The following is a 64809-nucleotide window of genomic DNA, read 5'->3' as shown; positions in this document are numbered from 1 at the left end:
TAGATGAGAACAGCCGCCGTGGCCGAAATCGGCCGTGAACGCCATTAATATTACCTTTTGTTAGACTTATTACAGTATTATGATGATTGGTTGTTAAAGATCCATAACTAATACGATATGTTTTTATTTTTATATTATTAAGATCTGTAATTGCATCATAAAAATCTAAACGATTTATCATAACAATCTTTTGTGTTTTTGCTGTCGTTTATCGGGGTAAATACAGAATTGCAACAGATAACATTCTGTACGAAAATTGGTTGAACTCTTACTAGAAAATAAAACAATAAATGATGTCAAAACAGATAAATTCAAATTCAATATTATAAAAAAGACACCTACTAATAAAGTGCTCGTTAAGGCCTAAGAGAAATAAATTATTTAACGTCTATTGGGATCAGGATTTAAAGGATATTTCTGGCAGAATGTAGGTGAACCCAGAATTTCTCACTACATAAAATAAAGTCATTTTTTTATGATCCAACACATTGCAGAGCACGGTGCTCTGAGCACCCCCAATAAAGCTTTTCACCGCTTCCTACTATTACGTATGGGAAGAATCGGTGATGAACAAACTTCCCAGCAACAGAGTTGTCTACTACAATCAAATGATTTAATTTAAATCATTCCGGTTTCCCCGAAGAGTGACAATAAGCCAGTTATGCTTAAAGCCCCTATGTAATAGAGGGCGTGGCTGTTACCATCAGCCGGAAAAATCCCAGAATTCGAAATAGTGGTGACTGGTGAGAAATAAAAGGGAAAAGCCCAATAAGAGTTTTCCTGGGAAATCAATCTATTATTAAGTACTAATTGACTCCTTCACCCGCATCCCAGGGGAACAAATTGATGCATTCGGATAAAAAGTAGCCTATGTTTCTCTCGGACTAAATCAGTTGAGTAGTTTTGGTGTGAAAAGACAACAGACAGATAATTTTACTTCAAAAGTCTTTCTGACACAACAATTAGATACGTTAACGTAGGTTTAGTTTAAGTTATTGTGACAGTGACATAATATTCGGGCAGCTCTAAGGATTGTTTGACGTTTCAGTACTTATTCGAACGTAACGAAGTATTTCCCTGTATGCACGTCAATATCATAAATCAGTACCTTACTTAGGAAACTTCTAAGTATTAGTATACGATTGAATATTAACAATTACCTTGGACAAGCAGTAAAGACTAAAGATAGGTAAATGTGGTTAATTTATGAACTTTTACTATAGAGTAACTTTTCAGAGAAACGTGATTTTCTTTCACGTGACCAGAAGTGACTTACAATAGGTTAATTAACTAGTAAACCAATTTCTGTTTTCTCCAATAGTTGACGCAAATACATATGAGTAAACATTCATGAGATGAGGAGACAAGAGTAAAATTTAAATATTCTTATAAACACTAGTAGTAGTATTCTTATAACTCTTGTTTCTCTCTAGTCGAAGATCTACCATTAGGGACTTTGGATTGAATCATAATGGAGAACGCATAGGTATTTTTAAACTCCTTAACTAGACTCATCCTAGCAACAGTTAATTAGTACATAAATATACGTGAGATGTTATCACATACCTAATAAGCCTGTTTTTTTATTTCAATTATTTAAATGCGGTAAATATAACGAAATCTAGGTATATTTACATACATAAAAAACACAAAACTTTTTATGTATTTTTTTCTATTCTTCTTCTTCTTCTCTGTCGATTCGCTCTTGGCAGAGCGGTCGTGGTCACGTTGAGCCGTCCACATTAGAGGCGGACACAGCTTTTTTCACGATCTCCCGCCATCTCTCTCTGTTAGCAGACTCTCTGGTGCAGTCTGACACGCAGCTACCCACTGCGGATTTCACCTGATCGGTCCAGCGCATAGGTGATCGGCCGCGCGATCTGGTGCCCTCCACTTTTCCCTGTACAACTAGCCGCTCTATAGAGTTGTTATCGCGTCTAGAGACATGGCCAAAGTATTGTAGTATGCGCGTCTGTACTATGGTCGATAGGCGCCTTGTGACGCCGAGCTCCTGAAGTATGGACACATTGGTGCGGAACTCTGTCCACGATATGCCGAGCATCTTCCTCCAGCACCACATCTCCAGAGCATCTATCTTCCCCTTTTCCAACTCACGCACTGTCCACGTCTCTGCCGCGTAAAGGAAGATGGGGAATACGAGCGTTCTCATGAGCCTGATTTTGGTGGCTTTGGTTATGTTCCGATGCCTCCACACCTTCTTCAACTTCTCGGCCGCGTTTCTGGTTAGAGCCATACGACGCTTCACTTCATCAATACAACCACCATTGTTTGAGATTAAAGCCCCAAGATATATGTATGTTTGGACCACATCGCAATTCGCAATCCGAGTAACTTCTGGCGAATTGTCATTCATACGGTCTACGATCATAATCTTGGTCTTAGATCGGTTGATTTTCAAGCCAAACATTAGACTTACTTGCTCCATTTTATGAAGTAATGCCTGCATGAGCTCCGCACTACTAGCAAATAAGGTGGTGTCATCTGCGTATCGTAAGTTCGAAATCTTGTATCCGCCAATCACAACACCATCGGTCCAGTCTTCAAGAGTGATTCGCATTTTCGATTTTTTTCTATTACATATTTTCAAACCCAAAAAAATCTAAACAACATGTGTTACATTTCAGTAAATTCAGCTGTGTGACTACACCTTTACGTCAAACGAACTATCATTGGGCAACACATAACCACAGTTTACCGTAACACTTAGTGCGTCCTCCGACATCGATAACAATGCCGTTTATCGATATGCCCAACACTAATAGTCGATAATTAACGCGTAATAGCGAGAGTAATGAATTCACGTGATTTTCGCGCATGTACGCTGACTCAATAAGTTGCTCATCCAACGAGCCTTTTCCTTACTATGTTGGGGTCGGCTTCCAGTCTAACCGGATGCAGCTGAGTACCAATGTTTTACAAGAAGCGACTGCCTATCTGACCTCCTCAACCCAGTTAACCGGGCAACTCAATACAAGGGGGTTAAACTGGTGTTAGACTTACTAGCTTCTGACTACCCGTAACGACTGCCAAGGATGTTCAATGACAGCTGGGACCTACAGTTTAACGTGCCAACCGAAACACAGTCACTGGTGTCTAAGATGATTCAAAGAGTTGCTACGGTAAAGGGCTTATTACATTTGACTAAATTCAGTCGTCTAAATAGGTTTGTCTAATTAGGTTTCTAAATGATTTAATGAAACCTACCTTCCTAAATGCGATTACATTTGACTGAATTTAATGACTGAATCATTTAGATGACTAGTCAAGTGTAATAAGCCCTTAAGAAAATTATCTTTTATTGATGACGTGGTTGGAGTTATTAATTGGTCTACTCGTAAAGATAAAAGTTAATTATTCACAGTAGCTATAAAGTATTGCTATAAAATTTATAGCTACAGATTTACTGTGCTAATATATAAATAAAGTTTCCTAGCTTGGTTGTTACAATTGTAAGATGCTTGATGTTTGGTAATCTTTCACCGGTTTTTTTTTTAATTGAGCTTTAACTGTCCATATATCAGAATATCATACATGCATATATACAGTCGTTCTAAGGGTATTAAACTTATTATACTTCGATATAATGAAGCGGTTTCGTCATCATTGTGCCTTAAAATTTAGATTGTTAAACATAATCACTTAAAACCTGTTTCTGTTTATTTCAAAAAGGATTTTCTTGCCTTTTTCCAGGAAGATTGTTAATTTAAACTACTGACCGTCGCAGCTTAGCCTTAAATGTTTAATCGATAGCCCTAAAAAATACTCTTGCAATAATTACGAATAAATTATCTATACTAATAAAACTTACCAATAACTAACGTAAGTACCAGACATAAATAAAATAATGAAAAAAAAAATGTAATAAAAGATAATATAGGAAACCTATTACTGCACTAATAATTAAGTATTGATCTTTTATTGATTTCCTCCATTATTTCAGAACAATAATTATTTCATGTTGGTCCATATACAAGGAAATGGAACGGTTTCCCTATATTGCAGAAGACTTCAATCTTGACATTATTTATGACTTTTTGCATTGTTACGGAGTTTACGAAGCTTACAACTGCACTGTAGATATAATAGGTATGTCGAGGAAAATATTGCTGTCACAATAGGATAGGGCTGCGGGATTGTTCGAAAGAGTTACCCTGCCATTGGTACACAAATGATTCTAAAAGGAACAAAGGTTGCCCTCTCTAAATTAGGCGCAGACCCTGATTGCAAAAAAGAAAACTGTGTGATTGAGAATAATCGTGCCTGATGCAATATAATTGTAATCAGCCAGGCTTCCAAATATCATAATCATAAAGAAAAAGAGATGAAAGATATGTTATCGTAATTAGCGAATAGGTGTGATTCGAAGGCACGACCACTAGATCGCGAAGGCGACACCTTAGTCATTGGGCTGTTGCTACTTCAAAAGTACGTGTAGTATTAACATGGTAGTATATCACTGTATCAGAAACAGTTGACACACACACAACATGACATTAGATCACTAATGACAAGAATCATCCTCCATCCTCCGAGCCTTTTCCCAAACTATGTTGGGGTCGGCTTCCAGTCTAACCGGATTCAGCTGAGTACCAGTGCTTTACAAGAAGCGACTGCCTATCTGACCTCCTCAACCCAGTTACCCGGGCAACCCGATACCCCTTGGTTAGACTGGTGTCAGACTTACTGGCTTCTGACTACCCGTAACGACTACAAACAAGAACTACACTAATGACAAGAATCTGCGGAAGAAATAAAACTATTGCATGATTCAACAATTGAAGATGTCGTTACGCTGCACGCAAGGTATTCTGCAGATCATTATCAACCCTTATTTGAGCTAGGTTAAAGTAACGATTCCATATTATTTACATTCTTGTGTGTTAACATAAGGTCCAAGAGGTTTCCCTAAGTTTCAGTTTGCTGTTTGAAAGTGGTTTTAGAACTTAACAACAACAGTTTTTAAGCAGGCTCTGGTTTTGTCTCCATAGGGTTCACGTGATTATACACTATGTATTTTCCGCGGTTCCACCATCAGCCTATGGGAACTACTATTCTCAGGCAATTTTTGGAGCTGGGATCCCAATCAGTGATAGTTAAACTTCAGTCTGTTTAAAGATATCTCCAGCAAATTCTGATATTTACCCCCATAGTATATAAAATAACTATGTAATATTTATGTCTGCCTATCTTGACACGCTATACACGATATAGCCAACAGGATTAGCAAGTTGAAGTGGCAATGGGCAGGCCATATTGCTCGCAGAGCAGATGGCCGATGGGGCCGAAAAGTGCTGAAGTGGAGACCACGGACTAGCAAGCGCAGCGTAGGACGTCCACCAACAAGGTGGACAGACGACCTTATAAAGGTCGCTGGATGCAGGTCGCTTCCAACAGGTATCTGTGGAGATCTAAGGGGGAGGCCTATGTTCAGCAGTGGACGTCCTATGGCTGAGATGATGATGATGATGATGATGATCTTGACACGTCTGACTTATTGAGAGCATATCTACCACGAGAGGACTCAGTTACAATAATATCCAGATATTTACCCCCTATATATACAATTTCTATGTAATATTTATATCTGCCTATCTTCCAAGTGATAAGTCGTAACGTGTGACTTATTGAGAGCATTTCTGCGACCGAGAGGACTCAGTTACAATGACGCGAGGAAGTATTGCTGACCGTGAGTGATACCGTTGTGTGAGTTTGCATTGTTGTACGGTACGAGATTCAATAATACCTAGATGCGTTAGTAGAGGTTCATGTAGAATGACGTGACGTGATTGACGTAAGTATAAACTCAAAAATTCTTAATTTCATTATGCTGGAAAAATAATATGTGACTCTGAAAAGGTGTTTCTTAAAGAAAATGAATAAATTAACCCACGACGAGTGAATGAGACACCACGGCTTAGGATCTGCCAGTCTTGTCTAAGTAATATTACAGAGAAATCGATTTGAGAAGAAACCCTTTAAACTTTGTAGTTGTTGTTTAAACACTGTTGCCATCATTATTGTGACAAGTATTTGGTAGTACAACGATTGAATGTATTAGGTGCAATCTACCTGGTAATCTGTCGTAAGTTATTTACTAAAGACTTGAGTGAGTTAATTAATTTTAGGTTACCAGCTAAGGCACTGAACTGCCCCCAATATGCCTGTGCATAGTGCGTAAACACTTCTTCAAAAATCCTTCAGACTATTTAATGTAAAGATATTTTTTTTTATATTGACACTGGAATCGAATAATATTTTGCAGCATTTGTCACCACTCGTTACAAAAAGTATTACGAGAGTTGGTGCTCTGTGGTATACGACAATGGTGCGATAAAATAAAAAAAATAAACAACGAAAAAAAATAAGACGTTAAACAAGAAGAATATCGTGCCGTATTATCTAATGCAAACGCACACCGTCTTCCCCTTACGAGCGTACAAATTACCCATTATGATTCTTCCTTTGCGAGACGCGAGCCGTGCGTGCGTGAGCGCAAATCTCGGACTAACTTGAGCGGTTAGTAAAACTGTATCTTGGAGACGTTCACATTTTTAAATAGAATTTGGTTTTAAGAATTAAACTACAAAGTTTTTACTATAAATTAATTACTTATGCAAAAGCTGCTTCGATTGTACTGATAGATTGAAACCTAAAACGGCATTTCTTACTTTTAAAAGGTAAAAAATATTTCAGGATGCCGAAGAGAATTTACGCAAAATTAATTTAATTGTATTTTTTACTTGAATCTTCAGTTTTAGCAACATAGGATCAATAGAATTACATGGTATAACATCCTTAAGTAAAAATACTCAAGTTAATCTATACTAATATTATAAAGAGGAAAACTTTGTTTGTTTGTTTGGTTGTAATGAATAGGCTCAAAAACTACTGGACCGTTTATAAAAATTCTTTCACCATTTGAAAGCTACGAGTAACATAGGCTATATTTTATCCCGGTACGGGCAGTAGTTACCACGGAACGCGGGTGAAATCGCGGGAAAACGGCTAGTATTCAATATTATAGCATTGTATTAGTTAAAAAGGAGTTTACCTAAATGAAGTGGCCAATGTTTCTGATTGTTTAAATTGAATGTCTGGTCATGCGAGGTCATGCCGATATTTGGGGAATTGAGGGCTCAAAAGAGAGGAGCTTATGGCTCAGTAACCTCCACACGGGTTCATCGATCATAAAGTGGAAAATCAATCGATCATAAGGTTAAAAATAAAAAACCAAGGCAGATGATTATTAAGAACTCAAAAGAGATTCACGATAAAACGTTTATTTGCATTTATTGCATATATAATATTATGTAAGCTATAAATTAATTTATCTGTTTGTTCAATTATTTTAACTGTTGCCGTATTTGATGATCCTACTCCATGTCCAACTCTCAAGGAAAGTTGTCACCAAAATTATCTATCAAATCAATTAAAAAATCATATCACGTCACAAATTCACTGCTAATGATTCTTTGCCTACATTAGCGACTAATTAATTCATAGTCTAGCCTAAAACAAGGACTATTCAAATTGAATAGGTATCAGTGCGCAGACGCGTTCTTCCTCTTTAAGTGTCACGTTCAAAGGTCAAAGCAAAACCTTACTAATATGATAGATGCGGTTACTGTAAGTCTGTTTCGCTTTCATACATGGCCCGCTAAACGATTGAAATTCTTGTTATATAAGAGGGCTGCATAAATTAGTGTCCAAGGAATTAATGAAGGCAGCTATCTAATTAAAGAGATAGATCCCATAAAAGGAGTATTTGGCAAGTAGCCAATTTAATAAAAAAATAGAAGGTACCTTCTAATAAATACTTTTCTGCATGTATGGAGTTCAAATGTGGTAACGTTTAACCCCATCCATTAATCGTCAAAATCAAGTCAAAGTACTAAAATGTCCTAAGACCTAAAATGCCCTTTATTATAAACGCCTTTACAAAACCAATGTCATAGAATCTACTACAGGAAAGACATCAGGCTGAATATTAACGTATGATAACAAGACCTAGGTATTAGGAAGTCTGTACCTTAATACATGTGTCAAATTTTGATTTGTACCGACTTTCCTTCCTCGCATTCATTAGAAGTCTATTAAGTATTTATAGAATCAGTTACATCGACAGTCGATAAATCAATAGTCTTCTGACTTCTAATGCTATTGGGAATTAAGATTCTTGGTACTTGTAAGGAAAACTGTATAGTTTGAAGAAAAAGGTCAGTAATTTTAGCCATCAGATTATCATTTACTGCTAAGCTAGCTAAGCTAGCCATCCCTCCTTTTATTTTGATCATCAAATGACCCCTCCTGCTTTGGGTGTAGCGTCAGGGAACACCCACCATGTTCCTTCTGGGACCTTTTATGTTCCTGAGCTGCGGTAACTCTTTCGAACCGTCCTCCCTTTATATCGGTCTTACATCAGTTTATAAAACTTAACTTTTGTAATCTACCAGACAGTTCGCGGAGTTTGAAGTTTAAACTCTCTGCTATTCCTACTCAGTTCTAAAGATTAATTTTAAGGATCAATTCTAAAGACCGCGGTAACTTTGCAACGATCCCGCAGGGGCTCGGCTTTACATGGGAGTAAAATTCTCAAGAATTCCACTAGAATCGCCAGATAATCGGTAGTTTTTCAGTAAATTGCGAGCAGACTAGGATGGGGACTTTAGTATTGAGCTAAAATATCTCGAAGAAGATAGTGTACGTGGTATCAATGAATCTGTAGCTCACACAGATTGTTATAGCGGAAGCGGTATGCAAATTGTACGCTCGTCGTCTTACATGCTATCGTGGGCAACATCCAGTTGATTCTTTAACTAGTTCAACTATACATATAAAGAGCAGCATTTTTATGACCTTGAAGCCTATTGACCTTGGGTTTGACAAAGCAGATTATATTGTTTCAAAGAAGAGTGGTTGTAGAGATGTAAGTATTTCCCACGAATTTTGGGCATTCCGTCCGGCTGATTGCTTGATGAGCTCAATTAAATGAAACTGTAAGTTAGTATTTAGGACTAATTATAGCAGCTTCAACTTCTGTACGATTCTAAATGGAAGATGTTGTAAATACTGCTTTCATGTGTCTGATTAATTTTTACGCTTTCTTTTAGAAAACAAATAAAACTGTCAGTTTTGCTTGGATGTAAGATGAAGCTCTCATTTTTCTAGGTATCAAAACTTTGCTTCCAACCGGTACCTATGGAGATCTAAGGGGTAGGCCTATGTCCAGCAGTGGACGTCCTATGGCTGAGATGATGATGATGATGAAAATTAGGAGACAAAAATAAGTTCCTCTCAAATACTAATGAAACAAAACTACCTCTAGAATAGATCAAAATCATATTATATTAAGATTATGAAATGGCTAAGTAGGTACAAAAAAAAAAAAAAAATAGTTACATACTTTATGATCGTACAACTTTATTTCTCTCCCACTGCACCCACAGCGGGAAGGGTCATCCTTTCGGATTTCCCATCAAAAATAAAAAGTACCTCAAATTAACGAAAGACGCACTGAACGTTTATTTTGTTCACCAATGGTTGTCCAATGATCATGAATGAGATAGTCTAGTAATAATAGATTGGAATCAATCAAATAACTCGTTTGCCGCACTTGACTTTAACAAACAACTTATGTGGGATCATGTGCCACTCCATATTTTTTTTCTTATTTGATGTATCTGTTTATTTTTAGACTTGAGTCTATTTTATTTTCTTTAAAAAGTATTTTGAATTCTTATTTAGGAAATAGATCAACTTTTAATAAAATTGAGTAAACTCATTATACAAATTATAGCGTTATCCTTTGAACGTGGTTCATTTCTAAAATTCATAGAAGTTAAGCATTTTTACCCAGTTGTATGCACGCACATTTAAATCTAGCTTTTTACAAAACTGTCAGTCGACTAGTTTAGACCTACCACTAATTGAGTATGTTCATAAAATAACAACTATTACTTAATATCCAAAAGGAGTTTTTTTTTTATACAGGCGAAGCGGATTTTTTGTATATTTTTATATTAACTTTTTCATCAATTATAACGAAAACAAACCCACCACAAACAAAACTGCAACACTAAATTCACAAACAAACCACTAAAACAATGATCGACTCACGCGCAGGCTCCGAACTAAATTATCTTACAATAGAAACTAATTACTGGCCTGCATCTTTGATAAATAGTTCCTTAGAGAGAAAGACGGACAAACAATATTGTTGGTACTGATTACGCATGCTAATGTTCGTGTGAAAATATAATAATAGTGTGTTGGTTTTGTGAACCTTCCCCCGGGTGTTCTTGAATCCTTACAGTCCCTTAGGATTTAATCTGTTTATTTTTTCCCACAAGATAGATCCAGGTTTAGTCAGTAAATGTATCGAGGTTTTACGGGATTTTTATCTTATGAAAAAATTAAAAAAAAATTAACAACTGGCCAGTGAATATTGTCATAGCAGTCTAGAAAGCTTCTTTCAAAATTAACAGATAAATAAATAAGAAGTATCCGATATTATGATTCCATTTCCAAAAAAGATTAAATAGAAATATTGCTAAAATCACTGTCATATCCTTCCTACTCTCATCATTAAAGCAAAGTAGATACAATTTGAATAATTATGTTTGAGCTAAATGGGGCATACAATATTTGCATAACTATTATCTAGTAAGAAACAATATTATAATGTAACATCTTCAGCTAAAAGCGCACATGCATTTGTACTTCGTGCATAATTTATGTGGTAAAATTGGAGAAAAATTACTTCGGACACAAAAATCTATACTTAGCATAAGATAATTATTTATCTCCTATAGTTTTATCTACATTTAATGAAGCGTGTATCATTTAATTAAGTTCAGTATCATCATGATCGTCACATTGCCTTTAGTCTATGGCTATTCAATGTAGGGTTCAAGAAACGCTAACCATCCTAACTTTTCAATGTGTCCATAGTCCAGTATGACGTCTCCATTCTCAGGGTCTGCTCTAAGGACCGTTTGTCCTTCTGCAGATGTGACCAGCTCACTTCCACTTCAGCGTGCTTAGGCTCAAGAGACGACTCCCGGCCACCACAGGCATGGATCTATGGGTGGTGAGTTTCTAGTGGCTTTTCGTTCATCCTTGCTTAGGCTGTGACCAATATCGGTGACTATCTCTGACGGGTGACTTCGTAGTAAATTTGATCCTCTATCGTGTACTAAAATGTACTTTTGTTAAAGGAAAATTATCTGTTGGGTTCTTCCCTTAACTATACTAACAAGTTTTACCTTTTACCTGTAATATTATTAAGGCACGTAATACAGATCTAGATTTGTTTATAACATATACGTGTTTGGCAACGCTGCAAAAGCTAGGTTTTCCTTATTTCGCAATATAACTTAGCAAGTACCTGCGTCATAGCTACGCAACTTGATAAAATTGTATGACCTAAAAATGTCTAAGCCTAACGGATTTTCCTTAAAACTTTTCATTTATACGTAGAGCCTATTTGACGTCATGAATTCCATATCATAACATTTTTCTGTGTGCAAGTATACGGGGCTTACCATAATGAAACGCTATAAATACCTAAATATGTACCTCATTTACATAATCAGGTACATTGTTTTGAATCCTGATGATAAAATATTTGCCACTTGCTCCAGAGGTCGACTTCTCCTGAGTAGATTTCTGATTCAAGACCCTTTAAAAAAATTGCCATATTTTAGAGTTAGGATACCTACTATCTGGCCATTTTTATATTCACTTGAAGATAAAATAAAAGAAAATCAATTTAAATATATAAGAGCACCAGTTATTCACAGGAAACAAGCGAATCTCGTTGCAATCTCAGTGCAACGCGTTGACGTCATCAAGAATGGACATACTTGACTGTAGTGCACTTGTTTAATGCAACTACTGTTCTTACCCACTCGTCTATTTTGTAGGTGCATTAAAGTAGGTCAAAATATTTCAGAGGACCGTCACCTAAATTGTCGGTGTTGGATAAGGACTGAAAAAACCCTGGACATTTCAGTGTTATAACTATAGTCTCAGGATTTTTATTACTTTAACTACTGCCTTTATTTTCTCCCAAACCCAGTTAGATACCCTTATGTCTTCCGAACAGCCTCTTAACTAGGATATGGGAATAATCGGGACTGTCTCCCAGCCTGGCCAGCCTCTTAACTAGGGTACGGGATTACTAGGACTTATGACAGCTATAGTTTTACATCACCATACTTCTTAGTGATCAATAATAAATTCTGGGAAGGAGCCTGCAAAGAGTTCGCAAATTCAAGATGTCAAAATATGAATTATTCCCAATATTAAATATTTGGACTAATATTAAGGTAATTAATTGAAATCTCTTTATCAACAAGCCGTAAGCTTATAAACCACATTCGTAGCTATGCTGATTAGCTATGTGACGTCATATCGAAGAGTACATACATTGGTAGAGAATGCACCTCTTAACTTATAAATCAAATATACAAACGTGTACTACAGTGTATTACATTTAATTTAGCTCATAGTTACAGAGTGCACCATAACCAATGAATAATTGCATAGCTAGAATAACAAGCATGTCTTAGCATAAGGACTTTGTATTAAGAACAAATTAAGTCGGACTTAAGAGTGCAACTAGCCTGAACGAACAATGAGATGCTTTTCTTAAATGATCTTGTTTCTTTGTGAGGTTTGGTATAAATGCATAACCTATTGCAGAATACTTTGGAAGACCCAACGAAACCCCTTATTGCCTCTAATAGTTCAGGACAGGACAGATGGCCTGATGGTACCTCACAAACACACCTGTCATTTACGTGACACGATAACACTTACCAGCTGCCAGCATTTCAAGATTTGAATGAAGTTTTCGAAATAGTTTAACACCAAACAGCATCGGCCGATTTATTCAATAAAGCTATAATTGACAATTGCTAACAATTCCATACTTCTTTCTCAGAGCCTAGTCTAGTCATCATTCCTGGAGAGTCCAGGTGTCCCTAGTATTCACTATTTGTTTGTAGTTCCTAGTAATTACTAGGTGCATAACCTGTCGGGGCTGAGAGATTACTCAAAAAAGATACGAACGCACAAGCGCCACAGAATGAACATGTGGAACTCACGTCATTAAGGTTTTGACACTCCTGTCTCCTGGTCTACCCCCAATCATCAGGTCAGGTCATTTAATGATCCCACTTATACTAAAGAAAAAGGCTTTCCCTAGTAACTGAGTTCTCGCACCAAAATCATCGAGCATAACAATAACGTCACAGAAGGTCACCACTGATAAGCGCACTATACAAACAAACGTACAAATTGTTTACTATAATACTGTGTACACACAAATCATGGAGAACAAAATGACTAGCGGAGATGTCATAACGCAAAATCTCTTGGAAAAATAGCGCGCCAAAATGCGGGTGTTTGGGGGACGAGGAACGTTACTAGCTCCTCTCATACACGCCTTCATTGGAACCCACCCACTATTTTTAAAATAAAATCACTAATCAGTCAAAACATATCTTTGAAAAGTTTGATTTGACAAGGTACCCAAACCCAGACATGTTACTCGTCGCCTGACCTACCTTCCCAGTGGCATCTCCGCTATCTTTCATTCCTCCGTGTTACAAATATAATACGTCACATGTTTGAACAGATTTCGTTCGGACAATGCCGGTAGATGGCACTTGTGGGTGATTTATGAGAAAAGTAATAGATTGTGGTTTTCAATCTAATGGTGTATTGTTGCTTAGAAGAATGTTAGAAGGTTTTTATTTATTAAATGGTATTGAATCGAATGTAATGTAAGGTTTTCTTGTATCCGGATTTTCTTTTGGATTCAAATTACAGCCTTGCTTCACACTTACATAGATCGATCTTATTTTGCATGAATAAAACGCAAATTTGTTCTCACTCGATCATTACAATAAACGATTTTTGGTGATTTCACAGTAAGTAAGAATCATAAATAATCTCAGGTAAAAATGATACGTTTTTTTTGCTTTATTAGCAGTGGCGGAAGCTACTAAAAATAATGTAGGTGTTCCTATCATCGCTAAACTATCAACTGTCTAAAATCTTAAAGCTAAAATTAGTGTAATATTTACTTTACTTTTTTACTATTTAAAATAACATTCCAGGTTAATTACTCGCTTCATTTGAAAGATAAATAATTATTTGCGCAGACGCAAACGCTCGGCATACAAAGTGTAATGAATTAATATTGACATAAATGATTGGCCATTGATTAAACCGACGCTTGCGCAGCTGCTCGCTCGCTTTCTTTCCAATGTATTTGTTTTTCGTATTTTTTAATAATAGACTTGAAACTCAGCCGACAGTATAAGAAAAGATAGACTGTTGCAACTTCTCTCTAGTCTCAATAAACTCAAAAACTACTTAATAGACGGATAATCATGAGATTTTCAAAAATAATTAAGTGATTTCTTAGAACATGTTCTGGGGGTTCAAAAATCTCCCGGAGAACCTCGAGAAAAAGAAGGTTGTGCCCTGTTACGGAAGAACTATGTATATGAAGTATATGTACGTTACGTAGGATCAATTTAATGTGCCTGGGATTTGTTTGACTCAGTTTGGGAACACTCTATGCTAGCCATAGAAAACCGGGAAAGGTCACCAGCCGAAGAGAACTCATCAATGAAAGATTCTTCAGTATTGACAGCATTGCCTTGACAGATTATTTGTTTATTCTTCATATAATAATATAGCTCGTAGATATTCAAATGAGGGTTTTCTAAAATGGCGTCCACGAGGTGGCAGCACCGAGTCGTCAGGTCCAGGTAACTGTCAAAGTGCTTATCTTTACTATGAATAGTGAACGATTTTAGTGTTTTTTTTATTTTATAATTAAAGCACTGCATTATTGTTTTACTATTGCGGTTGAGTAAATAAAAAAAACTAAATCATATTGTGTTAACAAATTTTTCAACAAGCTTTTCCTTAGTACCAGTGACTTTTGCACCCTCTCTCTTAGCTCAATTTTTAGTTCGGAAACCTTATTCTGACCGTAGTCCATAATAAAATCAATAACACTTCCAATATAACAGAATTTCAATAAACAATAAGTTCGGACCCTACAATTCCATACTATTTGACAGCTGTTTGGACCAGACGCATACGTGGCGCCACCCTGTGGCAGAAAAAATTGAGAAATATTGGTTCAGCCACTTAGCAAAATCCATACAGGTATTCTCTAAGAAGAACTTGTTATGGTATTTTTTATCATTGAGTTGTGAAGTAACTAGAGTTCAAAGACCTTAATTAATTTACATAATCAATTACTCAATTATCATTACCAAGGTTATTTTAGCACATTGACCTTTTGGGTAAATAAATTAAAATATTCTCTCTCTATATTATGGTTATGTTAAGTTAGAATTTTTCTATTCATCTTAAGATAGGGTTCGCTGTTTTTCGAAACATTTTTTAGACTTGAATAGAGATAGTACGTAATAATTGAAACTTTGTCTTGAAACCGCAAACTGTGTGATAGATCGAAAAAGGTAAGTTTTATAAAAACACTAGATAAGACCAATATAAAGAGGTTGTGGGATTGTTCGAGAGTTTCGCGGCCCTGGTATAATAAACCGGCCAAGTGCGAGTCGGACTCGCGCACCGAGGGTTCCGTACAAATGCTGTATAGATAAAAAGTGAGTTTCGCGCCAACCGTTCAGTTTAGAACAATCATAGTAATTTCGTGAGAGTCAAAATAGTTAATATTTTTTATCTATACATATAATAAATCTGTAAAAAAACTGTGTCTGTACATTGAATATATTAAAAAAATAATAATTGGGTGGGGTTTAGAAACAGTAATGGAGCACAAATCCAAAAAAAAAATTCTGTCTGTTTGTCTGTATGTCTGTATGTCTGTATGTCTGTATGTCTGTTTGTTTGTACACGCTAATCTTCCGAACTACTGAACGGATTTCAATGATTTTTTCTTTGTTGTATCAGTATTAGGCCTGGTCAACATATAGGCTATAATTTATCTTCGAAACTTGAAGACCTGATGCAGAACTCCAACAGACCAATAAAACTATAAGAGATACAAATATGGTGCCGTGGCAAAAATTGTTTCATTTGATGAGCATTTTCAGCTGAGATTATAAATTTTAAGATCTGGAACACCTGATGTGGAACCCCAAGAGCCCAGCTTCTCTGTACCATATACAGGTATGCCGTTTTAGCAAAAGTTGTTCAATTTGATAAGCACTTTCTATTGACTTATACAAATTGAAGATCTAAAACACCTGATGTGGAACTCCAGGGGCCCAGCTAGACTATAGCATATAGAGGTATGACGTTTTAGCAAAAGTTGTTCAATCTGATAAGCACTCTCTGTTGACTTATAAAAATTGAAGATGTAAAACACCTAATGTGGAAACCCAGGAGCCCAGCTAGACTATAGCTTATAAAGATATGACGTTTTAGCAAAAGTGGTTCAATCTGATAAGCACTCTCTATTGACGTGTAAACATCGAAGATCTGGAACACCTGATGTGGAACTTCAAGAGCAATACTACACTTGAAATGTATAGAAATGAATGTTATGAAATAGGTATAGTGAATCAAAATAAGTAATTAGTCCGTCTTTTAGATCAGCTGTTCCCAAATGGGGTTCCGCGGAACCCTGAGGTTCCGTGACAGGCCCTCAGGGGTTCCGTGGAAAATTCAAGATTTCTATATGGTAAATCGTTTCACTTTTGACAATATTAAATTATTATTCATTTTCAATTAAATTGTTTTAAATATTGCATTCCAAAATTCCATTTAGGCACCACTCGGGAGTGTAAGTCTCGTACTTTCGCGACGAGTGGCGGGGGAAGGCCACGGCAGCAGATAATTTTATTCCGTTTTTTACAAATTGTAGATTAACTTAATACCTCCAGGTCTTCGGCAATCGGCAAAAGTAGGTAGCGAGTCGGCCAAAAATCACCGCATTTTTGGGCTTATTTCATCCAGCCAGGATTATACGTTTTCATACATTTGACAGGACGTGAAATGACACGGCATACGAGTATTTTCAGTGGCTATTTTTACCATAAATCAAAGTGTGACATTATTTCCAATTTTTGCACCTCCGCAATTCCGAAAATTTCGCGCTCGCTTCGCTCGCGACTACACGTTACGTGTGGAGTTTTTAAGTTCGTTTAATTGCTCAAGTATCCAACACGGAAAAAAATTCGCGCTCTTCCGTCAAGCTTTCCTTTGATGTTTATATTTTATTCCTCTGGTTCAGAAAAAGCAATAGCGCTTTCTTCGCTAGCTGCTTATTCATTTGCATTTGCTTTTTTGTGTGGATTTGCTTTTTGAGACCTTATTAATTTACAGTGGTTTTGTTTATTTTGTGTAGGTACTTAAACTAAAAAAAATTCGCGCTCGCTTCGCTCGCGGTACCGGCTACCACAGACTGTCTTTCAATGCTAGCGGGTGTTTGGAACTTCTTCTTTTGGTTACAAAAATCGCGATCGCTCGCCTCGCACCTGTACAATCCCAATCTATTTCTTTTTGCGTTTACTTTGTCAGTCTTCAAACTGAAAACTATTCACATAATACACAAAGTCAAGAGCGGCTAAATTGTTTTCTGGCCCGTGTGGCAGATAGCCATGCTACGCCTGAGTATAATGAATATGTCTCTAACCATATAACCATTTGGTGCGCTACCACACGCCACGAGCCGTACCTAAGTGTATTTACGTCTTTAGTTTACTTCTTACTTAAGCTAAAGTTCCGCCGAAAAATGGTGAGACGAAAAGGGTTCCGAAGCCAAAAGAATTCGGGAACCGCTGTTTTAGATAACCCTAAAATAATGGACACGCATTTTTCTTTTCTCTCTCTCACAAACAAATAATAACGAAGATACAACAACGCTTGAATTTCGTGTTAAGTCACTGCTTAGTACAAATTTTACATACCTAGACGTGGCGTCACGAGCCTCCACTCTCTAACTTTGTTGCGTTTTATCTTCATTATTATTTTGTATATCTCTTCCAGACCTCGGGACTACAGAGTTCCAAATTTTTGGGAGGCAAACGTGGGGTCGAAGCCAACACGCTGAAGCCCTTTTGAGACAACTTTAATGAAATGGTGACACAAAACCGACGATTATCCCTTTATACACTTTAGAAATGAACCCAAGGACAATCCCCGGTGGACGTCGTTAAAAAAAAGACAATCCCCGGTTCTGTGCTAAACTATTGCTAACTATGGAGGAAAACTACTTGGGCTATTTTGATGGGATGTTAGTGGATGACAATGTATTAGGTACATGTAAAAACGGCAGGTGGAGACTCGCCACCTCACTTACTGTAACCAGTCACTGAATAGCAACAAGAGGGCAATAGGGACATGAGCGGCTGAAGGGTGAGGATACCTCGGCGGACTTTAAACGCGGATTACGCGCTCCCTGTGCTTACCATGAGGCACCTACCCTCCGAGCAGGGCCACTAATCCTGCTCTAGCGACTCCACTCTGGACGGCCAAGCCAAGCCAGAGGCGTGAGACCTACCCCCGTCATGGTTCACTCCGACCGGCCGGAGATGGGGGACAGTATACTCTCCCTGGAGAACTCAGTATATATAGCCCCGCGGGGTCGCTACTCCCCGTCATCAGCCTCAGATGTCTTGCGGTGCCTATATCTCATTATTATTGTCGTTATTATCTCAAGAGCCTTTGTCCCAATTATGTTAGGGTCGACTTCCAGTCACGATGCAACTGAGTACCAGTGTTTTACAAGGAGCGACTGCCTATCTGACCTCCACAACCCGGTTACCCCTTGGTAAGACTTACTGGCTTCTGACTACCCATAACGACTGCCAAGAATGTTCAATGACAGTCGGAACCTACAGTTTAACATCCCCTCCAAATAACGGTCATTGGTATCCAAAATATACGTAGAAAGTACATACGAACTTAGAAAAGTTGCATTGGCAGGCACTTGCCAGACCTGGAATCAAAGACGCAAGCTCATACTTGAGAGATTGGTTCTCTACCCACTAAACCACCACGAATTCCACTAAGTCACCACGACTTTGTCATCTATTTAATGTTTTTTTACGAAATAATACCTACGTGTAATATTTTTGCCACACACAACTTAAATGCGGTCTAATTAGAATCACTACTTTTATCCCTATGGTCACGTCTATTGCGACTATTCAGATCTTTGATTTTGCTGACCCCATAGTCGCTGGCATAAGGGACAGGATCCGCGTACGAAGTCGCGGGCAGAAGCTAGTTTTATAATATAACTAAAATAGTAGGCCAGTACCTTGTAAAAGTTATTTTATTGAAGTTATTTATATACAACATTTTATAGTCATCATTCATAAATCTGATTGAAAATAACTAATTATGTCTTAAAGGTCATGGGGCATATCTGACCCGCTTTGTAAAAAGTGGCGGACATGAATCAAAGTAGTTTTAAATCGTGGAGAATGGTATGACGTTTCTTTGAATATAAATATTTTATTAAAATTCCATGGAGACGAATGTCCAGGATCGTTTGAAAAATATAAAAGACAAGCAGTTTCAGAGGATTGTACAGGTTGCAATGCTAGTTTTTTATTATTAAAGACATTTCATAAAGAAGGAAGGTGCCAATCTGGATGACCAGGATCTGATGAGGATCTGGAAACCCTGAGAAATCGAGGGCAACTCTTGAATATTGTAGGCACGCATCGAGAACCAGACATGTGAGTGTATTTTTGAGGGTACTGGTAAACAGTGAAGGTTTGGAGCTGATTTGATTATGGAGACTACAGAGAGTCAAGGGAACTCCCGAACGGTATGTTGCACCTACCACGTGTTTGGGCTTATTTTATTCGTATTGGCAAAGACTTTCCACAAAGATAGGTTTGACTGCCATTGTGGGATCGACAGCTAAGATCAGATATAGTTATGGGAACTCCTTTACAATTTATAACGTAACCTTGTGTTGGAGCTTATTTTATTTTAGGTGATGAGAATTCACTACTAACTTGGGTTAAAGCAGCCATTGCAGGAATGGGATCTTTTATTTTTGAGGGATTAATCACCTAAAGAGCCCCAGTTTCAGGTTTTTTTCGAAACCGCCTGACGACTTGTAGCTGTCGATTTGTAACAACGACTTCTAGAGAGTAGGATTCGGGGCTGCTGGCTTTACGTTTCTAGAGCCTTGACAAAAGTGTAATTCTGTCCCTTTCTTTGTTTTATAAAGTCGGCATTATTTTATTTTGTAGCATTTTACAAACAAATCCAACTTCAAACATATAAAAAAGCAACAAGAAAACAAAAGCAAGAAAGAAATTAAAAAGATGTTAGGTACATCGGTCTAGAAGTCGGTGTCTAGAGGATGCATCTATATTGATTTAACCACCGAGATCTAAACCGATGCATATAAACAGTTTTCTTGTTGTTTTAGAAGTTGTTTTTTTTTTTTTGTAAAAAGTTTTTATTTTTAACTTTTGTGAAAAGTTCTCGTCAATACGAATAATATAAGCCCAAACACGACGTAACTAAAACATACCGAGTTCTCTCGACTTTCTCACGTCTCCATCATCAGATAAGCTCTAAACCTTCACTGTTTGATAGTATCACCAGACATACATCTGAGAATCAAGTTTTAATCCTATGCATGCCTACAATTTCTGATAGTTGCCCTCGATTTCTCAGGATTTCCATCATCAGATCCTGACCTGATGACAATGGAAATAAACGGCGAGTATACTCTTTCACTACAAAGAAATGATTTCTCAAATCCGTCAAACTTGGTCGTTTAAATTCCCCATTGAAATGAGGAAAATATTTGATGTTTACACCTGATTTTCTCTAGATTCCCATGGTTCACATTGATGCGACTAATGCCGTAGTAAATCAGAGCCTTTATAATTATACTGTGCTATATTTCGTTCGTATCCGCCGTGGGTATGGTTTTCATACTAAGGTGCCCAATGACCTTTGAATGATTTAAAATTTTTCACAGTTTAGAGGCCATTATATTTAAGAAGTGTTTGATATGAATTTCACTTTTTATTCAAAACTTTAATATATCTACGCGTTCATGTAAAAAAGGGTAGGTAGTAAGTTTATAATTATTAAAAAAATATTTTATGTCATGTAAGCAAAAATAATATTTTAATATTTTATGTAACTTCAAATTTATCATTTTCGCAATTTTTCCTTTATCTGTACTATATAACGTTGCTTCGTGCCGAATTTTAAGATTCTGAGTTCACGGGAAGTAGCTTGTAGGTTTTGATTCCCTAGCGTGTGACGGAAATTCGTCTAAGGTGTTGGTAAAACTGCTGTATCTTTTGATCGCGTTAACTTAGAAGTTTGATTTTTTCATTGCTTAAAGGGACAATAGACCTAGGTATTTGGTATAAATTTCAATTTGGTACCTTTATTCGTTCGTGAGAAATAAGGTAGTAAGTTTCATTTAATTAAAATATTTTTATTATATTATATAACAAAAAAAATGAGATTTTCGCAATTTTTCCTATATTTGCATTATATAACAATGCTTCATGCCAAATTTCAAGATTCTGAGTTTACGGGAAGTACCCTGTAGGTTTTGATTCCTTTGCGAGTGTCGAGAATTTGTTGAAAATATCGACATAATCGGTTGTATCTTTTGATTGGCTTGGCTTAGAAGCTTGATATTTTCACAGCCTAAAGGGACAATAGACCCGAGTATTTCATGTGAATTTCAGCTTGATACGTCCACGCGTTCTTAAGATAAAGGGTCTTGACAGACAGACAGACAGACAGACAGACAGACGGACAACAAAGTGATCCTATAAGGGTTCCGTTTTTTCCTTTCGAGGTACGGAACCCTAAAAAGGGCTTAAGAAGGAACTTGGTGGGTTTTACTCAGTAAGAGTCTGAAACTCCCCCACGCTGTTAACCCCTCACATAAAAAAAAACTAATATAAAGAGATTTACTAGCAAATTTCCACTTATTATCAGAACAATACTTAGCAGCAATTTTTGAGTTTTAGTAAATATAATGTAAACTATGAAACTGTGTATGTTTTAATGTTTACACAGCTGCATCGTGTGGCCTGCTGATCCCCGACCTAGGTCCACAGATGTCTATGAGAACTACTGATTATAATTCAGTGATAAGGTCAAAGTTTTAAAGGATTTTATGAAACACACAGAGCAGATCTTCCTCCTGACCTATTCCCACTTTTATTTGGGGTCGGCGCAATGGTTTTCGCTTTCTTTCCTCTCTGTCACTCATCATACTGGCACTCACTCCTTATAACTTTTGAAAAAAAAAGTAACGATAAATGGGTCAAAAAATAAGCCTGAAAAAAGAAATGGGGCCTTAAAATATTTCTGCAATACAAAATATTTAAGTAATGTAAATGAGTAGGTATATTGTTTTGCAAATTATTTACTTGTAAAATGCAACCTCGTTTTAATAATGTCGAATCAACAAAAAGAACAGCAGCAAAAAATAATGTTGGGTATTTAAAATAACTAGAACAACAAAATTATTTCACCACAAACCTACAATTTGAAAGGTATAAACACTGCATGCATAATTATTGAGAATACGAAGAAACAGTGACACAGAATTCTTACAGTAACATTCTACAGGGTTACTGGTAAGTAGACCGCATCCTTTCAGGAGGTGATGGTATAGGTCAATACGGACAAATTTGACCCTGGGATACACTGGGCAAAAGTTAACCCGTTTCAAGATAATCGAATTTCAAGATCAGTCGTCTAGGTACACGTATAAATTTTCATTATTAGTCAAAAGTCTCGTTTTTGTGGATTTTTGTATGTTTTTGGATAGAGGATGAATCATTTCATAATAACAAACCATAAAACTGTACAAATCACAGAGGAAATTATAGCGAACAGGAATTACTTTTTTAGTAGATATTTTCTCAAAAATATTACTCTTCATTTTTTTGTGCAGAATACTTAAAAAACATCTACATTTATCTAGCTATCCAAAAAGCCACAAAACACACAAAAATCCGCAAAAACGAGACTTTTAACTATATAATAATAAAAATGTATACGTGTACCTAGACGACTTGTAAAGAAAAGATCTTAAAATTCGATTATCTTGAAACGGGTTTACTTTTGCCCAGGGTATCCCAGGGTCAAATTTGTCCGTATTGACCTATACTATCACCTCCTGAAAGGATGCGGTCTACTTACCAGTAACCCTGTATAAAGTCTACACTACTTCCTGTATCAAAATAACTGTGGTTACCACTAATTAAGTTCTAGATAACTGTTTTAATGTAACTTTTTTATGGGAAATCATCAAATGACTCCTCCCGCTGTGGGTTAGCAGCGTGAGGGAGTGTCAGACTCTAACTGACTAAAACCCATCATGTTCCTTCGTAGGCCTTTTATGTACCAGGGCCGCGGTAATTCTTTCGAACAATCCCGCTATCCCAGCAAGGTGTTAATGTAACTGAAGGAAAGTTTTGCCCTGACCACCTGTTAGTTATTTTGAGAACAAGCCGGATATTTCTTGAAATATTTTAGAGAAATACTTGGTTGGTGACTCAGAAACTGTGATTGGAGTTAATAGTATGAAATGTGAGGTAATCATAATTTTATTTTTATATCATAGTCAGTTTGATAAGATAAATAAAAACTATAATTTGATTCTTATGGCTCATTATAACATAATACAATACGTGACGTACCAATACGTGTCAATATTCGTTACATATACGTAACCAAACGTTACGTACGTTGGTTAATTCGCAAAATTACTGTTTGAACACATATTTATTTTTAAGAAACAGCTTACGAACAAAAATAACTTCCGTTTTCAATGACGTATTTATAAACCTATTTTTGATAAGGTCAAGGATTTCACATATTATTATTTATTATTGCTACCTATATTTACTTAATTTGCAATAAGACCTTTAGAGTTATTTTCACTTGAAGTTGATAACAAGTTACACTTGCAGGTGACCCACAATTTAAGTATTACTCTCTATTTTTTCGACAATTATTAATAAGGAGAATAACAACCGCCCTTATTATATATACCTACCAATTATATTTGGAGTTGACGCAGTTTATTTTCTTCATCTACACTCTTCTGTCTGATATCATTCTTGTGGTTGTCATCACTCCCTTTCCAACCATCTTTCACACAGTAAGTACATTCATAACATACGCAGTAGATAAATAAATTATTCCTCGTTCAAAATAAACAAGAATTAAGGGCAAAATGACCTAAATGAGCCACCCAAAGGACCGTGGATCAAAAATCCAAAGGCAGTTCATATCCAATAAATTAAATCCAACTTTCTTATCACCTCGCCTCATAAGATTAAAGCTAGTGGAACAGAATCAATCAAGGCGTGAAACACATTGGAATGTTTCACATCATTTAGTTGCTCACTTTCATAAATATATACTTTTCTTGGAAATCATCATTTGATCCCTCTCGCTGTGGGTGCAGCGTGAGAGTCAGCATGAGTATTGACTAAAATCCACCATGTTCCTTCTTAAGCCCTTTATGTATCAGAGCCGCGGTAACTTGTGCGAACGATCCCGCAGTCCCGCATAAAAATATACTGGAGTATACGAGTACTTAATTACTACTGGAAAAATATGGAGTATCATTATTATCCCGTGTTGTGCAAAATTTTATTCCCACAAAACTCTAGTTACAAGACGGTGAGTAAATTGTTAAGAAAACGAAAAGGTGTAAACTTCTTTTACAAATTATTTCGTAATTGGGCCCATATTCAGAATCAAAATTACACACGAAAATTTTCATTAACTCAGCCATCGAAAAAATTTTATTGCATAGACTGTATGTCACAGAATAACAAGTCAAGGGTAGGTGGTGTAACTAGCAAAGATAGGTTTAGAGAAAGACCTAAATGTATAGTTTCGGAAATGTATGACAACAAAGAGAAACATACACGAAGCGTTAGAGCGTAGCGAATTAAAATTCTTCTTAGTAACTAATTACAAAGGTGTATGTAGATATTGGCTGCTCCATGGTTACTACTAGAGGAAGCTTTATTAAAAGCTCATTACCTAATCGTTAACACATCAGAATCAAACAACCTTGATACCTCATAGACTCACAAAAAACTGCAATATTAAGATGATGTAAGATTTTTTCTACATTTTTTACCACGGAAATACATACGCGAACGGGTACTAAAAATACTAGGCAATTTTGCCACAATTTAGTCATTAAAATAATGATAAAATCATAGCAATATTGTCTGCCGTCGACAATGGGGCACTTATCTTGTTGGTATAAGTGCAGAAAAATGTGCCATCTTTCTTACTGATCTTTCATGGGGAGATGACATTCTAGTTGGTAGTCAATATTAGATGTTCACTGGTTCACAGTTTTGCTCACGTAACATAGCATCACCATCTGCCTAGCCTTTTCCCAACTATGATGGGCTTCCATTCTTACCGGCTGAGCTGAGTACCAGTTTGTTACAAGGAGTGACTCACAGCAAATTAAAATATATGTGAAACCTGAATTGAGCTGAGAGAAGATAGTTCAAATGTAGGAACAAAACATCATAGGTGCAATTCAACTGTCCTGTTGATTTAAACATAATGAACAATTTATCGACTATGAACCTTACATAAACATAGACATATCCAGTATTCAATCAAACGATCGTAGGAAACGAGCTAGGAATGCAGTAGCTACGCTATACATAGAGTTTATTCAATACGAATCTTAGTACCTAGTCTCTATTACATGTTTGTATTATGTAAAAGGTTAGGCTTCCGAACCTCTGAAGGAATAAGATTCTTTTTTAGATAAGTTCGTATAAAAATCATAGAGTGCTTACCGAGTCCCACTCGCACTTCAACGTTGTAATATCGATGAGAAATCAAATAATCACGATGAAAGGTTATGCACAACTTTATTGACTATAACCCAAGCATGTTACTTCTGGAACTCTTTCGAAGAATAACGCACCAGGCGACATAAGTAACAAACAAAATAGCAAAATAACCCTGATACTGCATTAACCGTACATTTCGATAACCGATACGCAACAATCTTTTCAATATCAAGGTTCAGAAATCAGCTAAACTATAATTTATTGTCAATCAAGTTTATCTATAGCATAATGCTTTAACCAGTTAACAAAAATTCCATTATGTTCGAACTAAATCATATCTGATAAGTGTTATCTTCTTGGGAAATTACGATAAAGCATGGATTAGATAGGACTCATTTTAACTATAAGTTTGGCACTGGTAGACTCGTGAAGTGTTGTGTATCGAGCAAGAAGTGAAAGATCATTTCTCAATTGATATTGTAGTTTTAGCTTCTGTTAAAGAATTAGGTACTAGTATTATGGATAAAATATTTGATGTGAGAAAACTGCTAGAATATAACAAGCATGTTATAGACGAATAAAATAAAACGATACTTTCCAAGCAAGCAATATTAGGTGTACCTCACTCATATCAACAAATACAATAAAAAATTTTGTACAAAAACATTTGCACAGCCTAAAATACAGTCAACAGACAGACAAACAGACATACTTAAACATTTTAGTTCAAACTTATAACGATAACAGTCGACAATCTCGACCGCTATCAATGTCAGTGCTGTTTTGTGATATTTCCTCATATACTGTTAGTTTGTTGCAATTACATAATATTAGTAATATTTATGAAACTACTAGATGGTCCGTCCATCTAAGCTACTAGAATCTAGATGGACGGGGTTGCAGTCTAAGCTACTAGAATCTAGATGGACGAGGCTGCAGGATTGTTCGAAAGAGTTACGGCGGCGCTAGTACATAAAAGGCCTACGAAGGAACATGGGGTTTAGTCAATAAGAGCTACTACTGGATCATAAAGTAATAGTCTTTGAGATGAACGATCTAACCAAAGTGGCCATTTTCTACTTGAGCTCGTCGAATAGGGTTTGTGTCTTCAATTCGACAATGTCATACGTCTTATTTCACTTCATTGTATTTATATTTTCTTCTTCTTCCTTTGCTTTATCCTTCTTTAGTATCCTATTCCTATTTGTAGGGAAGAGTTTTATCCCATTACATAATTAGTCTATGCGATTTTAAGTAGCAAGGAAGTTTCTATACTATTGGCAATCTTTTCTAAAATTTTCATAAATTACCAATTTATCCAATCTTCTCTTTTATGCTAAGTTGCATGTATTGCTAGTTTCTTATTTACGCAAACAAAATTATTTGCTGAAAAGTGAAAATTTATGGTCGGTGATAGCATTCTTATCTTGGGCATTAATTTTTAACGATTATGCTGGCCCGTGCATCATTAAATACTTTCAGGTGTTCAAGAGAGATTTGGTTTATGGCTAAGAAGAAAGTGAACTAAAATGCTAAAGTATAAGAGAAATGGTTTTTGATGATTCTTGACTTATGCTGGAGACAGGAGTCGTAGCAGCTACAAAAAATATTTAGATATCGTATCAGAAATTAATAAAATCAGGAAACAACCTTTCAGACAGTTTTAACAAACCTCGTAGTTTTTTACGACTAGTTTCATAGACAACAAGTAATAAACACGAATGGTTTGCACATTATCATATTTTATTGCCTATGAATCCGTGTATAGCAATAACATGAAATACTATTCCTGATTTCAACTAACTTGCCATAATTAATAAGACGTCTTCTCTAATTTTACCATTTCTCTTTTGATAAGAAAATGTAATAATGCCATGATCGATCAACTCTATCTGTAGTTATTTGGCTAGCCTTTTTTCAACTATGTTGAAGTCGGCTACCAGTCTCACTGGATGCTTTTAATTCCATCTGTACCTGAGTATCGAGTCTATCTGTAGTAGGATAGATAAGAATTGGACCTATAAAAAAAGTAGCCAGTAATTTTCCATACACTAAGCCTTAGTTTTTCACACATAATCCCCTTCTTGTGATATGTTTGCCAGAGATTCTACCAGCTTTCTAAACCAGGTCAGTTTTAAGCCAGAACCGTTCACCCGGTTACTATGAATTTTCTAGCTGTTTCACAAAGTAATCCAGTCCAATAATCATATGTATACGTAGATATTGTGCCATATCCGGATTATCGTCATGTCACATGATTTTGAAGCCCTGTCATCCTGATAACTATAATCTATAGTAGATTAGTTCGCGAAAACAATACGCACTGGACTGGACACATCGATTTTATTGATGTGGTGTTTCCTGGTGGTTCTGTCAATTTGTGTTTAGATTTTTTATTTCCGCAAAAATACAAAAATAGCTGAAGTAGGTCCTCGTCTTTATCAGAAAAACCCGGAAATCTGTAACATATTTACATAGCTAAGTAACCTTTCTAAGTTAAAGTCACCACTGTTCAATTGACTCAATAGGCGCTGAACGTGAGACTTCGATGTGAGAAATATAACTCTTCTTTTACTAAACTGGTGAAAGGCCGATTAATAAATATTTAGGAGTAGTTATAGGTATGTAGATGAATAAGAAACACCAATTGAAAAGAAATAATACAACAGAACATTAATATCTTTATTGGCGTCATCAAATAAATCTTAATACTCAAAGCAACACTTTCCCATTTATACTTTCATACTTTGTTCCAAGATCTCAACTCTTCAAAGTCTAGACAGACAGACAAGATACAAGAAACAGGTAAATATGACACCCATAAAACGTGTCAGAACATAAAAACGTCACATAAAATACTACTTAGCATGCATATTGTATCTTTAAGATAATTTCTTGCATAATAGGGAGTGACACAGGTAAGTGATAAGATTAGATTATTTAATATCGATAACTAATCTAATTTTGATTATCAATTAGATTGAAAAGCGAGTTTGGATTCGATTACCTTGAAATGGTTCAAGGTACAGCTACTTTGGCCGTTGCTCCCACAGCCATCCATCCTCTGAGCCTTTTTCCCAACTATGTTGGGGTCGGCTTCCAGTCTAACCGTATGTATCTGAGTACCAGTGCTTTACAAGGAGCGACTGCCCTACCTGGCCCCCTCAACCCAGTTACCCGGGCAACCCAATACCCCTTGGTTAGACTTGTATCAGACTTACTGGCTTCTGACTATCCGTAATGACCACCGTTGCTCCCACAGCATTCAAATATAAATGGAAACGAAGAATCTCTTTGGCAAGAAATGACCCCAAAAATTTCAGAAACTGAAATGTCGATGTATCGCTAAATCATTGATACTGTGGAAGGTCAATCGTATCCCCTCTTTTAAGACAACATTTTCTAACCAGACAAAAAACTTACTTGACTTACAAAATGAGGCTCCTCTATGTCACCTTAGCCGTGAATTTTCATGCATTATGTAAGAACGTGATACTGCCGTAATGAGGAAAAGATTCGTAAACAGTCTTCTTGATTATGTTTTACAATTCAAATTATGAGACTTCATATGAAAAACTGTCTTTCCAAGGAAAATAGTTAAACAGCTCAGTACCAACTTATTTGATATTCATATCTACCTATTTGATATTCATATATGTAATTTATTGCATTACATAATTTGCATAGAGGTAGAAATATTAATGTGACACAATTATGGACCCTGGTGGGCACAGCTAGTACCTATTTTGAAAAGAGGAAGATTGTTTATAGGGAATCATCAAATAACCCCTCTCGCTGTGGGAGTGTCAGACTCTTACTGGCTAAAACCCATTATGATCCTTCTTAAGCCCTTTATGCACCAGGAGGGCGGTAATTCTTTTGAAGAATTCCACAGCCTTCTATTATAGTTTTTTTTTTTATTTAAGAAGATAAGGAAACTTGTATGTCTTCTTGAAGACGTATCAAGAAAGGGCCAGGATATTATAATGATCTATTGTTCTGATCTTAGAGTACGTGATACTGCAAAATATGGGAGACCCTGAAATGGCTCGACCACGTATTGATACAAGGAGATAAGCGGAAGTTTAAATGACCAGGAACAATGCTATAAATGTGATATATAACTGGCTTGATATCAATCAAGAAATAAAACAGAAGTGTTGGCAAAGGATATGGGAAGGCTTTTCTGCAATGTAACTGTTGTTAGAAGCAGTAACATTAGCTGAAAAGCTGTTAAATCATTGCAAAAATGACAATTGGATACAACACAGTGAGGATACCAAGGGGTGTTATTGGGTTTGCCCGGGTGACTGGGTTGAGGAGGTCAGAAAGGCAGTTGCTCCTTGTAAAACACTGGTACTCAGCTGCATCCAGCGGGACTGGTAGCATACCCCAACATAATTGAGAAAAAGTTCAGGAGATGATGATGAGGATGACTATGGTTACAAATATTAGATCTGTTTTTTATAAAACAAACAAACACCCATATATAGAATAAGGGAAAACAATAAGAAAAAACTGCGATTACTCTAACTAATGCGATAACAATTTGTAAGTGTACCGAATGGCGATAGGTAACGGTGCTTGTTGATTATAATCAACGGCTGTAGCATGGACACGGTCGCATACCAAGTGCGATCCGTGTAAACAGGCCACTGTGTACTTGTGACTATTGCAAGATTGCAATCTTGAAAATTTGAGGAAATCTGATGATGTTCGCAGAAGATCACTCTATGGATTGTAAGAGATCACAAATTAAGAACGGATAATATTGACCTTTGTAGCTTGGCCATGACTTCTCAAAACCCAAAAACATCCATAAAAGGAAATACTGATGATCATACCAAACAAAACCTACACGAATTGGGAAGACGATTTCAAAGCAAAAACTACAGTGGCCCAATCATTGATCAATGAAAACTCATGCCTCGTCTCTATATAGCGGAAACCAGATGGCAAATCGCCACCTGCTGATACTACATACCTATTTCCATATCTACTTGTATATAAGCATACATCTGGAGTTTCACACACCGGTCGTTAGTACAATGCACTGGTGAGGTTAGTGATATCCTTTTTGGTTGACCCCTCTAGATAACTATTTTGGTGCAAGACCGTAGTCTTAGTATAATATATTACATGTATTTATGGGGACGTTGACAATCCTGTACGAATGTACAGTAGTTACAGATCAGCTGCATGATATAAACTATTTTTTGATAAGATTGACATGATAAAACTCTAATCACGGAAGTTAATAAGTATTATCAGACTACATAACAGCTGAAATAAACGAAATAAAAGAGATACCTTTAAAAGTACATTTAACTTCTTAGGGATACCGTCAACTGAATATCCGCAAACGTAATTGGATCCTACGTGACTGACAGATAAAACAATAGTTGTTAAAAGACTCCAATTAGCACCAGCTTAATTCAAGGGAAGAAACACGATGATCATGACGTTTTATTGACAAGATCAACGGTAGTAAAGTTACGTCGTACCTTCGTTTAATTGTTTTGAACTCGGTCCAAAGTGGAACAGATAAAAAATAAAACATAATACTGTCTAATGAGATCTGTTTTCTAGTTTTCTGAAATTTTAATAGACCTTCATAGAGTAAAGTTGTTCACAGAAATAGAATTGCTGCAACAAATACATAAAACTGTAGGATTGCGACATCACCTGTAGTCACAGATATTAATACAGGAGAACTGCCAACAGTCTAAAGTTGGTTAAAAACCTTCAGGTTCCTATGGAAAACTAGTATGGACGTTACATCTTCTGCCCCTTCATGCTTTCACGATAAAATAGCTGACCTGACATGGATGAAATCCGCTACTAACCCGCTGTATGTCGGAGCGCAGATATACGCAAGACATTATTGCTTTTCTATTGTTCTATAGTTAGCAACATACAAGCGGTTAAGATAGCTAACAATCCGTCGAATGGCCCTGGATAATTAATTTACGGATATCAAATGTAGATCCTACAGGACCCAGTGTAATCAGTTAAACAGCTGGTTCCTAATAGACACTCTAACTCCAAAATAAACATACCAAAGTCAATGTAACCCAAAACAAATATTTGCGTAAAACACAAAAGAAACGTGCTAAAGTAATTATGAACATTTTTATTAGTTTAAAGATAAGTTATCACATCACATGTGTGACGGATGCTATAATGAAGTCGAATGGATCTCAAGGTATGATGTCAAGTTCAATCCCTATCGTTGTTTTGGAGATGTCTTAATTAAAAGAGTAAAGGGAAATTTATTTATCATCATTTATTTATCATTTATCATGACCCAGATGTGGCGAAGGAAATATAGTATCAGGTGTTTTTAATTTTGAAGGGACAGGTAAAGGTCTAGCTTCTATAATACCTTGGTTAAATCCAGCCACGTGAAATGAGGATAGTTGCCATGATGACTTGGTGTCATAATTGTCTTCCCAGGACAAATAAACAACATCATCATCAGCCTATAGCAGTCCACTGCTGGACATAGGCCTCTCCAAGTGCACGCCACTGAGATCGATTTTCGGCTGCTCGCATCCAGCTCCTGCCAGCCGTCTTGCGCAAGTCATCACTCCACCGTGCCTGAGGACGTCCTACACTACGTTTGCCGAGGCGTGGTCTCCACTCTAGAACTCGTTTACCCCAACGGTTATCGGTTCTTCGGCTAATATGGCCAGCCCACTGCCACTTCAGCTTGCTGATTCGGTGGGCTATGTCGATGACTTTGGTTCTCTGACGGATTACCTCATTTCTGAGGCGATCCCTCAGAGAAATGCCAAGCATAGCTCTTTCCATAGCCCGCTGAGCGACTTTAAACTTGTGGACCAGCCGTACCGTCAGTGTCCACGTTTCGGCTCCGTAAGTCATGACAGGTAGGACGCACTGATTGAAGATAAACATCACTCTAATCAAACGGTTTGATTGTTTTTTACGCGTCCATGAGTCCATACTGCGATTGAAGCTTTAAAATTAGTAAGTTCTTGAAAGTGGCAACCGCTGGGTTAAACGATCCATTGGCTGGACTCCCGTTGTTTTTGCTACAGATTGTGCAAGGTGTGCTGAAAATCAAAGCTTTAATAGTTTTCTATTATGATTTAGATGTAACACTGAGGGATTTTTTGAACTATCTGCTATTATCTATCTGCTATTTTCAGTTACGTACAAATTAAATTAAATTTACATGTTATAACAACCAACTTTAGCTGCCAGAGTAAATCAAAGCCTCGGTTTCAATCCTATTAGCTATACACCGATTTGCCCAAGATTACTCCCATCTAGGTCAGATCCGCGAGAAAGAGCTACTTGTAATAATGTTTATAATAAATAAAACAAAGAATTCTATTAGTAACTTGTTGTGTTAAGTAATAGAGCCAATTAGAAGAAATAGGTTACTAGAGTGCTCGTAAGCGATAAGCTAACCTGTGCTTGCGCAACTCTAGTCAATAACTCTTTAAACATACTTAATGTTAATAAGCAATTTTTATTTATTGCTATACTTCTCGAAGATTATTAAGCAAAAAACTTTTTTTTCTTTTCTCTCACAAACAAAAGAAAACGAAGATACAATTGAATTTCGTGTTAGGTCACTTCTGAGTAAAAATTTTACATAGACGTGACGTCAGGAACTCTCAATGTTTGTCGCTCTATGTTAGTAAATATTTATGGCCTTACTACAAAAACTTTAAACCCTGTTTAACACTTGTCTTGTGTTTAATTAAATTTTGGCTGCAAAATGAACCATGTTTAAAAGTTTTTGTGGTAAGACGGTAACCGTCTTACCACAAAAACTTAAAACTTAAAACTTTAAACGTCAGTTTATGCCTTGTCTAAAAAAATGACAAATTATGACGTTGACATATGGTTCATTTTGCAGCCAAAATTTTATTAGACAAGTGTAAAACAGGGTTTAAAGTTTTTGTAGTAAGGCCCTTAATGTTTTGTTAAAAATAAAAAACAAGTGCCCAATATTTTTGACTAGTTAGAATTAGAATTTAGTAGCCCAATTCGTAAGTAAAGTAAGTCAGGCGATTATCCTCTTAGTACACTCACACAGATGCTGTGCATAGACCAAATACACGTTAAAAATATGAATTCACTGTACGTATAATATTTTTAGTAATTGTTATCGTACATAATACGTTTGGTATGGCAGCAACTTGACAATATAGAGTGGATGTCATGGTCATGCACTACGCTATAACATAATAGAATGTACTATTTAACATAAAAATAACTCCAACATATTTTATAGAGCTGATTTTTTTTACTTTATCATGACTAACATTTACAAAAATAAATAGGATATCCCTTTTTATGGCCTTGTTACATAAAGGGCTTAAGAAGGAACATGGTGGATTGTAGTCAGTAAGAGTCTGACACTCCCTCACGCTGCTAACCCACAGCGGGAAGGGTCATTTCATGATATCCCAAAAGAAAATGTTTTTCCTTGCCCAGTATTTCTTTAAACGTAACTGATTTCTTGTACCGAATTTAGCTGAAAGTACGATGAACTTCTGAATAAAATTAGCGCTAGATTTAGCCCAGTTTAGAAGCCATAAAATCTGCGTTCCAATAGAGCTGTGAAACAATTGACTGGGTGAAGAAATATTCGGATGTTTAGGCAATAAAAGAGGTGGTAAATAGACCTTTTCAAATTAAGTGTGTATGTGTAAATAAATTTCGCAAAATTGCCGGATTTTAATTGGTAAGTAGGTATGTATTTTTTGTACTGGCTCATAGCACTTCTGAATCAAAGATGTGTTTAAATAAAAACACTACAACGCGAAACAATTACCTATGTCGAACGCGGTTATCGAACCCGGGACCGGCTGTTCTCCAGTCAATTACTCAGTCGCTGCGAATTGAGCGATTTTGGTTTATTTGCTTTTTATCTGAACAAACAGTCAATGCATTGCTCCATCCATCGTGTCATGTATGAATAATAAAGATGACTCTTTTTTTGTTTGTTTGTTTGGCTCCGAATCTACAGAGCTGATTTGAAAAATTCATTCAATGTTGGAAAGCTACACTCTTCCCCAGTAACATAGGCTATATTTTATCCCGGTAGTGGCAGTAGTTCTCAAAGGACGGGGGCGAACCGTAAGACTATTTTGTCATTATCGTAGGAATAATTTCAGTTTTAAATAGGTATGTACTGTTTCCTTCATTAGAAGACTTGTCATTCATCAATAACTCTATTTTAACATTTTCTTTTTACCGGAGCAAGTTAGAAAGGAAGTTAAAAAGAATACCAACTAACTACCTCTATATTTGGATTTCCGTTCAACCGTAATTTGGGACTGCATGGTGATTTGTCAAACTTTCGTTTATTTTCATGTCGCTTACCTTAGCAATAAATTATATGTCGATGGAATATTCTAGTAATCTAGTTTATACCTATCAATTTTTATCTGTACCGGGATTAACTCAAATTGAAGAACCATCACAAATAATCACTATTTTTTGCTTCCTATAAGAACAGTTAATCGAAATATAAATAGGCCTTTGAATATGTAATTTTCGATATAATCATACCAGGTACTAAGGTATGTTCTGTACAAGTTTTTTTTCAAATGATGATATGTATTATGATATCATTATAGGAATCCCAGCACAATATTATGAAAACGCATAAGTACCAATGGAACAAAAACATTAATCAAGGGTTTTTTTTCCTTAAGTTCTTTTCAATAAACGATTTTTACTATGTCATATTGTCTGACTTAATATCTCGTAAAATATTCGTAAGATTCATCTTAAACAATATATTTTATTTACACCATTTACCTAAATGTTATTGCATCTTTTGTCAATGTTACCTACTTAGGTATTACTTATTTTCAAGTATGATATTGAGGATATTTTTAGTACAATGATGTCATTTGTTTAAGAATAGGTACATACCTAAATTGGAATCCAATATTCAGTACCTAGGTACAGTATTTTTATATTTTCTTTTTTTTTATATGTTTTTGGCAAAAGCACCTAGTAGATACATACATTTATTGAATAAAACATAGTGGAATTTTCACCGCTAAGATAATAAATCATATTATCCAATAGATTGGACAGCACTATGAATGAGTAACAATGCTAATTACATTACAATATTGTAAACATCACCTATCATTAATAATACAATAATAATTATATGCAATCATGTCAGTATGACAGCAAAACAGCTGGTTTTAATTATACAAAGCAAATTAAGTACATTCATAAAAACTTGTTTTAATATCATATCAAATAGGCTTAAAAAATTGAGATTTTTTTTTTCAACTCTACAACATAAACAGATGATTCATATAATTTTTAACCAACTTCCCAAAAAAGAGGATGTTGTTTATTTTACACCAAACCTAATAGAAAATTTTTGCAACATATGCAGCGTGTCCCCCGTAAAATGGATCAAATTAAATAACTAATATCCATACTTTTGGTCCAACTAAAGTAGAATAAGTTAGATCTACTACATGTTTTGAGGGATTTTCTATAGGCTGTATTGAAATATCAGTTAATTTTCCAAAAATTGAACCTACTACCAAACAAAGAAATTCCCTCAGACACTATGATCTGGTACTGTATGTGGTTCTTACACTAATGACAAGTACTCATCACATAAGATGATGATAAATCCCAAAGTAATATGATATCTAGTACTAATGGGCTAAAAATAAACCTGTGTGGGTTTACGTAAGAATAAGTCATCCTATTTAGCATTTCATTAGCGGTAAAACGGGAATATCTTGAACAAATTCTTGAGAAGACTACTATGTAGTACATGCAGGACAGCTCAATACGTTTATTTATCAAAAATTCTGAAAACTTTTTTTACATATTTCGAATGGTTTTAACACTTCCCAAAACGTTCTGAATTTAGATGTTTGTATTTTTTTAATGGTGTATAGAAATTCTAATAAGTAACACTGGAAGTTTTGGTTATGTAAAAAAATATTATTTATTTATTTAAAAGTTTATGTACACAGCTGATGGGACAGCAAAAAAAAATAGAATAATCAAGTACAAAGCTTATACTTATTTTTTAAGAAATGTATTGCAGCAGGCCCGCTAAGGTTCAGTAAGAATAATTCAAACGGATTTTATTAATAAAAGCGGTACACTTAAATGTAAAGAAAGTGGCTAAGTGTCAAGTGTTGACTTGGAAAGGTCAAATTGCATTGCACAATGCTAGGTGCATAATGATGGGGCTCTTAAATTGTATGCAACATGACTTTATATGATAAATGTCATCCATTGCATTCTTGTTATTGGTGTTATTATTTATTTTGTAGTTTTGAGCAAATAATGTTATATCTTATCAAGTTTGTTTTGGAAAGAGAAAAATGTACTTTTTATCCCATTTAAATTATTCTTTGGGTTCTAATTTACACTGTGTGCTAGTTTGATAGTCATGTTATTGTTTTATTTCTTATAATAGATTGGTAAGTACCTAATTATATACCTAAGTTAAATACAGCAACTTTTTTTTGTTTATTATAAGATTTTTTAACTCCGCCCCTAAGACGACCCACTGACCGATTTTTTTTTACTCCTACAAAAAAAAATTCAACAATTCTATTTGAAATAATAATTAAACCTACCTAACGAGTTTCGCTTGAGATTATAAATTACGTGCACCTGTTTAAGTGCATGTTTCAAGTATCAAAATAAAATGGTTACAATTTATAAACAAGCCTCATATCATCACGATCATGAAAGAAACCTCGTTTATAATACTGTAATGCTATATACACACACACTACCAACCTAGGAACACATTTAAAAACTAGGAAAACGACTTCACGAGACGTATTTTCTAGAAAATAGAAAGTTGTATAAGTGCACTTACCAACGTATTCTGGTATCCTAGCCCTGACTCCTCATCAGACGTCTCCTCCTTGCCGTGTGGACCCTTCATGTTCACCAGAATGTTCTAAACTTTAACACAGAAAACTGATTTATCAAAACAATGCGAACACAGCGGTTCCCCGCGGTTTCGCAACTTTTTTTTTCTAAATATACAACAGTGGCAAAGAATCACAGTGTCCGGCAATGTTCGGCCATGTCCCCGCTACACGTACAGCCAACGTACCAATGTAATAAGATAATTTGTAATTGAATAAACGCAATTTTATGCGAATTGCTCGCGAACCGGCGGATATATCAACACACGTTTGAACCGAACGTCATCGAGTGACCGACTGATTCTGACAAGTTGACAAAAAGTTGACAAGTGACAGTGCACATTCAGAAGATTCGAATGGCGACCATGAACTTGAACTTAGATTCTTTATCTGTACGAGACCGTGTCCAATTTTCACTATCGATTCTGAATTATATTTAGCACTCAATTCAAGTAATTAAAATCTAGTTTATTTAAATTTAGTCACGCAGACGGAGCGCAAGAGACATGCAAACGTCATGATATTCCGAACGCAACTAATCTCTGATTTATCAACGTTCCGTTCCGCATATGATTTGATGTTTATTTAGCTTTTCATGTAGCACTCATGATAAATGCTTTTATCAGATTAATTTGCAAAAAACATGTGACTCTATTACTACTGTTTTGATAGGTATTTGTTTGAAAAAGGCATCTGACATACGGATTTGTTTCAAGTGGATAAACATTAGGGCCAAAACTGAAAATGCCAGAAGAATATTTATGTATGTAGGTACTTATTTTAGACTATAGGCGAAATCAACTGGATCTCATAATTAATTAGTACAATAAGCAGACATAGTTATGAAGGTGTAGAAAGGAAACAAACGTCGCCGCGCCACGGTCGTTGTAAAACGTTTAAAAACAAAAGATATTCATCCCATTGTAATTGAGAGTCGTGTTTGGTTGACAATTAGCCACACAATAATTATTGTAATATATTTGAAGTCTTCGTTGTAACTGTAGGCAGCATTTATGAAAACTTATTCGGGTAAAATGGAGTGGATGTACGCTTGAATGCCTATGTTAATTTATTTTTAATTTGACCATTAAGAAGTATGGCGGTTGGTGACTGCTCCGCGACAATATTAAACACAATTGCTTTTCTAATTATCTTTTGCGGCTCAATGACAGGATAATGTCGGTAAGGACTTAATAATCGAGGTATATAAACAAAAGAGGTAGGTACTTAAGTACCTGCTTCCATTAAGCTGAATAGCGCAATTATCCAACTATTTTTGAATGACGCGATGTCTGAGAGTTAAAAATGATAAGTTTATGCAGCATTTATTTCAGCCAAACTAACGTGGTATGAATCCCACCCTGCTTCCTTTCTTTCTGCCTATCTTTATAATTCTTATGTAAAAAAATACAAACTCGACACCCATGGACTACCTACTCACGTACCTAAAAAGTAGTAGATATAATTTAAATCCCTAAAAATATCAGAAGAAAATACTTATCTACCGTATTTTCATCTAAGACTAAAATCGATTAAGCAAAAGTTTTCTCTTGATAACAACTGCCCTTGATCTTGAACTACACTTTTACACAAACCCGAGGTTTCGCATAAAAAGTTCGCAAAAAACTATGTTTGTTTAGACAATTATAATTGCAGAATCAACAAAAAATTATCAGTGAAATAAGGAAATTAGAAAAGTCTCAAAAAGATTTAGGTAGATTTAGTTGGAGTTTATTTTGGTGAGCACTAGAAAATAGAGCAGTTATATATATAGTATACCTACTTAATTAACTACCTAATTTTGTGCCTACGTAGTGAATGGCTAGAAATAAGAGGTAGAGAACGTCGAGATAAAAATAATTGGATTTTTTGTGAATTTATTTAGAGTTCCATCGCTGACAGGGAAACTCATTGACAGGTAGGTAGGTATCTTATTACTTAGGTAGGTACTTATTAATATTACAAATCTCAAGAACTACTGGAGCGATTTGAAAAAATCTTTTCATTACTTATGGTACTGGCGGTACTGGGGTAAAACATAGCCTATTTTATTAGAGAAAAGTGTAGATTACCAACAGCGAAAGAATTTCTCAAAGCGTTTCACTAGTTTCGGAGTTTCACAAGCAAACATTTTTTTTTTCTCTTTATCATATTAGTATAGAAAACTAAACTATCTAAGTGTGGAGTAAACCAGCATTAATCCTAAGTACCTATAAGTTCTATCATGTAACATAGGCCTAATCATCAAGAATTCAATGCATCAACCACTTAGAAACGCTTAAGCAGTAACAAGAAGTCTGAATTAAGAAATTGAGCATGACTAACCAAATAAATACGTGTTAAGGCGCGAAGTTCCCCTACAGAATGCCCAGTATATTCTGACCCGTGGCAGAATCCAGAACTACATTTCATAAGTACAATTTTTGAGCCGTGGTTCGTTCGCCCCTCCCGCTGTGGGTGCAATGTGTGTGGGGGAGTGTCAGATTCTTACTGACTAAAACCCACCATCTTCCTTCTTAAGCCCTTTATGTACCAGGACCACGGTAACTCTTTCGAACAATCCCGCAGCAAGTAGCGCCATCTTGAATGTCAAACATAATCTGGGCGTACTGTACTTAAAAGTGAGACAATGAAATTACTTTCTTCCGCAAGTTGCATTATTTAAGTGGGATATGGGTCAGATGATAGGTTGGTAGGTTATGGTAACCTAGATATGCAATCCCATGCATTAGGTTGCTGAGAAAGTAGGTTGTCATCTGTTATTGGTCGTGCGTTAGTTAAGTTAGACTTATGATAGACTTCATATTTTCGTAATACCGTCTTTATTAGTAGCTAAGTAGTTCCGGGTTTTTTGCCAAATGCAAAATTTTTATATACTAACCAATTTTCCGCGGTTTCACCCGCGTCCCGTGGAAACTTCTGCTCGTACCGGGATAAAATATAGCCTATCCTACTCGGGAAGAGTGTAGCTTTCCAACAGTTTAATTTTGCAAGTCGTTTCAGCAGTTTCGGGGCCTTTAGGTTACAAACAATAAAAAAAATCCTCTTTATTATAATACTTCGTTCTCGTGGAATAGTGACTACCAGCAGATTTTTGATTTGACCAATAGATGGCGCTATATGTCCGGAATAATTTTATTTTTATTTTATTTTTTGTAATAAAAACTATCCTATGTCCTTTCTCAAGTTTCAAACTATGTCTGTACCAAATTTCACACAAATCGGTTCAGTAGTTTAGGCGTGAAGAAAAGACAGACAGACAGACAGACTAGACAGACAGACAGAGTTACTTTCGCATTTATAATATTAGTTTGGATTGAGTAGGTACATGGAATAGCAATATTTTGATAATTAGGCAAATAAATAGCTTGGTCCGAGAGTAGAACCCAATACCTCAACACGGGGTTTATTTGACACAGTCACTGAACCAATATAAAGAGTCTAATTGCTACTAATTAATGTATCTCTCGACTTGTAAGTAGGTGCTGAAACTTCAATATTTGCTCATTACATTCACAAGTATTAGTTAATTGCTATAACAAGGTTAAGCTGCTTTCAAAGTCAGCTCTTAGAGATAAATAATCACAAATACGAAGTTGTTAAGTTTTTAAACCTAATTAGACAGCACAATTATTTAGTAGTGCTGTTATGTAGTAGTAAGATAATGTAGAACTGCCTCATTGGTCTAGCTGTAGATCTCCACAGATACCTGTTGGAAGTGACCTGCATGTTCCGGAAAATGGTTCTCTCAGAACGTGGATGAAACCGCGGGATGAAATAAGATAACAAACTGAAACGAATAATACTTTAATTTTATTCACATAAAACTTTTTGTTAATGATACATAATGATAACTTCCATAATTCTATGATTTGTACACGACTTATGTAATAATTTATCAAGTAACATTTAATTATAATACCTATGTATTCAATTGCTTGGTTATGTTAACATTCTCAGACTGTTGGTAAACGTACTCATCTACGTAGAAATCTACTTACTTGGACTCAAATAAAAAGGTATAGTTAATTCTACTAAGCACTTAAATCAAAGTTTAAAGCTATGGGGTCAGATTCAGATGATCAATCCAAATAGAACATCTCATAGCATATTATTACTTGGACGATAAAACCAATGCATCGAGTACTTTATCGGAACCAATATCATAGAAAACTGCAACGGTATAAGAGCAATTTTTTTCTCTTAAGACGATACCTTGTTGCGATGTTCACGGGCGAACTGTTTAAATGGTTGAGAGGGATAGAACTACGCGATAGCAACGTAAATAGATAGAAGAAACATGCAACCTGCTAAAAAAAATAACGTAAGCGCCATACTAAATAAAAATGTATTAAAAATTCAATTTTATGTTTCTTTAAAAACTAATTTCTGATTAATGTTTAATAAGATATTATCTACATTCTTCATTATTTTAATGTGACAGAAAGTACATGACTACGACATAAAAGGTTATTTTTAGAGGTAAGTTCTGATTTTATGTTTTTGTCTTCGGATTAATGGAGGTTAATATAGTCAACAAACACATATAAAAAAAAATATTCAAATATGTATTCTTAAATTTAAAAAATTGATTAATTTCCAGGTATCGCCTTAATATGTTTCTGCTATCCACTTTTTTCAGGCGTAGGTGACTCTACGATATTTTTGAAAAGTCAGCTCAGCTTTTCTCCAACTACGTCGGAGTTGGCTCCCAGTCTAACAAGTTGCAGTTGAAAACCAGTGTTTTACATGGAGCATCTGCCTGTCTGACCTTCTCAATCCAGTTACCTGGGCAACCCGATACCATTTGGCTTTGGTCGGAGTACTTATGTGACTTCTGACTACCCCTAACGACTGCCAAAGATGCTAAAATGATAACGCATCAAGTTATTCAGCCACAAGTTTTTCTACAGCTCTGTTCTGTGCAGAAAAATAAATCAAATAAATAACCTATTTTAAGGAAAACATCTCGAGGAAACTTGGACTGTAATGTCTGAAATCACCAACCCGCATTGAGCAAGCGTGGTGATTAACGCTTAATCCTTCTCCGTGTGAGAGGAGGCCTGCGCCCAGCAGTGGGACGATTCGAAACATTGTGACGACGAAATAACCTATTTCATTCTAGCTTTAGAAACACGTAATTTGTGAATGTTAAGATAACCAGACAGCTATTATCATACTTTACTGACGTAATTTAATCTGTTTACTTTGATAATAGGATTATAAGCCGAACAGACGAATTAGCCCACTTTTTAACTGCAGGTTTTGTTGCCCAAATAACCCCATTAACATAGTTAACAGATATACAATTCTTTTGCAAAATTTCTAACTAAAACTAAATAAACTAAGACATAGGTTTACCATATCAATATCTACTTACAGTATTAAATAGGTAGCCAGTAGTTTTTATAAGATTTTGAAAAAAGTAGATTGTTGAATAAAAATGTCTCGAAACTCACTTTACGAAAAGATTTTTAAGAGGAACAAAGACATAGTGCATAATGTGGTTTGTAGTCATTCAATAGTTTTTTTTTTTAGTAGTTAACTGAGTTAAAAAATATTTCGTTAGTCGGGATATCAATATATTTTTTTAATGACAGCAGAGTTTAAGCCAACCCCAACATGATTGGGAAAAAGGCTCGGAGGATGATGAGCAGAGCTTAAAAATAATTTGTTGAAAAGGATACAAGAAAAGAGTCTTACGAAGAATTACCATATGTTGGAAACTGCACTAAGTAAAACTAATAAAATAGAAGATAAACTAATGGGAGTCTCAAAATAAAAATACCACATACTTAAGTAGCAATGTTTCACTGAAATAAGTAATTTGTGATTAAAACATTGATTAAAAACCAAGAAACACAATGATGACAATGATGTAAAAACAAAAGAATCAGCTCATAAAACATTGATTCTAAACAAAAGAAAGATGGAAGATAAATGAGCAAAAGTAGTCAAACTTGAACAAGTAAATCCATCAGATATATTGAGCGAAATGTATCCAGTAGATGGCGTTGAGCACGGAAAATAGGAGAGGAAAGAATACGCGAGAGAAACGGTCGATGCTGATCGCTCTCATCTTGGCTTTAGCTGCTTCTGCTGCATCCTGGAACAAAGAAGACCAATTAATGTCAACATCCACCTCCTGTCATATAACAGATTTTATTTGGGGTCGTGCAACAGGTCTTATTCTTACACACTTTTCTGTCTGACGTCATCTTACAAGTGACAATCATTCAGATTCCTATCGTCGTTTCCATCCATATTCACATAGACTTTCGTCGCATCTGATCGGTTGCTCCCAAGGTGAGCCTCATTTCATCATATTGTTAATGTAAGTAAGTACTTATATCTGAACTGTTTGACTGTAAACGTACCTTGACTTTAGCGCCGTCTCCCAGAACGATGTTGACCAAACAATATTCCATCAGAGCCATGAACACGAACCTGAAAGTTATAGAAACATAGGCATCGTAAGATGACAAAAAACTAAACTGCGAGATTCGTAGCAAAAGTCACTAGATACATCCCATAGATCCCATCCAAAATTAATTGAAAGAGAAAAATCACATAGAAAGGGAGAGAATTAATACACAAGAACACGTATAGGTTATAGTCATTAAGAATCTGACCTTCCCTAATTTTCTATTCACATAGAGAAGATATAATTGATACATAAGAAGTTATTTATATCTTACATTATAAAGATACATGAGAAGACATAAGAGCTGAAAAATCCACCTTCAAAGAAGACACAATACTTACACAGTACACACAGACATGAAAGCATCCACAGCTTTCAGATAAGAGACGGGCGGTAACTGCGCCTGCGACTTCGCGTGCTGCGTCGATAGCGTGAGTAGTGATGTCACGCCGAGAGTGACCCTCGCGGGGGCTGCATCAGGCTTGATCCAGAAGGATACCCACTGAAAGATGAGGAGAGAGGAAAGGTTGTTAATGAGGAGCTAGGGGCTGAATATCAACCGCAAGGATAGATCGATTTTAAAGTAACTGATCACGGATGTTCCGTGAGATAAGTAGCTCCGTGATTCGGAAGACATGTTAAATTGTGGGTCCTAGTAGTAGGTAGTTGTAGTCCTGATAGTCGTGAAGGATAGTCAGAAGCCAAAAAGTCTAACAACCAATCTTAGTAAGGGGTATCAGGTTGCGCGGGCGAACAACTGGGATGAAGATTAGGAGGAGTTTAGATGGACAGTTACTCTATGCAAAACACTTGTACTCAGCTGCATAAATAGTTAGAATGGAAACTGACCTCAACATAGTTGGGCAAAGGTATTGACGCAGAAATAATTCATAAAGAGCAAGTTAGCAAGCAAGCCCATGAGTATCTTTGAGTATGTTTGTAATAATCAACTTACAGACATAATGACGATCAGACAAGTGGGTATGTAGGTGTTGAACAGATGGTACCCCAGGCGCCGCTTCAGCTTGAAGATCACCTCCAGGCAGGTGAAGTTTCCTGAAATGGACAATATCAGTATCATCATCATTGTCATAAAGGTTTATAAGCCTGCGATTCCAGTTTCATAGTCTCATACAATGCCTGTCCTTACTTAATGTTATTTTGACTAAAGCGTAGTTAAGCTATCAGACTACTATGGTTTTAATTCTGTTTCAGATATTTCAGCATGAATATAGGCATTTTCTGCAGTTTTACATTTGGCATTTATACAAAAATCATATCTTCTCATATTCAAAAATCATAGTCCCTAAATTTTTTATTTTTTTAATCAACTAAATACGTTCTATCTCGAACTAGTTATGTTATGTACTTCAAAGTTATTTGTATCTTCAACGATCTAAATTTTAACATACGATGTGATCTGACACTGTGTTGATTGACGAGGTTCCGATGACGGCTGATGGTGGAATAACCGTCAAGTTTGATGAATAACTCTGGCAGATGGTGATTAAAAAGTTCAGGGACACAAAGGCCTGGATGCCTACACGCAAATGATCAACTCATCTGTATTTGGTATTGCTATCGTTAATTTATCGCATTTTAAATATTGACCAGCTAATCTACAAAATAATGTAAAAGTTTTTCGTGTCAGGTTTTTGCAAAACGTCAATTTGCAAAAGGGTCTTATGGAAAAAGAACCGGCAAGAACCTCCTTAGTCCTTCTTTTCAAAACAGAAGTGTTTACAATATTTGACTTACAGTCTACCTAGATAGGTATAAATTATGTTTAAAAAGACATGACCCTTTTACATTGATGTCCGTTTACCTTAATTACTTGTAATTATCTAAGGATTAAAAGATAACATTAGAAAATTCACTAATCTGCGATAACTACGGTATTAGCAGAAATATGGCGGTCATAACTATAATCCTGAGTTTGATCCAGTTTTTGAAAAAAATTTTTTTTTTTAGTATTTTGGTGTTTAAAACTGTAAATAAGACAGACCTAGATAAGGTCTGTTAGGCGCAAGAAGATACTTTGGATTTTACTTTTTTATATTATGCCTTCATTTCGCAGTGCACGTTCTACGGCTGAGATGACAATAATGAAATCTCTTATGATTTAATTGCTGATGATTTAATTCTCAAAATTAGCAACGTCCTACCTGTAGAGTACACCTGGGTGCAGTCAGCAGTGGTATTCTGCACCAGCTCCAGTTGAGGCAACTCAATGTTCTCGTCCACTACCAGGGGTACGTCAGGGTCCCACTGGAAGATCAGGTCATCTGTCGTGTGGGACACTGGGGACAAGAGTGAAGAGTTGGTGAAAGTTATACTAGTTGGCCGATTTCATACAAAAAATTATATTGTGTGCAACAGAAAGGCTGTATTCGTCATTTGAAAGATATCACATCGAACTAGTACTGTTTCATTCCACTTTCGCTGTATACGTATACAAATAACTTCAATATAATATGTATATCAAATAACTTCAAGACACCAAATTCGGACAGAATTACGGACCCTAGCGCCAAAAAAATTGGAACTAGCATCAATCAATTGATGGTTTTATTTTTTCGCCTGTTCTATTTTAAACCACTCGAATTAATTTTTGCAAGAATACAGCGTCAACGCCAAACAATTATTTAGTTCTTAAATATGATCATTACTAAGTAATCAACATGTTTTTCGACGTCTCAAAAATCCAAAACCGAAGCCTACATTTCCCTACGACTCCTAATTAGTTTTGTCACTGATTAAAAAGCAAAAAACTCGTCTGTCGGATGTCGCCACAAAGTCAAAGGCATCTCGTTAATTTTAACAGTTCATACACCCTTTACTTCATTACCACCGCGGCTGCGATGCTTTTGCAAAAATGAAGCTTCGGTCTACTTTCTAGTCTAGTTTTGTTACTATACGTCTTCTTCATTTAGCTGTTTTGTTTACTGTTCGTTTAAGTAAAAGGTAAACGTGGTCCATCTCTATTTTGCAACTAAACAAAGTAACCATTTTGCTACTTTAAGAGGACGAATTGGAATTTTTGGCGCCAAGGATGTCAATTTTTCTCAGTAAATACAAAACGGATCAAAATACAACTTGGTTACCTGAAAGTTCATGATATAAGCCTTATTTTGTTAGTTGTAGAAACATGATTAGGTAACTTTTATAACAGAGAAAAATATATCAAACATACCTCTTTTTAAAAAGAGATTCACATATTATGGGCAAACGGGACCGATTTAAGCCTCTTAACTTTTTTAGTAGTTGAGTATATACATACTCTTTAAAATGGTAGTAGGAATTTTTATTAAATTATCATTTCTAAATATTAAAATTACAAAACCATTTTGTCGCTTACGACTTTTAGTTATAAGCTAGCGCGCGTATTGTTATCCTCGCCCCGCTCAGACGCTCCGACCCCTTTTGGCGCCTTAGATGCGCGTGCCGGTTATGGAATTATTGTTGACCACTTCCTCGCCTTAAAAAAATGGAATCAAAGTCAAAGTCAAAAACGTTTATTGAAACTAGGCTAGTTTAGCACTTTTTCACGCCAAATTTACAAAAATTACAATTACAATTATTAAAATTACAGCAACCCCAAAACGCCTCCCTTTCACCACTTCCTAGTGTTAGGTATGGCTAGCCTATAGTCATGAGCAGACCTAAATGATATACAAGTATCTCACTCATCCATTCCTTAAAAATAATTCACGACCCTTCTGCACGTATCTGATTTCAGTAGTAAGTTTCCTTCTACACTTGTTATCGTTATCCTACAAGCCTTAATTCTAACCACATCGTCTCCTACACTCCCTATCACGAAAATCTACAAAAACCTTTATCGTATCAAGTGCCAGTTAGCACAGCATCATTTTGCCCATCAGATCTATTTATAGTGAGATCGGGCGATAGGTAGGGGCTGAACACAAGTACCCCCCACTTGGCCTACATTTTACAAGCCACTCGATTCGATAATTTCTGTATCACCCGACAAACTTTGCTTAGGTCTGAAGAGACCTCTTTCAATGGGATTTAAGTGGTTTTTATGTTTCGCTGTTTTTGTGACGGTACGCAAGGATTTTTGACTCCTTAAATGCTATTCGTGTTTGGCGAAATAAAGTAATTGACCAAGCCTGGACGGTTTTGTTCATTGCTAGAAGAAATGTCAAAACATTTTTGAAGTTGTGATTTATTTTTGTGTTGTTTTTAACAATTATTTTACTAACTTAGCATGTGAACTGTTTTTATAAAGTCAGTATTTCAAATAGCTGACCTTCCAAAAAATCCATAAAATATGGTTTTATAGTAGTTTCTAGACGATGTTTCTGAACGGAAATTACAACTGTTCGGAACATCTCGCTACTTATTAAGATTTTGTGAACGTAACCATACCGCGATGTAGAATTTTCATGTTCTGGAACAACGCCATATATCGAGCTTGTGTGGATTGTAACTGTGTGGGTTAATAAATGTAGTAATTGTCGATTGCTTTTCATTAACTAGGAAAATTGGCTAGGTCTATGTTATGTCATTGTAAGTTAATGTTTCTTCCAATAAGTTAGTCGAAAATAAGGCCTGATTTTTGTTAAAAAAGTATTTTATTTTTCTATAGTTACGTATCTTTTCTATCTGCGTTACATTGTCGTAGAAGTTCGATCACACGAAATATTCAACAGCTTTTATACTTATTTTCCATAATATCCAGAATAAATGGTCTCACTCGGAACAAAATGTACTAACTTAGATGTCAACTGTTTTATAAGGTCAGTCAAAATAAAACTGACCGACCAAAAATTCGCCATATACGAGTAGACTCTTGTTATAATATCCATTTTCATACCGAACATCTCGCTACCTATTGGGATTTGTGAACGAAACCATACCGCGATGTAGGATTATTCACGTTCTAGAACAACGCCATCTATCGAGCTTATATGAAACGTAACTGTGTGGGATAACAAAATATAGATTGACGTAAATTCAGCAAATACTTAATTAATATTTGAAAGATGCGAAAGTTAATTAGAATTATGTTTTATAGTACATCATTTTTTGTTTCAATAAGTTTTACTTACAAAGTCAGTATTTTTTTAGAAAAGCAGGTATTTCCTTTTAGTATACAAATGTTTTCTATCTAAGTAACATTGTGGTTGAAGTAAGATCAAACGAAAGTTCAACAGCTCTACTATAATATATAGAAAAGTAATATCAAATGCAAAGTTGAAATATATCATGCAAGTACATACATATTGTCTTAGATCTATGTCATATTCGTAGCTTTAAAGTCAGTAAAATATATTATTCACACAGCTATTTTAATTAATTTATCACTAAAACAAAATCAATTCGCATTTTGTGACTGCACTGAAAAATTCTCAGTGAGAATGACACAATACTACAAACCTAGCACGTGAACTGTTTTATAAAGTCAGTTAGAAAACTGACTCTTTCCAAAAATTCACCTAAATAATTTCTTTAAAATAAAGTAAGTGATCCAATATTCATGTCTATGGAACATCTCGCTACCTATTGAGATTTGTGAACGTAACCATACCGCGATGTAGGATTTTCACGTTCTGGAACAACGCCATCTATCGACGCCTTAGAGTGAAAACCTCGTAAGTGCAAGAGATAACTTTTCAGGATAAGGATTGGTATTCGATATTTTTTACGATTATCTTCCAAGAAATGCAATAAAAAAATATTGAGAAAAATGCATTTTTCAGGATAAGGATTAGTATTCCATATTTTTTACGATATCTTCCAAGAAATGCAATAAAAAAATATTGAGAAAAAACGCATTTCCGAGGTTTTCATTCTAAGACGACGCTATCGAGCTTGTGTGAATTGTAACTGTGTTTGATAGTTAAATAAATGTAGATTGATAAAAATAAATTTTGAAGAATCCGAAAGTTAGTAACAACTACGTTTTACGTAATACGTTTTTTCCTGTAAAATCCGTCTGAAATCCAGACGCCATTATTTGTTAGAGAAGTAGGTATGCATTTTTTTATATTCAAATGTTTTCTATCTGCGTTAGGTATATTTATTGTGGTTGAAGTATGATCAAACGAAGTGTCAACAGGTTTTCTATAATAAATAGAAAAAAAATGTACAAAGAAATATAATTCAGATAGCTATTTTTTAATGATTTTTACTTCGAGTGATAAGAACTTTTTCGCCTGTTGTTTAACCCATAATATACTGTAGGGCCTAATTTCCGCTCTCGGAAATGAAGTAGAATATAGGTTAAATTATGTATTTTATTCTGATTGCAAACAAATATGTATCACTGCCAAGTTTCACCAAAATCCGTCCGTTTATCACACGTATAGGTATTTTGTATAGTTCTCAGTTGTAGGTAATAATGTACATATCTGAATGTATGTACTTATCTAGCATGTAAACTGTTTTTTAAAGTCAGTCGAAATAAAACTGACTCTCCAAAAATAAGGATGTATAATATCGGATGTATGTTTATATAATACGATGTATATGATACATCTGCAACCTATTGGGATTTGTGAACGTAACCATACCGCGATTTAATATTTCACGTTCCGGAGAAACGCCATCTATCGAGTTTGTCTGAAGAATAATAAAATGAAATGCAGTAAAGAAGTAACTTTGGAACTTATTGTTATAATGTATTATTTTTTCTGAATTATTTGTCTACATTCTTATAATTAAATATAGGGAAATTATAAGTCTAACCACAAAATTATTTATTGGACACATGATTAAACTTCTAATTTTATAACTAAGCAACGGGGAAATGACATAGCCTATAATAAACTAATTCGTCTTTTTTACAACGCCAACTACTAGAGAGCTTCAATAAAAGATCATCAATTATTGTAACTTGTCCTTATTTGTACATTGTCATCTAATTTACTAACTCGGACTAATTTTTCCAAAAACGAGCCAAGAAAAACGAGATCAACGTTTTTCTTGGCTCGTTTTTTTTTGATGGTAGAATTTAATTTGGATTCATTTTATTTAGCATATTGCCATTTATAACCTTCAATTAAAAAACATTGTATTAAAAATTTAAGTTAGTGACGAAAACGAATCGCTGCAAAACCGACTCCACGTAGTCTTATCTGCCCTACCCCTAGAGTGCAATTCAAAACCGTGTAGGCGCGAAGGGGCGAGGCCGAAGCTGCGGTGGTGAGCGTGAAAACCATCTGCGACGATAATAGCTCGCATGGGACCGCCGAAGCCACGCAGCGCCGGAGCCGTGACAGAAGCCATGCTTGCTGCATGTTGCATGCTTACTTCCATGATGGGTCAATTAATATGGGATGTGTTATATTTTAAACAAAAAACTCAGTACGAGTTAAAAAATTAGAAGCTAAATAAATATTTTTATGATGTCACTTAATAGTATTTAAGAAGTTTACTGTTAGAATGCATGCTACAAAAGATGCAAAAAAATAACCATCATGCTGAGTTGTATTTAGAGTGGAAGATAACTCGTGGCTAAGATAGTATTATTTAGAAGCTCGACGCTTTATTAATTGTGGCTGACTTAGTAATTTAGAAGGCAACATACATTTTTGGGGGCGAATAATGATATTAAAAAGAAGCCTGTTTAATTAGCACCCTTAAATATATATTGCCCTCTTATATACAAACTTATCATCGATAACTAATTGAATAAAAATAATAATTACAAAGCTTCGAAAAACTCTATACCGTTCCCAATAAGGTTGTTAGATTACTGAAAAATCCGTAAAAGATCTAAACGCCATTTTTTCTGAAAAAAGTAGGTACCTAAGTTCTTTTTCTAAACAAATATTTCCTATTTTCGTGAGTTCATACTTATAACCAAACGAAAGTTCGACAGCTATTCTATATATTAACACCAACATAAAAAATGTAGGATTATAATCTATTATGATTATTTTTTCGAGATATAATTAAATGTGAAATTATACAACGACAAGCTTGGCCTGCGGTTTCGCCCGTTTATTGAAGGGACTTCACGCCCTCGGACAAAAAGTCAATTTTTTATTGTATTCTGATGACCAAACTACAAGTATATAGTTTTAGTTTTGATTATAAATATATCTATAGTTCTATAAATAAATATCTATGGAAATGAAATAGTCACATCATTTTTATACATATTTAGTTAGGCGCCTTCTACAATGTAACTTAACGTAGGTACTAGTTGCTACACAGGCAGCTTACGGCCCTTATCTCAAATGTTTTTAATGTAGTCAGTATCATTATAGAAATGTCTGACTTTCCAAAAAAATGCAAACAAACTATATCAATGGTTGACGATATGTACTAATGTCTGAGCCACCCTATTGAGATTTGTGGAAGTAACCATACCGCGATTTAATATTTCACGTTTTGGTACAACGCCATCTATCTAGCTTGTTAGTAATAAAACGCTCAGTCGAACTTTAGGGGAAACTAGATTCCTTTTATGATTATAAATGGGTCATGTTTATAAAAGCTTAAGTTTGTGTGTATGTTTAATACGTCATCATCATCATCATCATCTCAGCCATAGGACGTCCACTGCTGAACATAGGCCTCCCCCTTTGATCTCCACAGATACTTGTTGGAAGCGACCTGCATCCAGCGTCTTCCGGCGACCTTTATAAGGTCGTCTGTCCACCTCGTTGGTGAACGTCCTACGCTGCGCTTGCTAGTCCGTGCTCTCTACTCCAGCACTTTTCGGCCCCAACTGCCATCTGCTCTGCGAGCAATATGGCCTGCCCATTGCCACTTCAACTTGGCTAATCCGGTGGGCTATATCGGTGACTTTGGTTCGTCTACGGATCTCCTCGTTTCGGATTCGATCACGTAGAGAAACACCGAGCATAGCCCTCTCCATAGCTCGTTGAGCGACTTTGAGCTTTGAGATGAGGCCGATAGTGAGAGACCTCGTTTCGGGACCGTAAGTCATCACTGGTAACACACATTGGTTGAAGACTTTCATCTTGAGGCACTGAGGTATGTCGGACGAAAAGACATTGCGTAGTTTCCCGAACGCTGCCCAGCCGAGTTGGATTCGGCGGTTTACCTCTTTCTCGAAGTTGGACCTACCTAATTGGACTACTTGTCCTAGGTAGATATATGAGTCAACAACTTCGAGTACCGAGCTTCCAACAGAGACTGGGGTAGGCTGAACATGGACATTTGACATAATTTTCGTCTTGTCCATGTTCATTTTCAGGCCCACCCGTTGTGAAACTCGGTCGAGGCCCTCGAGCGACTACGATGTCGTCGGCAAACCGAAGGTGAGTGATGTATTCGCCGTTGATGTTAATGCCAAGTCCTTGCCATTCCAGGAGCTTGAAGGCGTCTTCCATTGCGGCGGTAAACAGTTTCGGGGAGATTACGTCCCCCTGTCTTACGCCTCTTCTCAATGGAATCGGCTTCTGAGTGCTATGCTCCTGTACTCGGACCGACATGGTGGCGTTATTATACAAACACTTCAACACCTCGATGTACCGATAGTCAATATGGCATCGTTGGAGTGACTCAAGTACCGCCCATGTTTCCACCGAATCGAAGGCTTTCTTATAGTCCACAAACGCTAAGCATAATGGCAAGTTATACTCCTCCGTCTTCTGTATAACTTGCCGCAGCGTATGGATGTGGTCTATGGTACTAAAACCTCTTCGGAAACCGGCTTGTTCGAGATGCTGGAAGTCATCAAGCCTGTGCTCGAGACGGTTCGTGATAACCCTTGAAAACAGCTTATAAACATGGCTTAGAAGTGTGATGGGTCTGTAGTTCTTCAATAGGCTGTTGTCACCTTTTTTGAAGAACAACACCACCCCACCCCTGCTCCATGCTTCAGGCGTTTTGCCCTCGGACAGGACGGAGTTAAAGAGCTTCTGGAGGACTTTAAGTACCGGTGTTCCACCCGTTCTCAGAAGCTCTGAAGTGATTCCGTCCTCACCCGGCGCCTTGTTGTTCTTAAGCTGCTTCAGGGCCATCCTAATCTCGTACAGACTGATGTCCGGGATATCTTGGGTATAATGTCGGGACAGCTTGGCTCTTGGATCTCCTGCCAAGTTGTCAACGGACTTTGCGACCGAAGTGTATAACTGTCCATAGAACCTCTCGATCTCGCCTAAAACCTCTGCCTTGGTCAACGCTATGCTGCCATCCTCCCGTTTCAGCTTAGTCATCTGGCTTTGCCCAATAGACTTGTCCTTTGCGAACACTTTGGAGCCTTGTTTTCGCTGTATGGTCTCTTTAATACATACATAGTTATAATATAACAGCGATAAAAACAGTAAACGTAGATTTATTTAAATGTCTAATAGTCGCGTAAGCGTCAGAAATCAACCTACATGGTTATTCAATGCGTAAACGGCTAAACGGATCTGCATAAAACTTTTGGTAATGTAACCATAAAACGTACAAAATAAATCAATACAACGCGTAACATTGTTAATCTTTAAGTGACTAAGCAAATGGCTTTACTCGTAGGAACTACACGGACGAATTACGGTCCTTAACTCAGTTACTGTTTTATAAAGTCAGTATCAAAATAAAATGAACTGACTCTCCAAAAATTATCGGATAAAAATAAGTAAGTACCTACAGTGCCTGTATGTTTTAGCCACCCTATTGAGATTTGTGAACGAAACCATACCGCGATGTAATATTCTTTCGTTATGATGCAACGCCATCTAGCGAGCTTGTTAGTAATAAAATGCTTACACCAACTTTATTGCCAACTGGTTTCATTTTTGGGGGTTATATTTATCTATGCATTTAATAAATCTATGGAGAAGTCATATTTATGCATTGATAAAAAAAAAATTGCCAGCGTCCTTACGATAACCAACAGAACGTATTACTTACTATACTCTATCCACGGAAGCAAGAGCTAAAAGGTAAACAAAGAAAGACACTTTTTCAAGATGGCGGTATAACCCGACCGATGACAAAACGTCACATTTTTGTGTAAAATGTTCGCAGTATCTGTGATTTTGTCATCGGTCGGGTTATACCGCCATCTTGAAAAAGTGTCATTCTTTGTTTACCTTTTAGCTCTTGCTTCCGTGGATAGAGTATAGAATTTTTGAAATTCTTGTAAAATTTTATGTGTAAGCACCTACATAGTTCTTCATGCGTTAACCGCTGAACTGATCTGAATGAAACTTTTAGTAATGAAACTTGTAACAAAAGCCATAAAATATACAATATAAATAAAACCAACGCGTAAAATTGTTTATCTTTACATACCTACGTGACTACTCAAATGGCTATAATTCATAGGAACTACACGGACGAATTACGGTCCTTAACTCAGTTATTGTTTTATAAAGTCAGTATCAAAATAAAATGGACTGACTCTCCAAAAATGTATATAATACGTGTAATTGGTAAGTATAACCGTGCCTGTATGTTTTAGCCACCCTATTGAGATTTGTGAACGAAACCATACCGCGATGTAATATTCTCACGTTATGATACAACGCCACCTATCGAGCTTGTTAGTAATAAAATGCTTAGACCAACTTGTTTGCCAACTGGTTTCTTTTTTGGGGTTATATTGCAAAAAGTTGCAATATAACTAATAATTTAAATTGCAAGAGTCGTGGTGGCCTAGTGGATAAAGGACCAACCTCAAGTACGAGGGCGCGGGTTCGATCCCAGGTCAGGCAAGTACCAATGCAACTTTTCTAAGTTTGTATGTACTTTCTAAGTATATCTTAGACACCATTGGCTGTGTTTCGGATGGCACGTTAAACTGTAGGTCCCGGCTGTCATTGAACATCCTTGGCAGTCGTTACGGGTAGTCAGAAGCCAGTAAGTCTGACACCAGTCTAACCAAGGGGTATCGGGTTGCCCGGGATACTGGGTTGAGGGGGTCAGATAGGCAGTCGCTTCTTGTAAAGCACTGGTACTCAGCTGAATCCGGTTAGACTGGAAGCCGACCCCAACATGATTGGGAAAAGGCTCGGAGGATGATGATGATTGCAAAAAGTTCAAGTTTTGTGTGATTAATATAATATAATTCTTTATGCGTGAACGCCTGAACGGATCTTTTTTATTGGATTTGAGGGAGTATCAGACTCTTACTGACCAAAACCTTTTATGTACCAGGGCCTCGGTAACTCTTAGTTATTGTTTTATGAAGCCAGTATCAAAATAAAATCAACTGACTCTTCAAAAATTTACCTTCGTATAGGTTGCAATTCAGTTCAATACAGTCTGAATGTTTCAGCCACCCTATTGAGATTTGTGAACGAAACCATACCGCGATGTAATATTTCACTTTAGGGTACAACGCCATCTATCGAGCTTGTCAGTAATAAAACGCTCAGTCAAACTTTTTGGGAGTAATTTGTTTATTCAAAAGTTTACTTGACTTGGATAAAACTTTTAGTAATCAAGACCAATATAGAGAGGATATATGTATATTTTTTGTTTGTGAGCCTTTAGGGTGACTCCGCAACTATTGGACCTTTTTGAATAATTCTTTCACTTTTGTAAAGCTACGGTCTCAGGACGCGGGTGATACCGCGGGAAAACTGTTAGAATAGCTTACACTTCAGAATAAAATAAAGGATACTTTTATGGCGCTGGTTATTTTCTCGACAGGAGCGGGTGAAACCGCAGTCGAAAGTTAGTGATTAAATAAGAAGAGTAGGTAACCTAAGAGCTAGTCTTAAATCTATTTTGTGCCCAAAGAAACAAACTATATAGACATGGTCAATTTTCCATCACTCACACAACTGTCAAATGAAAACCAAATACACTTCCGATCAAAAAAATCGACCACCCGATCACCGATTCGAACATACTTTATCACGGGAAGATGAAAGCTGTAAGACAAAATGTCAAACATAGATTATAATTAGAAGGTGAAGTGGCTGTGTCGACGCTTCTGAAGAGCCACTTCTTCACAATGACGGCATAACGAGGTCTCTGAGCGCTCTCGAAGATATTTTTATGGTTAGACAGGGTTTAAGTCTATAGGTTTTGAACTTGGCTTTCAGAATGGTCTGGTTTTCGTTTTGTTGGTGGCAATTGAATGTAGGTATGTACTAGGTTTTGTATTGATATGAGCAGTTTGAAGTTTAAATTATTTTTTAAAATTTAACATCAGTTACACTCCCGGTTGGCAAAGATGAGTTTTTTTGATGCAAAATTTTAGATTAAAGTATTTTTATTTTTCAAAATAGAGAAGAAAAGTCTTTAAAATATCTATTTGCCGCCGCAGAAGTTTTATCAATCACAAAGTTTATGTATATACATCAAATCATTTATTTTCCGCCTCAGATTGTAAAAACATAACGGTGCTAATTAGCGCTAAATCTACAAGAAAGATTAACTTTGCAAGTTAAATAAAAGCTTGTAAATGTGTAACATTTTACCCCCAACGCAGAAAGAGGGGTTTTATAATGTCTAGTGCTTACACTCCACGAATAATATATTCTGGCTACACTCATTCGACGCACGCGCGCCATTGTTTACACTTGAGGACAAAAAAACTAGGTCTAACTAAGCCTAAACGCTCACTACAGACAGACTAAACAGTAGGCCGACTGTTGGCCCGGATTTTATTAAAAATATTTTTTTTTTTTCAAAGTAAGTTCAATCAAAGTATTTAGTCGGTCTGATACCGGACAAATACCTGATCGTTGTTAAGTGTATACTACCATTCATCTTCTTTTCGGAGAGCACGTAAATGTCGGTCCTGCGCCTAATTTACTCCGGTCACCAGTGAGTGCACCTGTGTTTGTCCAAATGCTTGTGCACTATAATATGTCCTGCGCAGTTGGCTAATCTCCTTACATGAGAACAGCCGCCGTAGCCGATAATCGGCTAGGAGGAGGACATCACTACCATTCATCTTCATACTGATTTATGAGCCCAAACCAACTATCGGCCGACTAAAAGTCTGTAGTATGTGCGTACTCTTAATGTTTTTAAAAATGTTTCAAAATACTCACAGCTTTCCATTTGCAGCTTACACTCTTGCGTATCATGTGGGTATATGAGGAAATTCATGGCACACGACAATCGAAGCGTCAATTTCACCATATACAGTATAGTCTTCTCCTTGGACAGCCACACGTAATGATTGGGTATCGTCATGGTTTGAAACGTCACGGACTTGGCGTTCTTGAAGAAGGAGTCTGGTCTCCACATGTGTTTCAGCCAGTCCACTTCGAGGAGTCTGGAAGGTAAATGGTGATTAACGGACGATTCTAACATTTTATTTATTTGTTGTTTTATTTACTAGAGATAGAATTTTGACATTAGCCCCATAGACATCCGGGGCTGCGAGATTGTTCCGGGGCTGCAGGATTGGCCCGAGGTTGCAGGTTTGTTCGAAAGACCCGAGGCCCTGGTAGGTACATAATAAAAGGCTTACGACGGAACACGACGGTTTTTAGTCAGTAAGAGTCTGACACTCCCCCACCGCTGCTAACCCACAGCGGGAGGGATCATGTGATAATTTTTGGCGTCGTTAAAAACAATAGTAGTACCTGTATTCTGTAGTCATGTTTTCGGGCAGCCTTAAGCGATGGTCTTTCCATGTTTGAGCAAAGAATATGTCAGCAGCATATGTCTGAAACAAGAAGAACATATGTAGACCTGTAACTCGATAGCGCCTTAATTTTAACTTAGTAAATAGACCTGAAGGCAAGAAGTAGGCAGAAATGGAAAGATTTAGAGGAGGCCTACGTCCGAAGACGGACAACCCAGTGGCTGTGGATGGATGGATGGATGAAATAGACCTGAACACTTGATGGGATTGCTGATTCTGATTGATTAGATACAAGGAGGTCTAAAAAGAGTCAGTCAGTGTCTAGGTATGTCGTAGACGGTGAAGAAATAGGTAATAGTCCAGGTTACAATATAATGAAAGGAAAGTTTTTTGCACACGGCACATCAGGGCAATGGGAAAATTCATATTTTGTTTTTCTCTCTATAAGTACCTACATGTAAGCCACATGTATAGTATACCTATAGCTCGTAAGATCAAAGTAGCTAAGTCTGCGCAGGTATCACCTCTGATACCAGGACTTACCATAGAAGTTTCGTCAATAGAGTCGAGCCCCATAACAGTCACATGGAAGTTGACGATGGTAGGCTGTTCGTTGATCTTCGGAGGTCTCATCTTGTCGTACAGCCTCGGGTCTTCCGGTAGCAAGTCTTGGAAGGTCAGGAGAGTTGATCTGGTGACAAGATAACTATGGTCATTGGCTCACTCAGACTTTTGTAGCGAGTACTTAGGTTATGAAGAGATCTTCAAAGTATACAATAAACCCAGTAATTGTTATATTGTTATCCTTAAAATGAACCCTATGTACATAATTATGAATTATATAGAACGTTGCAATAATTGTATTCTTCTATAACTACAACATTGATACTTAACCTAACAGATCTGAAAGCACGACAAAAGTTATCATATCGTCTCTAAAATATTCTCATAGTGGCTTATGGCCATTCTCGATAAATGGGTAAGTTTTTTACTGTAGGTCCTGCGATTTGCGGGTTCAAACAAACAAACTTTCCGGCTTCATTATATTCTAGTAGCTACCTGTAGATCGCTCTTAAAAAATAGAAAAGCTCATTGCCAGATATCACAAAATTATTTCTGCATTCCCAGCAAAAAATGCTTAGTTTTAGAAATTAAAATCACCAGCTAGCAATGTAGGTCAGTTCGAAAATTTTGCTATCGAACTACATAAAGCAGATGTGTAGTTAAAAGTTGTTATGAACTTTATCAAAAACTAGACTGAATTTCAGCTGTTTTTAATTCCGTTATTTACTTTTACACGCGTTAATATTATGTTTAATAAGCTTTTTCCAGCATCCTGTGGGAACTTCTGCATGAACCCGGATAAAAGTAGGTAGCCTATTGCCTTCCTCGAAAAAAGTGTTATCTAACACTGAAAGCATTTTTCAAACCGGACCAATAGTTCCTGAGATTAGCGTGTTTAAGCAAACAAACAAACTCTTCAAGTTAACAATATTTGTGTAAATGTACAAACAATATAAGAAAAGTCAGTTATTCAGACAAATAAAATCGTCAACATAAAACACGAACATCCAAAATTAGCCCGCATCAATATCAAGTCTGAAACCATTATAAAAATAAAACCTGAAAAACGTATTTTTATCACAAAACAATCCCCTTAATACCGACCAACAATGTCTCGTTGTTTTTGCATTTATATTCTCATCTGCCATATGGCTTCTCAAAATTACTAATGCAAGAACATTTTGTACAATGGCCGCTACTGAAAGGGGGTGAAACACAGAGGATTACAAATAATACTTTCTGTCAAACAAAATAATAAAAAACCGGCCTAGTGCTAGTCGGAATCGCGCACGAAGGGTTCCGTACCTACTATTATTTATTAAACGTTACATAATTATAATACCTGTTGCCGTTATCGATATCGAGCAAAAGGAGAAAAGAAAAACACGTTTGTTATTTTTTGTTATAGCGGCAATAGAAATACATCATCTGTGAAAATTTCAACTCTCTGACTATCACGGTTCATGAGATACAGCCTGGTGACAGACGGGCGGACAGAGGAGCGAAAACAATTGGGTGCCGTTTTACCCCTTGGGTATGGAACCCTAAAAAGTGGTCCATTCTCGTCTGTTACAGCTTCCGATCGATCTATGTTAAGTTGTTAAGCTTCTTATATTATTAACGAGATTGCTCTGTTAATCTTGAGGTCGGAAGTTTAGCGAGACGGCATTTGGGATTCGAATCTCAGGTGAATCAAAGACTTATTGTATTAGGTTTTTTATATTGGGATCTTCTCTGTTTCGACCAATTTCAATTTCATTATAAGAGCTGGACAGGTAGATGACAATTTAGTTAAATACTACAGTGCACCTATTTCAGAAAAACATTCCATGAGAACTTTTGCGCTTAGGACTTTTAGAGACATAAATTGTACAAGTTTGCTCAGATTATAATAACACAATGTCTTATATTTCAACGCCCATAAGATACCTTTACCGTAGACTGACATAAATATAATTATGTGATGTGATAATTACCCAATAAATCAACGTATTACCACTGACCAGTTTTGTTTGCTCGTAAGTGTATCAATGGAAAAAAGATTTGTCCTTTCAGTAGGTAATCCTTTAGCTAATTAAAGCCATTCTTTAGAGGAAAATGCAATATTGAAATTGAAACTTATGTTATACAAACACTAATCTGAATATACTTAGTACAACTACATCATAAAAAAACTTTTTATGTAGGTATTATATACAAAAAAAAAACAAATTTATTCATTAGGAACAAAGTATGTTTTCGCTCGGAAGATGTGGTGCAATAAACTCCATAGCAGGTTAATAATTAGGTTTCCGCACATCGTGGTTGATCTAAAGAAGTAAGTAGGTATGGAAGAAGACATGCTGACCGACAAACAAATTAATTGGGATAAGGGCTGGAGGGCCAACGTTGTCAGTGGATACCACAAGACGGCCACCGCAGACGAGGTAAACCTGGAAAAGTTGGCGCGACTACCTGGACGCCTACAACCCTGATTGGTGGGAAGTATCAAAGGATTGACAGGTGTGGAGGCCTTTGCTCAGCAGTGGGACAGTTCGGGCTAAGGAAAAAAAAGGCTGGATTGTAGGAAAAAGTACAGCATGTATTGTTGAAATCCTCATCTTTGAAACTTTAAGTCGGAACTGAATCTATTATTTTCATCGGAGCCTTTAAATGTTTGAACTACTTAATTATAATCAACAACATATATTTTGATGGTTCTGACATAAATGACATACATTTTAGGCCTATAAGATACCCAAAAAAATACGAATAAATGAGTCGATTTTATTTGAAAAATCGTTTCTTAATAATAAGGTCACTTAAATACATATCAATATGTACGGAAGTAAAAATGCGAAAGTGCTTTTTTCTATTCAGTTTTGCGGTAAATTGTATAGAGGCAGTTTTTTCCAGCCCGGGAAGAAGGTCCCTCAGAATTCATTCAAAACCGCGGGACCAGCTAGTATAGAAATCCCCAGTTTCAGACTCTTTGAAGAACAGTAAAAGGGAGATTACAGTATTGCGTCAGGTCGAATGCTTTTCAAACATATAAGTGCCTTTGCTCAAAGCAAAAGTACCCGTGCGTGGAAAAACGACAGGGGGAGAATCTGACATTCAAAAGATATGTCTTTTGAGTCGGCCATCTTGGTTAAAATTAGAACAAAATCTCGGAATGGTAGCTACGAGGTTGGTCCTTGACATTTTCCATTAAATCGCTCAGAAGATTTCAAGGACGCAAAAGATTTGCCTAGACTTGTTGGGGTCGGCATCCAGTCTAAACGGATGCAGCTGAGCAAAACTGTTTGATATGGAGCGTCTGCCTATGTGTCTTCCTCAACTCACCCGGCCAACCCCATTATAAGAGTGCTAAAATAATGGTTCTATTAATAAACAAATCTGTACTTTTGTACAGTCTAGAAGACTCATTCGTTATTTTCCGAACTGTAGACATTTCTAGATTCGAGTCCTTTGCAGAAAGTGGCGCCCAACATGGGACCAATTTGAATTGCGATAAGACCATCCATCGAATCAAAGATTAGAAAGAATTTTGAAAAATTATAAAACTATGGTAATCTCAAAAGCAACAGATCCAATTTAAAAATACTTTTTATCGGATTGTTTTTATCCGGTTGCGAGAATAGTTAGTAGTGAAACCGCTGGCGAAAGCTAAATATTATGTTATAGCCATTAGACCTACGAGTATATAAATAAAAAAGCTGTAAGCGTGTATTTACTTGTCACAGTAAATACACGCTTACAGCTTTTTTATTTTAGCTTTAGCCATGTAATAGAAAAAATACAAAGTATACTATCGTTTCGGCTCAACGTCAGTGGATTATTTAGTCTATTGACAAGTTTATGACGGTAATCGTAAAAAAACATGTCAAGAAGTACGCATTGATTTTTTTGTAAGTAAAATATCTAAATGATATGATTGATATTAAGGCCATCGGTCGCATATTTTAAATGTTGAAGAAAATGATACCTAACATATTCTTGGGACAAATTAAGGGCTTTTCAAGTTTAGGTTAGGTAAGTATTCCATTTTATTTTTATCTGACTTGCCAGTTTCACCGATTACTGATAAAGTCTCTGATATCTTATCAGGAAATTATCTAACAGATAAACAATAACTTTTGGTTTCACAGGTCTCGGATAACATTATCTGGCAGAAATTACAAGCAGCCATATATTAATTAACTATCAGATAATTAACTGACACTTATCGCTAACCATTACACTCGTTCCTAAACGTATTTGCCAGGTTTCGAAGCCGCACACTTCGTTCTCAAGACAGATTCCCTTGACTACTGTGCCTCCCCGACTCGCCCCTTATTATATAGGACTTGAGAACATAAGTGGGGAAATGAGGGTGAACCCCGAGCACTCTGCTTGACCCTTACCTACGGGGAATAAGCGCCATGATACAATGGACGTACTTACTTATGAAAGGATACAAAAGAATTTGTATTTTGGGAAAATCTTACAGTCCACTGGTTTTTCGAGGAAAGTTATATACTTTAAGCTACTTTATCCGGGTGTGTGAAGTAGCCCCCACGGGACACATGCGTGACAGTTACTGTGCCACGAGCTCCTTTACTACCTATTAGTAAGTCGGATCTTTACCTGTATTAAGTATATTTTTAATTACTGAAGCTCAGCTATAGGCTATCGTATAGAGTAGTTTCCACGGGACGCGGTATTGAGATAAACCTAAAGTTTAAGCTAAATTGTTTTAACTTTTTGTACTTACTGAGCATAGCAAAGATCTGTAGCTCCCAGCCACAGACGGAGAAGCACAGTTGTGAGCCAAAGCAACTTTTCCGCGGCCATATTTAAAACAAAAACTCAAACTTTTTTATTACATCCGAACAGTAATTTTAATTTTCATTATACTTTAAACGCATTTTGATCTTCATAAAAATCTACATAATTTTAATCACGTCTAATAAAATAATAGTTTTAAAATGTTATGTAAGAAAACATAACTGAGATTTAACTAATTAAAATTAAAGTTACTATTCCTTTACTATCGACCATACTTTTTACTTAAAATTAAAACCTATTTGGAACTATAAACAAAAATTCTTTTTTCAAATTTCGACCGCGATAAAAAGCGCGCGACTTTTGACAGGTGACGTGTAACCGGCGGGAAACGAAATGACGGACGAGCGGGAAAAAATAACGCAATGACCATCGGATGCGTTTTTAAAGTTCATGACATGCGCATTGATATCTAAATATTTGATAGGTTTTATGCAGCAGGGTTAGGAACTTGTTTTTACGATGCGATGTTTAATTTCCAAATGGACTTGTCGATAGGGTTAAATAAATTGCTTTTAATTGGGGTACCTACCTAATCAAGGCTCTTTAGGTATCTACTGCGTTTAATTAAAAATATCAACCCAGACTACGGGATTTATTTAAATAGGTAAGTAGGCTTATCCTCTTTAGGTATTTTTTAAACGGTTTTATTTAGCTCACCCCGTTTGTTTTATTCATTCTTGGGTCAAATTTAGTAATTCAAATTTCACCCTCTTCCTGTCAACCGATTAATCTGAAATTTTGTATACACCTTTAATTCCGATGACAATACAA

The 64809-nt window shown here is 36.2% G+C and overlaps 1 protein-coding gene across 1 annotated transcript; it reads right to left on the bottom strand.

Moving 5' to 3' along the window:
- Positions 1–43548: 43548 nt before the first annotated feature.
- LOC124642814 (glycine receptor subunit alpha-2-like) lies at positions 43549–64044 on the bottom strand. The gene is made up of 9 exons (XM_047181479.1): positions 63965–64044; positions 59209–59356; positions 58664–58746; positions 58124–58350; positions 46346–46480; positions 45136–45236; positions 44522–44682; positions 44134–44203; positions 43549–43862 (listed from the first exon to the last, which is right to left on the bottom strand). The coding sequence occupies exons 1-9, from the start codon at positions 64042–64044 to the stop codon at positions 43734–43736; spliced, it is 1134 nt and encodes a 377-aa protein (XP_047037435.1). The 3' UTR covers positions 43549–43733.
- Positions 64045–64809: the final 765 nt, after the last annotated feature.

The sequence above is a fragment of the Helicoverpa zea genome, chromosome 25 (genome assembly GCF_022581195.2).
Source record: "Helicoverpa zea isolate HzStark_Cry1AcR chromosome 25, ilHelZeax1.1, whole genome shotgun sequence".
Lineage (NCBI taxonomy): Eukaryota > Metazoa > Arthropoda > Insecta > Lepidoptera > Noctuidae > Helicoverpa > Helicoverpa zea.
The sequence above is the reverse complement of the archived record's forward strand: the minus strand, read 5'-3'. Positions and strand labels throughout refer to the sequence as shown.

Coding starts and splice junctions, on each gene's coding strand:
- LOC124642814 (XM_047181479.1), bottom strand. CDS start 64,044: ATGGCCGCGGAAAAGTTGCTTTGGCTCACAACTGTGCTTCTCCGTCTG. Junction 58,351..58,663: donor AACATGACTACAGAATACAG/GTACTACTATTG, acceptor TTTACCTTCCAG/ACTCCTCGAAGTGGACTGGC. Junction 44,204..44,521: donor TTCATGTCTGTGTGTACTGT/GTAAGTATTGTG, acceptor TATAACTTTCAG/GTTCGTGTTCATGGCTCTGA.